The sequence below is a fragment of the Mauremys mutica genome, chromosome 12 (genome assembly GCF_020497125.1).
Source record: "Mauremys mutica isolate MM-2020 ecotype Southern chromosome 12, ASM2049712v1, whole genome shotgun sequence".
Classification (NCBI taxonomy): Eukaryota; Metazoa; Chordata; order Testudines; family Geoemydidae; genus Mauremys; species Mauremys mutica.
Window position 1 is genome coordinate 29,607,530 of NC_059083.1, and position 72,089 is coordinate 29,679,618.

The 72,089-nt window shown below is 48.0% G+C and overlaps 1 protein-coding gene across 1 annotated transcript; it reads right to left on the bottom strand.

The window, feature by feature from the left end:
- Positions 1-26,695: 26,695 nt before the first annotated feature.
- Positions 26,696-51,521, bottom strand: LOC123346101 (butyrophilin subfamily 1 member A1-like). Its single transcript, XM_044983321.1, has 8 exons — positions 51,417-51,521; positions 50,253-50,369; positions 38,913-39,260; positions 37,434-37,715; positions 36,071-36,175; positions 34,624-34,644; positions 32,033-32,059; positions 26,696-27,328 (listed from the first exon to the last, which is right to left on the bottom strand). Exons 1-8 carry the CDS (start codon positions 51,487-51,489, stop codon positions 26,814-26,816), a joined length of 1,488 nt encoding a protein of 495 aa, XP_044839256.1. The 5' UTR covers positions 51,490-51,521; the 3' UTR covers positions 26,696-26,813.
- Positions 51,522-72,089: the final 20,568 nt, after the last annotated feature.

Here is a 72,089-nt window from a genome sequence, read left to right on the forward strand (position 1 = left end):
CCCCACCCCACTCCCAGCCCTCTCAGGAACACGCCTTGTGCCTGCAGCTGCTGGGGAGGAGGCACAAGAGGCCCCTGTGCTGGAGGGATCCCTCACCGTGGGGGAGGGGCTTTCTCCTTCCCTGCAGCCCATGTGCCCAGACGAGCTGCATACAGGACCAGAGCCCAGTGGTGGACTGAATCCAGCTTTAACAAATGCCCTTTAATTTAGGGTCTAGATTTTGGGTGCCAACCTTTAGGCACCTGGGGCCTGGTTGTCAGAGGGTTTGGGCACCTGCAGCTCCATTGACTCCACCTGCAGCTGTGGAGGCTACATGGCTCTGGTGCATGTGCCCTGCAGTTCTCTAGCTGGGAGATTTCAAAGGCTGCCTGGTGGGACTAACGGAACCGCTCTGGCTGGTCCTTGCCTACGTACACAACAGAACAGGTCAGACTGGCACCGGTCAGCTCCAGCCTGGGGTTAGTTTGGCTACAATCCAGTCTTGGCATGGACCTGAGCTGCCTAGAGCCCTGTTGTGTGTGGACTCAAGGTGCTCGGGGTCCCACATAGCGTTTAGCCCTGTGATCTCCTCTAGTGCAGGGTGGCGGCAGCTGAGTTTAACCCTTCATGGAGCAGAACAGGAGTTCAGAATCCCAGTGAGAAACCTCCTCTCCCTGCTGGGCCTTGGACCTTTACCAAGGCGTCTCTCCCTCCTAACGGACACACTTCTTCAGGGAAGCTGATGTTGAGGTGGCACCATGGCGTAATGCTTGGCACAGTGGAGTGGGTCTGGGGAGTTTGGGGTTCAAGTCACATCTGTCCTGGGCAAGTAACTGTGCCTCTCTGTGCCTCAGTTTCCCGCCCCCTCCCCAGTTAGACTGTAACCTGCTCAGGGCAGGGATTGCCCCGGCTGGGTTTTGTGCAGTGCTCAGATCTTATGTGTGGTCTGTAAAGGGTGTTGTGAGGCAAATAGAAGTGAGGTTTCTCTGTTGCACAGTTTCTCTGCACTGAGGGCAGGAGGCGGCTGTATCGGATCCCTCCCAGCACTGGCTGATGCAGGCTCGGCAGAAATTGTGCCCACACTCCAGACTGACAGGTTCTGTGAAATACTCCAGACAGACGGGACATGTCGCTTCCTCCTGGAGACTTTCCACGGGGCTCTCTGCAGCCATGACTCCCTCTGGGCAGGAATATGCCCCACCACCTGCAGCAGCAGTTGGGGGTTTCCCTCCCTGGAAGTGACTCAGGCTGTTTGCAGAGCAGGAACCAGCCCCCTGGTGACATTACAGGCCTGGAGCTTTGGTGAAGAATGGCTCTGCTCCGGCAACCAGCCCCCTGTGCTGGTGTGAGGGGTCAGTGGGGCTTCACTTGGGCACCACTCACATTGGGCATCCCCTGGCATGATGAGTTTGCAGGGTGAGGGTCTGTGTGATTAAGGAGTGACATTCAGACTTGGCAGAATTCTTCTTTTATATCAGTTTTGTTGGAAAAAGTTGATGTTCCTTTTTAAGCACTTTTTCCATATGTCTTGAGATAAAGTTTCAGTTGCACAACATTCTGGGTTTCAGCATTTCTTTCCAATTTTTATCAACTTAAATGTTTACAGTTGTGGGAAATTATGGGGGGATACGACAATAGTGGGTCAGACCACAGTTATTTAATGACAGTACACACTGAGATTCAAAATGTTAAAGCTTTATAACCATTAGAACACAGGTGGCTAAGATCACCTCTCAAAATAGACAAAGTCTCTCTCCTTAAATCAAACTTGAGTAAGTTGTAAAGCAGCCTTGTTCTTACTTTGCAGATCTGTAATTTTCACGTACCCGTTGAAATATTTTTTCATTGGTTCGTGTGTTCGCAGCAAAATCAACGTTTGCCAACATTTATGAATAAAAGTGAATCCTTTCAAGCCTCGTGATGATAAACTCACAGGCTAAAATGTGGTTAAGCTGGAATCAATGTTTTCAAGACCTGATTCTCGTTTACACTAAGGCTGCTCTGACTCAGTGTAAAGGGGCTGCAGCCTCACCAACTTTCATGATTTTATCACGATTCTTGCAATATTTGTTGTGTCTGTTGAAACCCCAGCTCCTGGAATCATGTGATGAGGCTCTCAGCTTCCGTTTTCTAAAGAAAGGATGTTTCTAGCGCTCTTCATTGCAGAGAAAAACTTTAAAATGTTACCCCAGTGCAGCCTAAAGCTCTGAGAAACCAAAAGGGAAATAAAAAAAACCCTTAACATTGACAATTTATTATTAAGTCTCATGATTTCGAGGAGCCTGACTTGTGATTTTTAAATGCCTGGGGTTGGCAGTGCTGCGCCTGTGAGAATTCAGGCCTTAGCTCTCTCTCTGTTACCCAGGGCAAGTCCCCTAAAAGAACGTCAGTATTGATCTAACACAGCACCGGCCATACAAAGGGGAACAGATGGCGAGGGCAAGCAATGGGACTGTACATGGAGCCGGGACATGGGCCCCAAGCAGGACATGAGTACAGCTCCCCCAACAGGGGATGAACTAAAAAGATAAAGGAGAATGTTAATTTTTATATTTAGATCTTTAGGACCAGATCCTCCAAGGTTTGTAGGCTCCTAACTCTCATTGACAGCAGTCTACATCCTTTGAGGATCTGAGGCTTAGAGTCTTACCTAAAGATACCAGGCCTGGAAACATAAACTGATCAATGGCCATGCAGTACTGACAGCACCAAGTATTCAGCATTCCTGAGACTGGCAGAAGGAATCATGAGATCTTTTCTAAAACTTTTTTGTTTCTGAGGCCTGGTCTACACTAGGACTTTAAGTCGAATTTAGCAGCGTTATTTCGAACTAACCGCTCAACCGTCCACACCAGGAAGCCATTTAATTCGAACTAGAGGGCTCTTTAGTTCGAATTTGGTACTCCACCCCGACAGGTGGAGTAGCGCTAAATTCGACATGGCTAGCTCGAATTAGGCTTGGTGTGGATGCAAATCGAACTTAATAGCTCCGGGAGCTATCCCACAGTGCACCACTCTGTTGACGCTCTGGACAGCAGTCCGAGCTTGGATTCTCTGGCCAGCCACACAGGAAATGACCCGGGAAAATTTGAATTCATTTTCCTGTCTGGGCACTTTGAATCTGACGTCCTGGTTGGACATCGGGCGAGCTCCGCAGCACCTGCAACGATGCAGAGCTCTCCAGCAGAGGAGTCCGGGCAATCCCAGAATAGAAAGAGGTCCCCAGCATGGACTGACCGGGAAGTCATGGATCTGATTGCTGTGTGGGGCGAGGAGTCTGTGCTCTTGGAGCTGCGCTCCAACAAGCGGAATGCAAAGACCTTCAAGAAGGTCTCCAAAGCCATGATAGACAAAGGATACAGCCGGGATGTGATGCAGTGCCGCGTGAAAGTCAAGGACCTGAGGCAAGGTGTGACGGGGCAGGACAGCCCCGCACTGGTACAGCAGGGGTTAACCCTTCTTTGCTAGCAGAGGAAGCCACGCCCAGGAAGCTCTGCTGGGCATGCTCCAACTGGCAGACCGGTATAAAAGCCTGCAGGTCTGCTCAGTCTGGGCTGACCACCGGGGGAGAAGGACACAGACCGTCAGCTCCTGCAGGAGGAGAGCCAGTGAGCCTGGACCGGGACGTCAGCCGAGCAGTGGCCGTACCGGAGACCCCGGGGAGGGACGCCTGCCGGAGGGGACCTACGGGGGAACCGCTCCCACAATGCAAACGTCCGGCTAGACAGGGTAGGAAGTGACCCAGGGGATTGTAGAGACTGACAGCCTTAAAGCTGCAGTACCGCTCGGCGTGTTGCGGGCGGATCCCCGCCGAGCGGGTGGCAAGGAGAGCTTGCCATAAACAGGGCCCTGGGTCGGGGCTCGGTGGAGAGGGCGGGCCCGAGTCCCCCTACCCCCACCCCTTATACCCCGCTCCGAAGGGGGTGTTGTAGGACTCCGGCCGCTAGGCCGTGCTAAACCGCCCCGAAGGGAGTTGTTGGACTCAGGCCGCTAGGCCGTGCTACCCCACTCCGAGGAGGGGGTTGTTGGACTCTGGCCGCTAGGCCGTGCTACCCCACCCCAAAGGGGGTGTTTATGGACTCCGGCCGCTAGGCCGTGCTACCCCGCCCCGAAGGGGGTGTTTATGGACTCCGGCCGCTAGGCCGTGCTACCCCACCCCGAAGGGGGTGTTTATGGACTCCGGCCGCTAGGCCGTGCTACCCTGCCCTGAAGGGGGTGTTTATGGACTCTGGCCGCTAGGCCGTGCTACGCCACTCCGAGGAGGAGGTTGTTGGACTCCGGCCGCTAGGCCGTGCTACCCCGCCCCGAAGGGGATGGTTATGGACACCGGCCGCTAGGCCGTGCTACCCCGCCCCGAAGGGGGTGTTTATGGACTCCGGCCGCTAGGCCGTGCTACCCCGCCCCGAAGGGGGGTGTTTATGGACTCTGGCCGGTAGGCCGTAATACGCCGGCTACCAGGGGCAGACCGAAGGACAAGTGAGTGGCACGGCGCTAGGCCCCCAGCCCGCCCCTGCCACAAGGGGGTGCTGGGGTGTCAGACCCGTCACACAAGGGTATCAAAAAGTCAGAGTGGCAAACGGACGCTCCGGAGCCAAGCCCCAGACATGCCGCTTCTACGAGGCACTGCATGCCATTCTCGGTGGGTCTGCCACCACTGCCCCACCAGTGACCGTGGACTCCGAGGATGGCATAGTGTACCGGGACAGTTCTTCGTCGATGTTCACCGATGGGGAAGATGAGGAAGGGTCTTTGGAGGACGGCGCAGGCGACAGCGAACACACTCCCACTTTCCCTGACAGCCAGGATCTCTTCATCACCCTCACAGAGATCCCCTACCAACCCTCCCCTGCCGTTAACCTGGACTCAGAATCAGGGGAAGGATCAGGCGGTAAGTGCTATACACATGTAAACATTTATTTTTTATAAAATATGTATTGAAAAAATGGAAACACTATATAAAAAATTTTCAATGTAAAACTATATGAAAAGTAGGTCCACACAAATAGGGATTGAACTATAATCCTCTACGGACAATTCAACAAAGCTGTCATAGAGTTCCTCGAAAAGCCTCCGCAGGAGGTTCCTGGGGAGAGGTGCCTTATTGGGTGCTCCGTGGAAGCACACTCTTCCGCGCCAGGACATCCGCGCCAGGACATGGAGGTTTTTCGCCTTCCTCCGAAGCATGGGGCAGGGGTCGCTAGCTAAAGGAGTGGGTGGATCGGCTTATGTGGCCTGCATCTTGCAGGAGGTCAGACTAGATGATCATAATGGTCCCTTCTGATCTTGAATTCTATGATTCTATGATCCTAATGTAGAGAGGAATCATCGCCTCCACCAGCATTGCTGCATATGGTCCTGGTCTGTGCAGGGCTTCCCTTAGCATCCGCTCTTTCTGAGTACGAGTGACCCGCCTCAGGGTGATCTCATTCTGGAAAGGCTGCATCTAAGTAGGGCAATTAGTGTATTGTTACTATTGTTAATGGTTTAAAATTAGGTTGCATAACAATGACCCTCGCTTAACAGCCACGTGCTGGAGGCCACAGAGAACAAGCATACATTGATCTTTCCCGTGCACTGGCGGGAGGGGCTGGAAAAGGCTCAGCCTTTCTGCTTTCCAGATTGCCTTTAGCAGGAGAGCACAGCTATCCACTAACTGATAAGCATTATCTAGTTTAAGGCTTACCAGGACTGTCTGCAAGACAGATTCAGCTGTCTCTCCCCGCTTGTCCGCTCTCCTGTGCAATGGCGCCGCCAATGAGAGCGTATTCCGAAATCTCGAACTTGTCCTGAGATCTCGTGGGACTTGGTGCCCTGTATGGTCTTGTTCAGAGAAACTGACTAGACTGTGTTCACTGTTCGCAAACATGTATCTGTTCAAGGAAATCACTTACTGTTTCCCATCACACAGCTTCTGCTCTTTCCCGGACTGCCCCGTCATCCACCTCGCAGAGGCAGGCTCAGATTAGGCGGCGAAAGAGAATTACTAGGGACGAGATGTTCGCGGAACTGATGGCCTGCTCCAGAGCAGAGGCGGCAGAGCAGAGACAGTGGAGGGAGACCCTATGTCAACAGCATCGCACACGGATCGAACGGGAGGATAGGTGGCGGCAGGAAGACCAGCAGGCGACTCAAACGCTGCTTGAGCTAATGAGGGAGCAAACGGACATGCTCCGGCGCCTTGTTGATGTTCTGCAGGACCGCAGGCAGGAGGAGAGAGCCCCCCTGCACTGTATCTGCAACCACCCTCCAACGCCAAGAAGTCCTGTCCCCCCATCACCGAAAATTACAAGACGGAGGGGCGGTAGGGGCCGTGAGAACTGTCACTGCACCACAGCTGAGCGCTAATGTACCACACACCTCTCACGCTCTAACTGTGTAGAAGTGCTTCCCTTACAGGATCACCCAGTCCCAAATCCAAGTTTCATCACCCCACTATGTAGTAGATTAATAAAAGCTGTTTGCTGTTGTTCACTCTTTCCGTCACGTCTTTCGTGTCAGAAGACTGTGTATGTGGGGGTGGGGGGCAGGGGATTTATAATTGCACAGGATAGCCTACATTACCAGGGTACAGACTATCGGGGGCAGGATCAACTGCAGGGCACACACAGACTGCAGTCAGTAATCACCAGGGTCACTCTGTGTGGTGTATGCTGCCCCGGGTCATTCTGTGATGTGTATGCTTGTCCAGGGTCCTAGCGCCTGCCACCCCCTAATGTTAAGGCATGCTGCCCTTACCATGCACTTCCACCGTAGGCACAATCCTCTCCGCTGCCCTGAGCCCCAACAAGAGCCCTCATCCACGGACAGATACTCACCCTTCCTCCACACCCCTCACCCCTTCCTACGCCCAAACCCACAGCCCACAGACGTCATCCAAATCCGTATCCAAAGACGGCACCACTCGCCCCTTCCTGCAAAACACACCCCTTCCTGCAAACCCACCCCTACATGCACAACCACTTTAAACCGTCCCCCACCCCAGAGACCTATGTAGGAGCAGGAGGCTGTCCGTCCTGTATTGTACAAGCGGTCTGTACATCAGTGCACACCGTACCCAGCACAGTATGCGTCCATGTTTCAACCCCTGAACAGAAATGCAAAGTAAACGAAAGATTTATTATTAATTAGTGTTACATTTAATTTGTTTTAAAACGTGCTTTGGAAGTGGGGGAAACTTGGAGAACGGGGTATGTAACCTCAGATCTAACTCGACACATACAGACACAGGCCCATGATCAGGCTCTCTTAAAATCAAGTGGACAGTCATAGGTTACCCTGCTCTCCGAGGAACCTAGCTTTCAAAGCCTCCCGGATGCACAGCGCTTCCCGCTGGGATATTCTCTCGGAACGGGTGTCTGGCTGAGCGTAAACAGCAGCCAGGCGATTTGCCTCAACCTCCCACCCTGCCAAAAAGGTCTCGCCCTTGCTCTCACAGAGATTGTGGAGCACACAGCAAGCAGCAATAACTACGGGGATATTCTTTTCGCTGATGTCTGAGCGAGTCAGTAAGCTCCGCCATCTCCCCTTGAGACGTCCGAAAGCACACTCCACCACCATTCTGCACTTGCTCAGCCGGTAGTTGAAGAGTTCCTTCTCTCTGTCCAAGGCGCCTGTATAGGGCTTCCTGAGCCAGGGCATTAGCGGGTAGGCTGGGTCCCCGAGGATCACTGTAGGCATCTGCACATCCCCAACCGTTATTTTGTGGTCCGGGAAGAAAGTACCTGCCTGGAGGAGTTTAAAGAGACCAGAGCTCCTGAACACACGCGCGTCATGAACCTTGCCCGCCCACCCGACGTTGATGTTGGTAAAATGTCCCCTATGGTCCACCAGTCCTTGCAGCACCATGGAAAAGTAGCCCTTTCGGTTAATGTACTCGCTGGCCTGGTGGGCTGGTGCCAGGATAGGGATGTGAGTCCCATCTATAGCCCCCCCGCAGTTTGGGAATCCCATCGCTGCGAAGCCATCTATGACTACCTGGACGTTTCCGAGAGTCACTACCTTTGAGATCAGTTGCTCAACGATTGCGTGGGCTACTTGCATCACAGCAACCCCAACGGTAGATTTGCCCACGCCAAAGTGGTTTGCTACTGACCGGTAGCTGTCTGGCGTTGCAAGTTTCCAGAGGGCTATGGCCACTCGCTTCTGCACAGTCAGTGCTGCTCGCATCCGTGTGTCCTGGCGCTTCAGGGCAGGGGACAGCAAGTCACACAGTTCAAGGAAAGTGCCCTTACGCATCCTGAAGTTTCTCAGCCACTCTGTTTCATCCCAGACCTGCAGCACTATGCGGTCCCACCAGTCCGTGCTTGTTTCCCGGGCCCAGAATCGCTGTTCCACACCATGAACTTGACCCATTGCCACCATGATCTCCACGGCGCGGCGTACCCTAATTTGTGAGAGGTCTGCGCCACTCTCCTCACCGCGCTGCCGGAGCCTCCTCGCCCGGTTTCTCAGCAGCTGACTGTGGAATAGGTGGACGATAAGGTGCGAGGAGTTGACAACGTCCATAAGTGCTGAGATGATCGCAGCGGGCTCCATGCTCGCAGTGCTGTGGCGTACGCGCTGTAACTGACAAGAGAAGGGCGCGAACAGATTTCCCGCCGGCGCTTTCAGGGAGGGAGGGCGTGATTGACGGTTCAATGATGACAGTTACCCAAAACCACCCTCAACACATTTTTTCCCCCAGCAGGCATTGGGGGCTCTACCCAGCATTCCAATGGGCAGCGGGGACTGCGGGAACTGTGGGATAGCTTCCCACAGTGCACCGCTTCCAAAGTCGACGCCAGCCCCATTACTGTGGACTCAGAAATTCGAATTACTGTATTTACTGTGGATACACAAATTCGACTTCATAAGGTCGAATCCACAAATTCGACTTAAGTGGATTCGAAATAGTCTTGTAGTGTAGACAAGGCCTGAGTGACGAGGTTTCACTCTCATCATATTCTCAAGTTTTTCTACTCAACCAAGAGAAAGTAACTCTTCAAAGTGTCAAGCTTTTCTGGCAAGAAACTTATTTTTAAATGAGATTCTCATGTATTCATATGATTTCAAGAGCTGGGGCCAGGGGCGCCATTTCAGATTTGGCGGGTGGGGGGAGTGGAAGGGGCAGGTTTAACTATGATTCCCAGGGCTATTTTTTACTGCATCAATATCCACAGTCACTTCAAACATAGTGCAAAAGTAGCCCAATCTATTTATTTAAATTTTGTTTTTATTAACACTACAGTCTATATCTGTAAAAGGAATCATTATCTATCTAGAGTATAAATGATGGATGGTAGCGAAAACAAATTTTGGCAGCCAAATCATACAAATTGTTCAGATTGGCTTAGGGTTATGTTCCCTGAAGGGTTTATACAAATAGTTCTAATGAATACAAAGGATTAAGTTAGAAGGAGGTTTCTGGTGTGTTGCTGTAAGGATTTGAGACAGTAAACATCACCTCCATTAAATTCACTGATTGCACTCAACTTTATGAGCCTCTGCCACCCTCACAACTGTTAGACAGTGAGTACAACAGGAAGAGAAGATACAGCAGAAAGCTGCAAAATGGCTACGTGGGGGCAGCTCCCCAAAAGGTATCTGGGGAAAAAGTCCTAGAATAGAAAAGTGCAGCCCCACTGTGGGGAGATTTGGTAACATACAGACATTCCCAGGGGAATTGGTGTTTCTGTGTCACAGCCGATGGACCAGACCCAAAGCCCATTGTTGGCAAAGGAAAGGCTCCCACAGACAAGGGGGACTAAATGGCAGAATAATGGCAGTGCCCAGTGTGGCCATTTCACTACAGAATTAGAGAGTTGGAAAAAATTGGAAAGTTTTAGTGTAATTGAAGCAATATCTGTAGCGGTGGCAGATATTCCAGGTTTTCTGTTCTGCAGCACGGCTCTTGCAGGCTGGCTGTGCTTTACTTTCTCCATTTACTTAAGTGTAGACACTGAAAAAAAAATCAGTTCTACAGTTTTAATTCATTTCACTTTCAATATCCTGATGCTCCAATATTTGGGTTTCAAACACTGCCCAGGGCTCTTGGTCTAAGAACTATTTTCAGTCAGACACAGAGCCTATAAAAATAAGTTTTAAGTGCTGGAACTAGGGGTACTGGGGATGCAGCACCCCCTGGCTTGAAGTGGTTTCGTGGCTGCATGATCGCTAGATTATTCTTGGACATGATATTTTTGGAGATCTTTCTACTTCATCATGAAATGTATTTTCATATTATGTGTTGTAGCTTGATCTTTCACCCTTAACATAAATGAGCTGCTGCTGAGCTCCAGGGGTTAAGCCATTTCCCGAAATGAAATATTCTGTAATGTTTCCCTGCAGAAATGTAGAAACAGAAAAAGTGGACGGACATTTTAGATTGAAATTTAAATGATTCAGCCGTTTGCAATTACACGTTGATTCTTCTGATCAGAATCTAGCATACTGTCGTAGAAAGCAACATTTCTAGGGAAACCCTGATTTTGCTGAAGCCACACTTTCAGGTGAGAGACATTTCTGTGTGAAAAATGTCAACACGCGGTTGTGTATTTGGTTGTCATGGTTTTTGTTCCTATGGCAACTGAGTTAGATTATTAGGGGATAGCCCAGCCAGTTTCGGCTGGTTGGGTGAGCTCTGTGTCTGTAAATAAAATGGTAGTTTTGTTAGCTGTCTGCTGTCTGGCCTCAAGTGATTTCTTCCTAAACCGGCTGCCCCCAAGGATATAACAAGTGGCGACGATGGATGGGATTCCGGTGCTGCTCCAGTAACAGAAGGAGGGAGAAGTCAAGGTAAAGAACAAACAAACAAAAAACCTGCTTGTTTGCACTGACTGTGAAAGGGAAACTAAAAATCATGGCTACTCTGACCAGGTCACTGGAACCTTTTGATGAGAATATAGAGCAGTGGCATGTGTATACTGAGCATTTTGAGCTTTTTGTTATTGCAAATGACATTACAGAAGCGAAGAAGGTGCCAATATTCTTAAGTGTTGTAGGGGCTAAAACCTACTCCCTGCTACCGGATTACTAAAGAAGAAACCAGTCTAACCCCTATACTAAGGAAACATGCTGCTGTTTTTGGAGATGATTTGGGAAGTATGAAGGGAATCACTGTGACATTAAACATTAAACCTGACAGTCCACCAAAATATCTGAAAGCCCGAACTGTGCCATATGCCATCAGGCCAAAAGTTAAAGCAGACCTGGAGCGCCTGGTCACCAATGGAGTCGTAATACCAGTTACCCATAGCTCATGGGCCACTCCAATCATTCCAACAGTGAAGAAAGATGTCTCTCTCCGGATTTGCGGTGATTTTAAAGTCACTGTCAACCCAGTGTTGTGTGCAGAGCAATACCAGCTTCCCCGCATCGATGACCTCTTCGCAGGCCTGGCTGGGGGACAAAAGTTCAGTAAGATTGATCTGAGTCAAGCATATTTACAGATGGACGTCGATGAAAAGTCCCAAGAGCTGTTGACTATTGTGACTCATAAGGGGCTTTATCGATACTGTCACCTACCCTTCGGAATAACGTCTGCTCCCGCCCTGTTCCAGAGGGCTATGGACCAGATCTTGTGTGGCTTGTCAGGAGTTCAGTGCTATCTGGATGATATCCTGGTCACTGGAAGAAATGAAGAGGATCACTTAAAGAATTTAGAGGCTACCCTACAAAGACTGGAAGAGTATGGCCTACGAGTTCGCAAAGACAAGTGTGAATTCTTCAAGCCCTCTGCTGAATATTTGGGACACATCATTGATTCTGCAGGTCTTCATAAGGCCCCTGCAAAAGTTAAAGCTATTGTGGAGGCTCCCCCACCTCGAAATGTAAGCCAGCTGCGCTCGTTTCTAGGACTCCTGAACTATTATGGAAAGTTCATCTCACAGTTAGCCACACTGCTAAAACCAGAGTCTTGACTACTCTTGGGATCCTAGGGCTCAGATACCTGGATTCCCCTGACAACAGTCCGATGGTACCTAACCAGATCTGGGATACACACACACACTAGTAAACAGAAACCTTCTCATGGCCCAGTATTGAACCACCCTTAACTCTGACCATGTGGGTTCTGGTGAATATTTCTACTGGTCTGAAATATTAAATTCGGAGACATGAATGGAGAGATCTCCCCCTCAGGGCTGTCACATCCCTTTGCCTTAGACTGAGGAGGGCTCTTTCCTAAATGCTTCTCCTTGTTTCTGTATTTAGGAGAGGCTCTCCCTACAGGGCTGCCCTTTGCCTTGGGGTGGGAAGGTTTCTATTAATGGTTCTTCCTTGGCTGGGGAGAGACTGCCTGCTGTTCCACGAAGTGGGTATTCACCAATGAAAGCTCATGCTCCAACCAGCCATAATTACAGCGTGTTGACATTTTTCACACAGAAATGTCTCTCACCTGAAAGTGTGGCTTCAGCAAAATAAGAGTTTTTCTAGAAATGTTGTTTTTTACGACAGCATGCTAGATTCTGATCAAGAGAATCAACATGTAATTGCAAACAGCTGAATCATTTCAATTTCCGCCTAAAATGTCCGTCCACATCTGTTAGTCTATAAGGTGCCACAGGATTCTTTGCTGCTTTTACAGATCCAGGCTAACACAGCTACCCCTCTGATGTTGTTCCACTGCTTCCATCATTCTCTGTGGTCAGGATAGGGCAGCTGGTGGCTTTAACCAGATTCCAGCCTGTGCAGCTCCTGGCCACAGGTAAGTGACACATCCCAGTAAACACCAAACTCTTCTCCTACAGGCACAATACTCTCTATGGGTGTGTGGGTGGACAGTTTTCCTGATTCCATATTTATAATGCATCCCCACTCTGAACTGACCTAACACACACACAGCCATTACACAACTGGACCAGACCCCCAGTAGACCCCATCCCCAGCTGGTGCACCCCAGTGCCCAAAGACTGACCAATAATTAGCACCGGACAGTAGGTGCCAGTCCCCTCCCCCCATCAGCCCAGTGGAGCCACCCCCGGCTGTCCCAAGACCAACTGTGCCAACCCATCCAACTCCCCCCAACCCTGCTGTAGCCTCCACCTGCCCCTCCCCCCACAGCGTGTGTGTCACACACCCCCCACAGGGAATGCAACTGCCCGGCGAGCCGGGTCGGGGCAGGTAAATCGATGCTGCCCCGCTGCAGCTACAGCCCCCGCCAACTGCAAGCCCCCCGCAGTGACCCAGGCGCAGCCACGTAGGGGTGTTGGGTGCAGTAGAGGGACGGGCGGGGCAGTTGGTAGTTCCCCCCCTCCCCAGCAAGTCAAGGCCCCCGCACCCGAGCCAGGCGCCCGCAGCAGCCAGGAGAAACTGGGCCAGCAGCTGCCGGAGGACGGTGAAAGCAAAACTGAAACCGAAACCAAAAATTGCGCAGGCGCAGTAACTAGCTGTTGTGTATTTGGTTGTCATGGTTTTGTTGCTATGGCAACTGAGTTAGATTATTATGGGTTAGCTCAACCGGTTCCAACCGGTTGAGGAGCTCTCTGTATATATGTAAATAAAATGGAGGTTTTGGTTAGCTGCCTGCTCTCTGGCCTCAAGTGATTGCTTCCTACACCGGCTGCCCCAAGGATATAACACTGGCGACGAGGATGGGATTCCGGTGCTGCTCCAGTAACAGAAGGAAGTAGAAGTCAAGGTAAAGACCAAACAAAGGAAAAAAGCTGCTTCTTTGCACTGACTGTGAAAGTGAAACTAAAAATCATGGCTACTCTGACCAGGCCCCTGGAGCCTTTTGATGAGAATACAGAGCAGTGGCATGTGTATACTGAGCGTTTTGAGCTTTTTGGTATTGCAAATGACATTACAGAAGCGAAGAAGGTGCCAATATTCTTAACTGTTGTAGGGGCTAAAACCTACTCTCTGCTACGCAGCTTACTACACCCTGTTAAGCCTGAGACTAAATCTTACAGTGACATTGTGGAAATCCTGGGGTCTCATTTCTCCCCAAAACCACTGGTAATTGCTGAAAGATATAGGTTCCACAAAAGAGACCAAAAGGAAGATGAAACAGTTGTACAATTTGTAGCCATTTTAAAAAAGCTAGCAGAACACTGTGAATTTAAAGAAATGTTACATGATGCCCTGCGTGACAGGTTAGTGTGTGGCCTGTACAGTGAAGCTATACGGAAGCGCCTACTGACAGAGGCTCAGCTTACCTTACAGAAGGCTGTTGATATTGCTGTCTCCATGGAACTGGCTACAAGGGAGGCACAATACATCGGTGCATCCCCTAGGGTGCAAAAAGTGTCACAAGAACCGACCCACAAAACTGTGCAGAGTCAAGAATGTTACCGGTGTGGTAAGCTGGGTCACCAGGCATCAGAATGCTGGTGTAAGGACCTGGTGTGTCGACACTGTGGCAAAAAGGGACACATTGAGTGTGCCTGTAAACAAAAGAAAAAGAGGCCTGTGGTCTGGCCGACAAAAAGAGGAACCCTGCATACCCTAGAGCAGACCCAGGATGATCAAGGTGACACCTCATCGCAAGAGGAAGTGCCACTGCATGTTTTGTCTTTGGCAATGGGCTCACATGAATACTGGGTAACCCCGTTATTGGATGGCAAACGTATACGCATGGAACTGGACACCGGTGCAGCCGTCTCACTGATCTCCGAGACTGTGTATAAAGAAAAGCTACAGCATCTTCCGCTTAAGACAACAAAAACTGTTCTGAAGACGTATACGGGAGAAGCTGTGCCTATGCTGGGCACTATTGATGTTAAGGTGGAGCTCAATGGACAGGTGGCTAAATTGCCACTGTTTGTGGTGAGAGGTAACTACCCAGCCTTAATGGGTAGGTCTTGGCTTGGGAAGATTCAACTGAACTGGGCAGAAGTGCACCGGATGACTAAAGAAGAAACCAGTCTAACCCCTATACTAAGGAAACATGCTGCTGTTTTTGGAGATGATTTGGGAAGTATGAAGGGAATCACTGTGACATTGAACATTAAACCTGGCAGTCCACCAAAATATCTGAAAGCCCGAACTGTGCCATATGCCATCAGGCCAAAAGTTGAAGCAGACCTGGAGCGCCTGGTCACCAATGGAGTCCTAATACCAGTTACCCATAGCTCATGGGCCACTCCTATCGTTCCAATCGTGAAGAAAGATGGCTCTCTCCGGATTTGCGGTGATTTTAAAGTCACTGTCAACCCAGTGTTGTGTGCAGAGCAATACCCACTTCCCCGCATCGATGACCTCTTCGCAGGCCTGGCTGGGGGACAAAAGTTCAGTAAGATTGATCTGAGTCAAGCATATTTACAGATGCACGTCGATGAAAAGTCCCAAGAGCTGTTGACTATTGTGACTCATAAGGGGCTTTATCGATACTGTCGTCTACCCTTCGGAATAACATCTGCTCCCGCCCTGTTCCAGAGGGCTATGGACCAGATCTTGTGTGGCTTGTCAGGAGTTCAGTGCTATCTGGATGATATCCTGGTCACTGGAAGAAATGAAGAGGATCACTTAAAGAATTTAGAGGCTACCCTACAAAGACTGGAAGAGTATGGCCTACGAGTTCGCAAAGACAAGTGTGAATTCTTCAAGCCCTCTGTTGAATATTTGGGACACATCATTGATTCTGCAGGTCTTCATAAGGCCCCTGCAAAAGTTAAAGCTATTGTGGAGGCTCCCCCACCTCGAAATGTAAGCCAGCTGCGCTCGTTTCTAGGACTCCTGAACTATTATGGAAAGTTCATCTCACAGTTAGCCACACTGCTAAAACCACTTCATGAGCTCCTTGGGCAGAACAAGGCCTGGAAGTGGACTGAAGCCTGTGATGTTGCGTTTAACAAAGCTAAGGATGCATTGCTAAATTCTGAAGTTCTAACGCACTTTGATCCATCCTTACCACTGCAATTGGCCTGCGATGCCTCCCCTTATGGAGTGGGAGCAGTCGTGTCACATATTATGCCTTCAGGAGAAGAGAGACCTATTGCTTTTGCTTCACGCACTCTAAGCAAAGCAGAAACTAACTACGCCCAAATCGAACGTGAGGCATTAGGAATTGTTTTTGGAATTCGGAAGTTTCATCAGTACCTGTTTGGGCGAAAATTTACTCTTCTCACAGACCATCGACCTCTGACATCAATTTTTGGACCTTACACAGGCATTCCCCCATTAGCTGCTAGTCGTATGCAACGTTGGGCATTGTTACTTTCAGCACACACATATGAAATCAAATATCGGAAATCCACTCTACACGGCAATGCAGATGGCCTCTCAAGGTTGCCTTTGCCGGTCAAACACCACGATAGTGCCCACAAGGAAATCTTCTACTTTGAACAGGTAGAGAATACACCCATCACTGCTACTCAGATAAAGAAGGCAACTCGCGTTGACCCAGTATTGTCCCACGTTATGGACCTGGTGATGCATGGAACATCTCGACAAACCTCTCCGGTCTCATCCGACCTTGTTCCCTACATGTCCAAGCGGACGGAGTTATCGGTCCAATCTGGTTGTTTGTTGTGGGGGAGACGTGTCATTATTCCACCACCACTGAGATCACAGATGTTAGAACAGCTACATTCCGGTCACTGTGGAATAGTGCGCATGAAGGAAATTGCACGAAGCTATTTTTGGTGGCCTGGACTGGACAGCGCTATTGAAGAGAAGGCAAAAGCTTGTATGTCATGTCAGGGTGTGAGGAATGCACCCCAGTGGGCACCCCTACACCCATGGGACTGGCCTGAAAACCCGTGGCAACGTATTCACGTTGACTTTGCTGGCCCCCTTGAAGGAAGCATGTTCTTGGTGGCAATAGATGCCCATTCTAAATGGCCAGAAGTCTCTATAATGCAGTCCACTTCTGCAGAGAGTACTATCCAAAAACTACGAGGACTCTTTAGTCGTTTTGGTCTGCCAGAACAACTTGTGAGCGACAACGGACCGCAGTTCGTTTCTCAGGAGTTTCAAAATTTTATGAAAGCAAATGGGATACACCACATCACGTCAGCACCATATCATCCGTCCACCAACGGATTAGCTGAAAGATTTGTGCAGACAATGAAAAACGCTTTGAAATCAGCAAGGGGACATCACTCCATTCAAAAGCGTCTGGATACCTTTTTACTTTCCTACAGAAACACACCTCATGCTACGACCCACGCATCTCCGGCCTTTCTAATGATGGGACGACAGCTGCGCACTTGCTTTGATCTGCTGAAACCTTCTGAACCCCGACAAATTGTGCAACATCAGCAGCAATATCAAATCATCAGACGGGCACCCAGAGCAAAAGACCGAACCTTTAGCCCGGGACAGCCAGTTTTGGCTCGGAATTATACTTCCAGAGCTAAATGGGTTCCGGCCACAGTCATCACTCAAACAGGACCTGTTTCCTACACAGTCCGGACTGCAGAGAATCTTACCTGGCGGCGACATGTAGATCAGCTGTTGCCAGGTCATGCCAGTCCTCAGGACCCATCTGCAGTTGAGGGGTCTGACTTCACCTCTTCTGGTGAGGGATCGAATCACGAGTCACCTGTTTCTGACTGTTCTCCTCCATTACTGCCGGTGGCTGAGATACCCCTTTGCCCAGCACGAGCTGATACCCCCTCCTCACCTGTTCGTGCTGCGGACCCTGAGCCCCTAGTCCTTTCGGGTGCAACAACACCAGTAGTTCGCCGTAATCCACCTAGAGACAGAAGACCTCCTCATCGGCTGGATCTTTAGCTAGGGCGAACCCATGGTTATGGGGCAAAATAATCCCCAGGGTTTAGCCGGGAATGGAGGCAGTCTACCCTCCTTCTCTAGTCTAGTGTGTGTTTTATTTAGGGGATGTTCTTATTAGGGGGGGAGGAATATGTTCATAGAATCATAGAATCATAGAATTCAAGATCAGAAGGGACCATTATGATCATCTAGTCTGACCTCCTGCAAGATGCAGGCCACATTAGCCGATCTACCCACTCTTTTAGCAAGCGACCCCTGCCCCATGCTTCGGAGGAAGGCGAAAAACCTCCAGGGACACTGCCAATCTGCCCTGGAGGAAAATTCCTTCCCGACCCCAAATATGGCGGTCAGCTGAACCCCGAGCATGCGGGCAAGACTCTCCAGCCATACCCTCTGAAAGAGGTTAAGAATATCATATCATTGACCCAATTTGACCCAATTAAGTACCAGTTTGGCACTTAATTGACCTATTGACTAAGCCCGTTATCCTATTATACCATCTCCTCCATAAACTTATCTAGCTTAATCTTAAAGTCATGGAGGTCCTTCGCCCCTACTGTTTCCCTCGGTAGGCTGTTCCAGTATTGCACTCCCCTGATGGTTAGAAACCTTCGTCTAATTTCAAGCCTAAATTTCCTGACTGACAATTTATATCCGTTTGTCCTCGTGTCTACATTAGCACTGAGCTGAAATAATTCCTCTCCTTCCCTGGTATTTATCCCTCTGATATATTTAAAGAGTGCAATCATATCTCCCCTTATCCTTCTTTTGGTTAAGGAAAACAAACCGAGCTCCTCAAGTCTCCTGTCATACGACAGGCCTTCCATTCCTCGGATCATTCTAGTGGCCCTTCTTTGTACCCGTTCCAGTTTTAACTCATCCTTCTTAAACATGGGAGACCAAAACTGCACACAATACTCCAAATGAGGTCTCACCAACGCCTTATATAACGGGACTAGCACTTCCTTATCCCTACTAGAAATACCCCGCCTAATGCAACCCAAGACCGCATTAGCTTTTTTAACGGCCACATCACATTGCCTACTCATAGTCATCCTACGATCAACCAGGACTCCCAGGTCCTTCTCCTCCTCCGTTACTTCCAACTGGTGCGTCCCTAGCTTATAACTAAAATTCTTGTTAGTCATCCCTAAATGCATAACCTTACACTTCTCACTATTGAATTTCATCCTATTACTAATACTCCAGTTTACAAGGTCATCCAAATCTCCCTGGAGGATATCCTGATCCTTCTCCGAATTGGCAATACCTCCCAACTTGGTGTCGTCCGCAAACTTTATCAGCCCACTCCTACTCTTGGTTCCCAGGTCAGCAATAAATAGATTGAATAAAATAGGACCCAAAACCGAACCTTGAGGAACTCCACTGGTAACCCCCCTCCAACCCGACAGTTCCCCTTTCAGTACTACCCTCTGCAGTCTCCCCTTTAACCAACTTCTTATCCACCTCTGGATTTTCATTTCGATCCCCATCTTTTCCAATTTAACCAATAATTCCTCATGCGGTACCGTATCAAACGCCTTACTGAAATCCAGATATATTAGATCCACCACATTTCCCTTGTCTAAAAAATCTGTTACTTTCTCAAAGAAGGAGATCAGATTGGTTTGGCACGATCTACCTTTCGTAAATCCATGCTGTAATCTATCCCAGTTGTCATCGGCCTCCTGCTCCTTAACCACTCTCTCTTTCAAAATTTTTTCCATTACTTTGCATACTACAGATGTTAAACTAACAGGCCTGTAGTTACCCGGGTCACTTTTTTTCCCCTTCTTGAATATAGGAACTACATTAGCTAATCTCCAGTCCAACGGTACAATCCCCGAATTTAGAGATTTATTAAAAATCATCGCTAACGGGCTAGCAATATCACTCGCCAATTCCCTTAATATTCTAGGATGAAGATTATCCGGGCCCCCCGATTTACTTCCGTTAAGCTGTTCAAGTTTGGCCTCCACCTCAGATACCGTAATGTCTACCCCCATATCTTCATTCCCATCGGTCCCTCTATCACTATTCCTTAGCCCTTCATTAACCTCATTAAAGACCGTGGCAAAATATTCATTCAGATATTGTGCCATTCCAAGATTATCCCTAATCTCCACTCCGTTTAAAGTTTTAAGCGGTCCCACTTCTTCCTTCTTGGTTTTCTTCCTATTTATATGGCTAAAAAACCTTTTGCTATTGGTTTTAATCCCCTTCGCTAGGTCCATCTCCACCCGTCGCTTTGCCTTTCTCACTGCATCCCTACACCCTCTGACCTCAATAAGGTAGGTTTCTTTGCTGATCCCTCCCATTTTCCACTCCCGGTACGCTTTCTGTTTTTTCTTTATGACCCCTCTAAGACGCTTGGTCATCCAGCTCGGTCTAAAACTGCTACCTACGAGCCGTTTTCCCTTTCTCGGGATACATGCCTCTGACAACTCCTGCAATTTCAACCTGAAGTAACCCCAGGCGTCATCTACCTTTAGATTCCTAAATATGTTGGTCCAGTCCACTTCCCTAACTAGTCGTCTTAATTTAGTAAAGTTAGCCCTTTTGAAATCGTAAACCCTAGTCTCAGATGCAATATTGATTATCCTCTCATTAATTTTGAAATGAATTAGCTCGTGATCACTCGAGCCAAGGTTGTCCCCTACAACTATTTCCTCAACAAGGTCCTCATTACTCACCAAAATCAGATCTAAAATGGCATCCCCCCTCGTCGGTTCAGCAACCACTTGATGGAGGAATTCATCAGCTATCACGTCTAGGAAAAGCTGAGCCTTATTGTTATTACTAGCATTTGTTTCCCAATCTATATCTGGGAAGTTAAAGTCTCCCATGATCAAGCAGTTCCTATTAGTGTTTACCTCCTTAAAAACATTAAAGAGCTCTCTATCCGTCTCCAAGCTAGATCCTGGCGGTCTATAGCACACCCCAATCACTATCCCGGGTGAGGCTCTGGTAGTTTTCTTCCCTAATGTGACCATTGCCCACACAGACTCCGTATTAACCATTGCATTGCTAGTTATTTCATTACATTTCACCTCATTATTGATATACAATGCTACTCCCCCACCTTTACCTTTGCATCGGTCTTTTCTAAACAGCACATACCCTTCCATACCTGTACTCCAGTCATGGCTATCGTTCCACCATGTTTCGGTTATTCCTACGATATCCGGTTTCAATTCTCGGACCAGGAGCTCCAGTTCCTCCATTTTATTACCTAAGCTTCTCGCATTGGTGAACAAACATCCTACCTTTTGCTGTTGGGCTCCTCTCACTCTTCTCACCCCGCTCGGTAGGGACACAGTACTACCAGTATGACCTGTCGATCTAGTATCTGTCCCCCCCCTCTTCCTTACACCTAACCGTCCCCCTCTGGCTATATCTGTTGTTATCTTCTTGTTCTCACTCCCAATGTATAAATTTGGCGTGGAGTGCACCAGGGCCTCTCCCAACCGTCTCCCCCGAGTGTCTAGTTTAAAGCTCTTTTAATCAGATGAGCCAGCCTCCCTCCTAGAAGTCTACTTCCTTCCCTACTTAGGTGGAGCCCATCCCGTGAGAACAGTTGTCTGTCCCCAAAAGCCTCCCAGTGCCCATACATCCCAAAGCCCTCCTTGTAACACCACTCTCTCAGCCAACTATTAATCGTCAGGATTCTCTCACCCCTTTGGCGCCCTTCCCTAGGGACAGGTAGGATCCCACTGAAGATCACCTGAGCCTCAATTTCCTTAAGCGTCTTACCCAACCTGGCATAGTCTCCCTTGATCCTGTCTAGCGAGAATCTAGCAGTATCATTCGTTCCCACATGAAGGATGACCAAAGGGTTCTTACCTGCTCCTCTTAGGATCCTTTTCAACCTCAGGTCCACATCCCGTATTTTAGCGCCCGGTAGACAGCACACCCTTCTGTTCTCTGGATCGGCCCTGGTCACAGGCCTGTCCAACCTTCTCAGTATGGAGTCCCCAATCACGTAGACCTGCCTTTGCCTGGGGACAGTGCGGTCCTCTAACCTATCCCCCGTTCCCCCTGGTTGCAAGCTCCTTCCATTCCTATCTTCCCTTGTGGTTCCCCTTAAGCCATCCTGTAATCTCCCCTGACCCAAACTTGGTGTTGCCTCCATAGACTCCTCCCCTCTATCTATGGGACTGGCCGCTCGTCTCTTTTTCCTTGGCCCCCCACCATCAGCTACCATAATCTTTACCCCTTCCTCATTCTCCAAACCTTCAAATGTTGTGTATTTGGTTGTCATGGTTTTGTTGCTATGGCAACTGAGTTAGAATATTATGGGTTAGCTCAACCGGTTCCAACCGGTTGAGGAGCTCTCTGTATATATGTAAATAAAATGGAGGTTTTGGTTAGCTGCCTGCTCTCTGGCCTCAAGTGATTGCTTCCTACACCGGCTGCCCCAAGGATCTAACACGAGCCTTTAGAGCTTTTTTAAGGCCGATTTGGTAACCGGGAGCCAATCATGCTCTCAGGGGGGAAATTAAAAACCAACCAACAAAAGAGGCAGAAGCTCCGCCCCCAGGGGCCGCCCCAGAACAGGCAACATTCGCTGCAGGAGAGAAGCCGCGTGAGGCCGGCCGGGCTCTGCCTTGGCAGCTCCTGCAGCAGCCGCCGGGTGTTTCCCTTCCTGGGACTGACTCGGCTGCTGCTGAGTGGGGAGGAGCCCCCGGGAACATTGCAGCCCGCAGGCGTTTGTATGACATGTGGGCCAGGGCCGGCTCTAACATTTTTGCCGCCCAAGCAAAAATAAAAAGAGCGCCGCCCCGCCCCCGCGAGCGCTGCCTGCCCCCTCCCAGAGCGTCACATCGCACTGCCCAAGTCCCCGTTCCCCCAGCGCTGCGTTGCGTCCCCCAAATCCCCGCCCACCCGAGTGTTGTTTGGGGCCGCCCAAGTCCCCGCCTGCCCCAGCGCCGCATCGTTCCACCCAGGTTCCCACCCCCCCAGCGCCCTCTCGAGCCGCCCAAGTCCCCGCCCCCCAGCGCCGCGTCACACCGCCCAAGTCTCGCCCCCACCCCCAGCACCGCCTGGCCAAACCAAAAACAAAAAAACAAACCCCGATCGCCACCCCCTCCCAAGGTGCCGCCCCAACCACGTGCTTGGTAGGCTGGTGCCTGGAGCCGGCCCTGCCCAGGACCTGTGGCTGGTGGGCATCAGCCTATGGTGGTGCCCCTGAAGGAGCAGAGTGTGTGTGTCTAAGGAAAAATAGTCAGGCTTGGCAGAATTCATTATATATATATATATACATGCCGCTAGTTCTGCAGCTAGTTTTAAGCATTTTTTCAATATTCAATGAGTTAAATTTTCACACTTGCACAAAACTCTGGGTTTAGCATTTCCTTCCAATTGTTCTCAATTTCAGTTTTCACAGTTGTGGGAAATTAGGGGGGGATACGTCAATAGCAAGTCAGACCCCAATGATTTAATGGCAGCAGACACTGAGATTCAAAAAGTTGAAGCTTTATAACCATGAAAACACAGATGGTCACGTCACCTGTCAAGAGATGCAGAGTCACTGTCCTTCAGTCAAACTCGAATAAGTTCTCAAGCAGCCTTGCTCTTACTTTGCGTATCTGTAATTTTCATTGATTATCAATTGAAATATTTGCCATTGGTCTTTGTGTAGACAGCAAAAGCAACGTTTGCCAACATTTATGAATAAAAGCTCATTCTTCCAAGCCTGGTGATGATAAACTCTCAGGCTAAAAACTTGGTTAAGCTGGAATCAGTATTTTCAAGACCTGATTCTCGTTTACACTAACGCTGCTTGTTCCAGTGGAAAGGGGCTGCAGCATCACCAACTTTCATGATTTTATCATGAGTCTTGTGATATTTGGTGTGTTTGATGAAGCCCCGGCTCCTGGAAGCATGTGAGGAGGTGAGACTCTCAGCTTTTGCTTTCTAAACAAAGAAAGTATCTAGTTCTCTTTGTTGTAGAGAAACACTTAAAAATTTCACCGCAGTGCAGTCTAAAGATCTGAGACACCAAAAGGCAAATAAAATAATACGAATACTTACTATATTGTTCTTATTAAACCTCATGATTGTGGGGGGCAGGCCTGCTTAAGATTTTTAAAGCACCGTGCCAGTGAGAATTCAGAGCATAAATCTCTCTGTTACCCAAGGGAAGGCCCCTAAATGAGTGTCATCGTTGATCTAAACCTGCACAGTGAACAGAAAGGGGAACGGACACAGAGGACAAGCTATGGGAACGCACAGAGCTGGGCTGTGGGCCCCAAGCAGGACATGAGCACAGTCCCCCCAGGCCCAACAACAGCAATTCCAGGCCCCAGAGCAGAACAGTCAATGGGCCCCCGCTGGTGCCCGCATGCACAAACCACGCTCACGTGGACCCCTCCACCTGACATTTGAGCAGAGCCTGTGCTGGCTGGTGCCCAGCGAGCTGCCGGCTGTGCTGCTGGGCGCACTCTTCCGGCATGGCCAGGCCTTCCATATGCCCCCCGGCTGCCCTCGCCGCCACCGCTGATATCGCCCCACACGCCATAGGTGCTGATTTTTGGTTTTGCCAGTGATTGCCCCTTCTCGACTCTGCCTCCTTCCCAAAGGCCGAGCCCCCACTTCGCCACACACCACCTCTTCCTCCCCCGCTCTGCCCCCTAGATTCCCTCCTCTGAGCACCTCCTGCCAACTCCTTTCTGCTTCCTCCTGCTTTAAGGGTGAGGTGTGTGTGTTTGGCTCAGTCTCCCCGTTCAAAATGGCAATTTCCAGCATATTTATACACACACTTCCTCCATATTCTAGTTATTGAATGTGTGTCCATCACTGGTATCACAGCAATGTCATTATTAAAATAGTAATGAACTACAGCATTACATTACCATGAATTACAGTCTGTTAAAATCATTACACTCAGCTACAAGCTGCCTTCACTGACACCCCTGTGTAAAGACACTGTGTTCACTCTGTGCCTCACCCCGGCTTAGCACCTGCTTGGGTGCTGAGGGCCACTGTTGGCTGTGGGAAGAAGGTGGATGGGACTCACAAGCAGTGGGGAGTCTTTCCTCGCTCCCCTTCCTCTTTTCTCTGCTCCCTGCCCCTTTCCCTCCCTCTTGTTTCTTCTCTAAGTCCTTGCTCCCCATCTTCCTGATGTTTCCCCTTCTTGCTTCCCACCCATGTCCTTTTTCTCATTTCTCTCTGCTCCCCACCTCCTGGGGACTCTGTCTAGTGCCCACAGAGGAGGTTCGCCCTCCTCAGGTAGGAAGGGTGACCTAGTGGTTCAAGCACAGGCCTAGGGCTCAGGTGTCCTGAGTTTGGTTCTCTGCTCTGCCACTGACTCCCTGCTTAGCCTTGGGAAAGTCACTTCACCTCCGTGTACCCTAGATCCCACCTGCCAAATGGGGCTAATGCTGACCCTGCCTCCTAGGCTGAATCCCTTCATGGCTGTGTGGTGATGGGGGAAATGGAGATACCAAGGTGAGTAGTTTGGGCTCCATGCAGGGGGCACAGTAGGTGGAGGGGCTCAGGCCAGCTCCGTGGGGGTGGGGCGTCAGTCCATCCTCCGTCGGGGTCATGGGCTTCTTTTTCTCCCCCTCCACCCAGTGTGGCTCCTGCTGGGGTACAGGGCTTCTCCCACCCACCCTGCATGGCTTTTGTCGCAGTCCGGGACTTCCACTGCCCCCACCCAGCAGCAAGTGTCCAGGGCTGCTTCTCCCCACCCCTGCTCAGTGCGGCTCCTGCCGGGGTCTAGGACTTTTCCTTCCCCTAATGTGCCACTGCACCCATCCAGCGCATGCGCCTAGGAGCCCTGCAGCCTGCTGGGGCGATTTCAAAGGGCCTGGGGCTCCCAGCCACCACCATCACTACCAGGCAATGGCAGCTGCCATGACTGGAGGCCCCGGACATCAGGTGGTGGGTTCCTGTTTGTGGGTTGCTAAGCAGAGACACACACCCCTCTGCAGCCCAGATTGAGGCACCTATCCATGAGAGGGGTGTGACCTAGGACACGCCTTCCCCCCTTGTCGGCATCTCCCATTGGCTAGTTTACATGGCTCCCCGCCTACTGAGGTGCCTGTGTTACTGATAGATTGGCATTGTCTAGGGAGTTTAGACCCCTGACTCACCTCCGAGGGTCACAGTGCTGCTGTTACTGTGATTTTCTTGCTGCCTAAAAGTTACTCACTGTGACACTCAGCATTGCAACACCCGAGTCCTTGCATGGATCACCCCCTGTGCAACCAGTCACCTCTCCTCAGAGCACAGCTGAGCAATTCCTGATTGACATGGGTGTGCACAGGACAGACGCAAAGCACAGGCTGGTTAGTGACACATCACAGAGTAAAACCCAAACTCTCTTCCTAGAGGTGCTTTCTTGTCGCCCCAAGTTGGGAAGCAAATCCCATGATGCTGCCCCCAGCACCTGCAGCTGGGACAGTAAAGTGGAACAAACAAGAAGAATTGTTTGTAATGTTTTATTTACATAAGTAGCCGGAAAGTAGCAAAGTAAAAGGAGCTGAGAAGGAGCTTTAATAACTGCAGCAGGGCAAGGAGATCCCCAGCTACTGAGAACAGTTTTCTTTATGGCACTAAAATTGCACTAATGGCCAGGGATTAATATAGGGAATTAATGAGTTACAGTCTCACTTTCAGTAACATGTAATAAATCTCCCCGTCCCGCTCACGTTCCCTTTCCTTTCGTACTGTCCTTTTCTAGTCATCATTGTTCTAGCCTCACTTTCCATCCCTCTTTATTTCCCTGTGTCTCTCCTCCCTGTCACAGATCATCCCCCTCGGCGGCTCTCTTCCTTCCCTGATCTTATCCCTTCCCCTCGTGCTGATCCCCGGCTGGGAGCCCCCAGTGAGATCTAAGGACACAGATCTGTACAAAATGCTCCTGGCTGCTGCTGCTTCTCCCCAAGCCCCCAAATCCTGATTGATTCATTCTGTGTCCCTGCCACCCCCAACTACGCCTGTCCCCTGCCCAGCCCCCACCTCTGCCCCTCAGGGCCCCTCTTGTAGCCCCAGGGGTCTTCCCCCTCCTCCCCCCCCCCATCCCTTGGGCTGCAGAGAGGGCGGGGGAGGAGCTTCCAGCGGCCATAGAGATGAGGAGCCAGAGGCTGGGTAGATGGGAGTCCTGCAGGGTCATAGAGACTGGGGTGTGCGCGGTAAGAGAGGTTGAGTTCTGGTTCCCCCCTCAACTGTGTGTCTCAGGGACACAGTCTGAGCCGGGATCCCCGCCCCACCCGGAGCCAGGGTCGGATTCTCTCCCCAGGGACGGAGCCCGGCGGGAAAGTGAAGATCGGGGCCTGGTCACCAGCATCGATAAATGTCACCTGCCCCCGGTCACAGTCCAGACAAACCCAGATCCTGCTGGGGGCCCGACTCAGGGGCAGGCGGGTGCGAGGGGAGGTGAGAGCCTGGAACTCACCCCACAACCGCTCCACAGCCCAGATCCCCCCCTTAGGGCTAGGGCTGATCCCTCCCTTCCTCCTCACAGACTCTCTGGCCACCCCCACAGCCCAGAATCGCCCAGCCCCCACCTCCACCTCCCAGCAATGTCTCCCCGAGGTGAATCCCTCACAGCCCAGCACACAGGGCTCAGTGTCAAATCTCTCAGGGTCGTTGGGCAGATCCTGCCATGTGTCTCCCCGTCTCACACTTTTCTGATCCTCTGACAGGATGAGTTCGGGATGGGCCGTGTCTGGATCCAGAGTCACATTCACTGGGGAGAGAGAATCAGAGCATTAGGGGCAGAGCTCAGCCCTGGGGGAGGGTTTGATGGTGTCAGTGACAGAATCTGCCCCAGCTGGGGAGTGACTCTGAACCTCCTTCCTTCAGGATTTACCTGTCAGCTCTGAATGGGGAGCAGCTCTGAGATGACAGCATAGTGCAGGGGAGAGTCACGCCCCTGGCAGAGATGGGCCCTGCAGCAAAAGGGTCACTTGAGCCAGGTCTGGGACTCAGGCTCTGTCCTGTCCTGCTCCACATCTCTCCAGGGAGGGGACTAGAGCCCCACATGTTGGGGGGATGGGGGGCAACATAGTGGTGAGAAACTGAGCTCCCTCTGCTCAGTGCTCACTGACCCGCCTCACCTCTCCCTGCTGTTTCCCATCTTAAACCCCATATTCCAGATGTGAAAGAGCATCGCTGGGAGAGGAGAACAGATGCTTCCCATCCCTGCACCCTCAGCCTACGTGAGAGCAAAGGGAGTGTTGGGGGAGAAGGAGTGGGAGAGGAAGGACGGAGAGCAAGCAGAGAGGTGAATGGAGATATGAAGGAAGGGATCCCAGAGGGGAGAGAAAACCATATTGGATGAGGAGGAGATGGGGCAGGGGAGGCCCAGGGCAGCAGGACGTGAAAGGTTATAGAGAGATTGCTGTGAGGGTGAAAACAGCAACTCACCTGCCTGTTCTCTCCAAGCAACCACCATTACCAAACCTCCAGGCCCTTCCACCTGCCCCCACTCCTACTGCCTCCGCACCAGCCCCATTCAGCTGACGGCCTGCGGCTCTCCCCACCCTCCTGTTCCTGCCAGGCACTGCCGGCCCTCCAGCCCCTTCCAAACGCTGCCCCATCCCTCAGTCTTCTGGGCCCTTCCAAATCCTGAGGTATCCCCCTCTTTGCGCTCTCATGACTTCCCCCCTGGGCTCTCCCTGGGCTCTAGCACCAGGGTTCTCGTCACCGGGCATATTTTATTTCCTCACCTCCCTGTTTTGTCACTTGAAATATCTTTGTTTCTCTCTCTCTAATCTCTGAATTTTAGCATTTACACGTCATTTCCTCAGTTTCCAAACTCTGAATTGTTAATCCTCAGTTACTGGGCATTTGACAAACCCAGAATTCAGTTTGCTCCTGTTCCACAGCCTGTGGCTCAGGCCCCCAGGGCCTCAGGCAGGGAGGGGCTGTGAGCAGGAACAGCCCTGGGGATCCCCACACAATCCTCAAATACACGTGTGAGCATTTCTCTGTCAGCGGCTACAATTTTAACAGACCTTTTTTTCCCTTAGCAGAATTTCTGTCACTTTTATAATTATTAATAAGAAGTTAGACTTTCCCTTCTGACACTCTGAAGTGACATTGCCAGCCTGTTACCAAAGACCTGGTCCGGCTGCCATTCATGTCACTGGCCAATCTCCCCTGGAATTCAATGGGAGGCCTGAGGCATGGAGAGGAATTTTGAAAGAGATGGGAGCAGGACTGAACTGAGAATAATTCAGAAAAACAGAATTGAGGGATAGTTTCCCTCACCCAACCCTGCAGCGCTGACCGGCCCTCCGCCCAGGGCTCTGGCGGTGATTTAAAGGGCCTGGGACTCTGGCCACAGCCATGGTGGCCAGGGGCCCTGGGAACTTAATAATCTCCAGGCCCCAGGGCAGTTGCCCTTTTGCCTCTCCTCTCCCTGAGTATTAGCTGAGTGTGAAGGCTCCAGCTGGTACCTAATGCAGCTGCCGGCCTTCTCCAGGGCTTAGGCCACTTATTTTCAAAGCCTGTCACCTGAATGAGATGTTCAATATTTTCCCTCCACGGAGCATTAATTTATCACCAATGGACTTCATTTCCCATGTTTCCCTTTCACACAGCTTGAGTGGGTAGGTCCCTCTGAACCTCCTCACAGACTTCACTGGACTTGATGAGCCTGAGTAACTTTTGCTACCTTTGTGCTACCTCACTTCCCGTCACATCCTCCTTGTGCACAGTAGGTTGCCAAGTTACTACTAGCAGATGAGGGTTCTGTATCAGATATGGACAGGCCACAGCTCCCATCCTGGAGAGAGGTACAAGAGATGTCTTCTCATAAGGGCTAGTCTACACAGGCATTGGTGCAGCTGCAGCTTCAGTGCAGACACTCACTACAGCAACGGGAGGGATTCTTCCATCACTCTAGTTAACCCACCTCCCCAAGCAGTGGTAGCTGTCTACACCGAGGGTTAGATTAGCTCATCGACATTGCTTGGGGTGTGCCTGTTTCACACAGCTAAGCAATGTTGCTGAGTCAACTTAATTAAATCTACACTACAAACTTACACCAGTATAACTACATCGCTCAAGGATGTGAAAAATCCACACCTCTGCAGGATGTAATAAAACTGACAACTCTCGATGTAAGTAGGCCTATGTTGGTGGGAGTGCATCTCCTGCTGACACAGCTACCATCTCTTGGGGAGGTGGATTAACTACGCTGATCAGGGCTGGCTTAAGCAAGTGCGGGGCCTGATTCGTGGGGCTTGTACTCACTGGGTGGCACTCCTAGTCTTCGGTGGCACTTTGGCGGCGGGTCCTTCACTCGCTCCGAGTCTTCAGCGGCACTGAAGGACTCACCGCCGAAGACTTGAAGCGAGTGAAGGACCCACCGCTGAAGACCCAGAGCAAGTGAAGGACCCGCCGCCGAAGATCAGTTGCGCCGCCAGGTGAGTAAAAATTAAAAAGGCCACTGGGCGCGGGGCCCTCTTAGGCGCTGGGCCTGATTTGGGCCTAAAGCCAGCCCTGATGCTGATAGAAGCTCTCCCATTGGCATGGATAGTGTCTTCACTAGGTGCTACAGCGGTGCAGGCCTACCCTGCAACAATTCTGTAATGCACGGCTAGCTTGGTTGGTACCAGCTCAGGTAAGTTATGTTACAGATGGTGCCACAGCTCAACATTTCAATTGGTTTAGCTTTCAATTACATTGCTCGTGCCCCTGGGTTTCAAGATTATTAATAAATAAACAGAACCTACTCCCTATAAAGTTGAGGAACCCTTGCAGTTAAACTTTGGTATGATAACAGATAAATTATTTCTATTATTTGATTTCTGTCCCCTAGTAACTTTTTTTATCCTTGACAAAGCAATAATTTGTCTTACTCCATTACCACTTAAAAAGAACAGGAGTACTTGTGGCACCTTAGAGACTAACAAATTTATACCAGCATTACCACTTAGTTTCTTAAATAGATTCTTAAATAGATTCTTGTGAGGGACTTAATCAAAGGCCTTTTCAAGATCTAAATATATATCACCTTATTCTTTACATGCTACTTTACTGACATGATCAAAAAGAATCTTAACAGATGAAAATTGAGTCACAATTTTAATTTGCAGAAATGTTGCTGGCCTGACAATTTTACCATGATATTTCAGGTGTTTTGTGAGTCCCTTTTGAATGATCATTTATGGCAATTTACCAGGTAAGCTGTAAAACTTCCCAATGTGTCATTCCCTGGCACACCCCTAGGTGCCTTTTAACATTACGAGGGAGGGATAGCTCAGTGGTTTGACCATTAGCCTGCTAAACCCAGAGTTGTGAGGGGGCCACTTAGGAATCTGGGGCAAAATCAGTACTTGGTCCTGCTAGGGAAGGCAGGGGGCTGGACTCAATGACCTTTCACAGTCCCTTCCAGCTCTATGAGATCGGTATATCTCCATATATTATATAGATACCATGTTTGCTACCCTACAATTCTCCAGTCTAGCTCCTCCAACAGCTAAGCTCCTTCAGAACTCTTGGATGTGCCAGCTGTAGCTGGTGAGTTTTTACTTCATATTATCATTTCCTTCCACTGACACCTCACTCTCCGGTAGTACCTGATATAAAAAAATACTTTAGCTTCTGAGCAATATTCTCAGCTCTCCTCCCTTCCCTCTCCACCTCCCCCACTGGTCTCTGTCACACTTCCCCACTGAATATCAGTGGAATGATCAATGGGTGTATTGTTGGTTGCCAGCCTCAGCCACAGCCCCCTTGAAGAGGTATCAATCCCCACAGGCCCCACTCCCCAGATCCCCTGTGCATCCCTCCATTCCTCTCCCACTCCATAGCCCTAAGCTTACCCCTCCCCATAACACTCCTCTCTTGCCCAAGGAATTCCAGTGCACACTGGCTCTCTCTGGGCCCTTATGGCTCCTGGGCTCCTCATGCAGCTTGAATCCTGCTGTGTGTTTGGGGGGCTGCAGTCAGGGTGCGATGGGGTCTCTGTATCTCTGTGCCTGCTGCATCCACCTGAGCCAATGGGGTGTCTGTGTGCAGTGAATGTGCCAAATTACCCCTGCTGGCTGCCATGTGCCGGTGCCACGGCTAGAGCAGCAGCAGCAGCTGTCTGGGCACATGCAGCCCTGTCAGGGCTTCTGAAAACTGAAATACGCAGCCTAGACATTAACCTGGCCCTGGCCCAGCCCTTTATCCACCTGCCCTCCCAGAGCCTCCAGCCCCATCAGGGCCACTAACAGCATCTCGCTGAGAATCTTCTGAGCTCCCAGCATGCACAAAGGAACCTTTTAGGCACCCAGACCAGCAGTTATGACCACACAAACCTGAGTTTTTTCACCTTAGTACAGAGCCGTCCCTGCCCCAAAGAGCTAGTGTAAAATGTTAACTGTATGAGCAAAAGGGATGGGAAATCTCACGGTGGGGGAGCTTTGGATATTGATGCAATAGGAGCTGTAGTTACCTGGATAGAGGATGTTTCTTCTCCAGTCTGAAAGCAAACACAGAGAGAGGGATGAGGACTCAGCTGAGCAAATGCAGCAACACCAGGGCTCTGGGATGAAGAGCAGCTGGCTTAAGCTGAACCCAGGCAAGAGCAAAGTGATTCAGAAGCAGGGACACATTTTGAAGAACTAGATGAGACTCCTCCCTTCATTCCATTGAATTTGTACGGACCCATTCACCAAAGTTGAGGTGAAAATACTCAGGTCCTACGTGACCCGTCACTAGGCTCAGGGGACCATGTAGCATCAGTGTCTAAACATCCCAGCTCACTAGGAAACTCTGCATCTTCCTGTGGGCAAGGGTCTGGCCACAGTGATCCTGCCTCTGCTGCCGCCAGGCTGGGTTACTGCAGATCACTGAATCCACAGCTGAGTGTGAAGGCTCCAGCTGGTACCTAATGCAGCTGCCGGCCTTCTCCAGGGCTTAGGCCACAGTGACACATCAGGCCCATGTTCCAGTCCCTCCACTGGCTCCCAGTCCCCTTCTGATGCCAGTTTAAGGCTTTGGTTTTAATCTGCAAATCAATTAAAGAATCCAGCCCCAGTGGAGGCTGTTTGTGAGCCGTCCAGGTAGGAGGTACAGAGGCAGAGCATTGTCTGGGGCACCCAGGTTGCAGCTGACAGAGCCACCCTTAGTCTGGATTGTACCCTGGGTATGTCACAGTGACACCCTAAAGTAAAGCTCCCTGGCTAAGCAGGGGATAGAGACACCAAAACCCAGTGAAAATCAGAGCGGGAGGGGACAGGTGTTCCTGCCTGATGCTATGAATTCCCCTTCGAGAGCCCTAGGTACGATTTGACCCTCTCCTCCCCTCTCCCATGTTTAAAGCCAGAGCTGATTAGACCCCAAGGAGAGCCCTTGTTTCAGTTCAGTGATGGCAAGAGCTTAAACCACTGATGAGCAGGCCTAGGAGGCAGGTCGTAGACCTAGTGTGGGGACAGGGCTGCAGTGAACAACATGGAGATGGAGGAGCAGCCACGGCCTGCTGGAATCCCTGGGTAGGTCATGGAACCTCAGAACACACCATTGCAGAAGTGGCAGTGAGGGGCCAGCAGCAGCCGTGAGAACAGCAGTGGAGCTGAGCGGTGGCAGAGGTAACAGCCCCAGAAAAGCCAGCAGAACCAGCGGCAGAGGCATCAGCCAGTGGTGGCAGAGACAGCAGCCGCAGTGAGCCAGTTCCAGAGGAAGCAGAGGTATCGGTTGATGTCCCTCACCCTTTTTCAGGGATGGGAGGCAGTAAGCAGCCAGTGGCAGAGGTGCCAACTTCCCCTCTGACTGGTGGGTGCTCGACCCCCTGCTCCACCCTGGGCCCCGCCCCCACTCCACCCCTTCCCCAAGTCCCTGCCCCACCTCATTCCATCCGCTTCCCGAAGTCCCTGCCCCCCCACCACTTCCCTGCCTCCTCCCCCCAGCGTGCCGCATCCCTGCTCCTCCCCTCCTTCCCAGAGCACCCTGAGTGCCGTGAAACACTGTTTTGCAGCAGGCAGGAGGCACTGGGAGGGAGGGGGAAGAGTTGGTCAGCGAGGCTGCCAGTGAGCGAGATTCGCTGGAGGGACGGGGGAGCTTGGCTGTGGGTGGGTGCCGAGCACCCACTAATTTTTTCCCCGTGGGTGCTCCGGGGCTGTCAGCACCTAGGACCAGTGGTGACAGTGATAGCAGCACCAGCAGCAGGCCAGTTGCAGATGTGGAGGCAGCAGCAGACGACTTGCTCAATGTCCCCCCACCCCAGGCCTCTCAGGGGTGGAGGGTGAAGCCATGTGAGGGCACCTCTGAACTCTGGGTCTTGGCTGATTAAGAACAACCAACTGTGAGTGGGCTGCAGTGGCGGGAGAGGGGAGTGGTGTGTTACAGGTCATTCACTCATCGGATTATCACATGGCAAGGTGGGAAACTGAGGCAAAGGACATTGCCCAATGTACTGTGGGGGGATGGGGGGTTGCTTAGGGTTACATGCTTTCAAATCATGGCCGTGGTGTTTTCCCAAAACAATGCTGGGGTCCTTTGCCTTGTAATACAAGTTTTCTTTTGTTACACCCGGACTCAGGGCAGGTGAGTGGGAAGTTTTGTCTCTTATCCTGTGTCTACACCAGCACTTTTGTCAGTGAAACTTATGTCGGTCAGGGTGTGAAAAAAGCACGTCCCTGACTGACGTAAGTTTCACTGACAAAAGCACCAGTGTGGACAGTGCTGTGTCGGCAGGAGACACTCTACTGCCGCTCATTGGGGGTGGTTGAATTATGCCAGTGGGAGGTCGACACAAATCAGCTATATGGGAGACCTGATTGCAGGGCAGCTGCAGTGGTACAGCTGTGCCACTATAAGCCTTGAAGGGGCCACTATAGAGCCTTAAAAAGGCCCAGGAGTTAAATTTCCCCAGATTATTGAGCGGGGTCAATGTTTTCAGATTTGTGTTGCTAAGAGGAACCCTTGACATTGAACCCAGCCCATCTTGCTGCCAACTCCACCTGGCAGAAGGGTGAGAGATCGATAGATCCAGAGATAGTTTCAACACCACGGAAAAGACTGCATTCGAGAAATAGAAACACTTACCAAGTTCTCGTTGAAGATCATCTAGGTAACAGAGAACCAGAAACAAACACACACTAATTAAGTGCTGATCTTCTAGGATGGAATCAACCCCAGCCTCCCACCATGCAGCCTGTCCCTCACAACCCCACTGATCCAGGCTATGGGCAGGGAAACCACTGAGGTCTGGGGAGAAAAGTCTCTTTCCAACCCACAGGCAGGGCACGGAGCACCTGCGAAGTCCCATAGGATGTGGCTACACAGCAACTGAATACCTCCAGTTGACCCATGTCAGCTAAGCAGGCTCACAAGACATGGGCTGGGGGCCTGTAAAATTGGGGTGTAGACATTTGGGCTCATTTTGTGTCTACGCTAGAGTAAAGTATCAAAAAATAACTAATTATCTGCATGGACTTAGTTCTAAAAGTTTTGAATTCCCTAGAGGATTAGGGCCAGCTTTTTAAAGGTATTTAGGTTGCTAACTCCCATTCATTTCAATTGGCATTCGGTGTCCAAATACCTTTAAAAAGCTGCCCTTAGAACCCATTCTCACTTCCTTGCATATTACATGTTCCCATTCACTTTGCTGGGAGCGTTAGGTGTGCACGGAATGTAATATTGGGCCCTAAAATTATCAACATTATTCTGTTAGGGATGTGACTTATGCATTTAGTGTTGGATCCTACACATGTTGAAATCAAAGGCACAGCTCTAATCAATGGTAGTGGTGCAGCATCATGGCATCTGCATTTCGTGACAGTTGTACAGTGATTATACAATTCATGAGCCTTTGATGGTTTCATGTTCTCAGCACCAGGAGAAAAAGTTTTCCCTTCTCCGTCTCTGACTTCCTATTCCTCACCATTTTCAGAACTCAGGTTCAAGCTCAGAGCTCATGTCTATTTAGACCCCTCTTTTCTACTGTGTATATTTTTTTAATATTACCTATTCAGGTGAAATTTGTCAGGCTTTGTCTCATTCCAATTTCTTTTTAACATTAAATGAAATCACAGACGACTGCTCCCAAAATAAAATTATGGGGACCCAACTCTGTACAAAATATTTACTTATCAGAGGAGGGAAAGAGACATTAACTAATTCCCAAAGTCCATGGGGTCTGAGGACGGAATAACTGCACAGCTGGGTGGGAAGTGGTCAGAAAAGAGTGACGTGTGGAGAAGGTCTTGGATCAATCTTCCCTCCACGCCTTCCCCAAATGCTCCATTCAGCTTAACTGAGGCAGCTCTGGGGGAGAAATATTCTATGTCTGTAAAGGGCTGGTGCAGATCACTCCCTGCTGGAGCAAATGGAAACCTTAGTAACGTTTCCTTCCCTGTGCTGCTGAGGGGAGCGCAGTGCAGGTTGGTGCTTCCCCTGCTTGGCCTAGTGTAAAATTTCATTCTTTCCTTTTTTCATTTATGAGAAGAAAATTTCTTGTTAATTTCACTAAATTTTCCCCTGTGACGTTTACCTTTTATTTTAAATAGATACATAGTGAGGCCAATGAAACCAAACAAAACTGGGAGAATCACACTCAGAGCCACCATCCACGGATTCACTCTTGGGAAAAAGAAATCTGAAAAATAAACCCCACAGGATTTGCATTAGTTGGGAAGCAGGAATACAAATTTTTTCTCTGTTGCATGTAACTTCATAATTAGTCCTCAGCAGGACGTATGTGAGATAAGAGTGAAAACATGACCCCTCTATGCTACACAAAAGACCAAAACCTGATTGTAAAAATTACTCCAACCAACACAGCTTTAGCTCTGATTAACCTTTGAATAAACAGGCCTGGTTTGATTCATGGTATTCAGAGTTTTACTGAGTTCAGGGGCAAATTCTCTGCTCACAAAACCGCACTGACTTCAGTAGAGTTATGGCAGCAAACAATTTGGTCCTCACTGTTCAGCAACATTCAGAAATTGCAGGAGTAATTAGAATATTTTGGTGAGTCACTAAAATTTCCCCAATTATTTTGATGAATCGTAATTGCAATTACTCCAAACATTAAGTGCTGAAAATTGATTCATCATCTTTTTCCGTTCTTGTGTTTACAGCATTAAAATCATCTAGCCAGGGTGGGCATTTCAGACATACCTAAGGCCTTCTCCACACAGGTTTTGTGCACTAGTTTAGTGAAACTGGTGTAACACTCATGCAGTCATTGTTACACTGATTCCACAGCTGACCACGTAACAGGACTGCCCCAATTTAACTATACTGGTTGACAAAACTTTAAATTGTAAATCAGCTGAATAGTGTCCTTTATCCATTTAGTATAAATCATTAAGGAACTGACTTAAGCTAAATACATAGGACACTCTGAAACTGAAATAAGAGCATTCAAACAAGGGGTTTCATCAATAACTCAGTAGATAATCAGTGCAGCTTGTGTGTGTAAATAAAGGCAAAGTGAGCTATGAGCACAACTCCTACTGAATGTCAACAGAAACAAGCCCACATAATTTTGGTGACATTTCACTTATTGAAAAGGTAGCAAACAAACCATAGGGTAAAAATTCACAAATCACTGTGATGAACTTAAGTTTCTATTTCTTCTCAAAATCACACTCTTTTTTTTTTTAAGTAAGAGTTTCAGGAGTATCGGAGTTAAGATTAAATTTACATTAAACCCAAAATTTCTGACAACTCTGAATCTTCAAAATTAAGGCAAATTGCCTGAGTTGTGACCTGTTAAGATGCCAGTTTCTGAACTTCTTTGTGTTTATGTACATTGTAAAATATGCACAACAGATGCTTCAGTTCTTTGTTTCCTATGTTTTGTTTCTGCTTAAGGTGATTTAAGCGTGTGGGTTTAGCTGGTAACTGACCTGCTATATAAACTGTTGATTCCTTTTCTTGATTGAGAACGGTGTTCCTGATCCAACAGGACAGGTTCTGGTTTGAATGTTCTTTTATAATAATAGAATTTTCTGTTTCAAACAGGCCACTATCCCCTAGCGATTTTGCTTCAGAGAGAGATGGTAATTCTTGCCCACTGTGATCTCTCCATAGCACCTTGGGCTCTGGGTACCACCCAGCTGATTGACAAACCACCCGGATCCCTCCATCCTGGTGACTCTCCACAGAGATGACAGGATTGGAGCCCAAAGCTAGAAGAAAATTACATAGATGTGTGATAAATCAATGGGGTAACTTAACAGCTAAAAGGATGAGTGACAGATTGTCGATCCCTTACTCCCACAAGAGATCACTTGATCACATAGAAGGGATAAATGAACACTGGAATTTCTGAATTCCCAATACGCATAGACACAGGAAAATATGTGAACAAATATTTAAAATAATTTCACTGAATAAGTGAGAGATATTGTCCTCTCCACCCAAGAGCAATGGAGCACTGAACACATTTGGAAATCTGGCCACTTCATTTAAATACCTAGTGAGATATGATTTTTTCAGAAAGCCAGTTTTTAGTATATTGTATAAACATTTTGTTTGTTTTCTTTTTAAACAAACAAACAAATAAATCTAACTGGCTCCATGGTTCCTCTGTCAGAGCAGCAGGGGACAAACGCTTGGCCTCATCCACTAGCAGTAAATACATAATGTCTCTCCCCCTCACCACCATCTTTATGTGGCCTCAGGCAGTCGGAAAGCTACAACTGATTTTGACTGTACCCCAACTAACTACCTGTAGTGAGCACGTCAGAAGGCCTATAAACCTGGCAGTCCCACCTTAGCCATGCCTCAGAATGACTGCAGAGAAATTGGAAGACCACAGGCTGTCCACACTTGAAAGGCTGCAGCAGCACAGCTTCACCGCTGTGGTGCTTCAGTGGAGACACTGCTTACACCAACGGCATGACTTCTCCTGGGGTCATAGGTAATACCCCTCTCTGAGAGGCAGTAGCTAGGTTGACAGAAAAATTGTTCTGTTGACCCAGCGCTACCTGCATGGGGACTTAGGTCAGCTTAGTTTTGTCACTCATGTGGAGTGTATTTTTCACACCCCTGAGTGACATAGTTAAGCTGACCTACTTTTCTAGTATAAACCAGGCCCATATTTGTCTAGATGTCTTTTCCCTCCTTTCTCTCCCTCCTTTTGAAGTCAGCCAAAAACATCTTTTGGGCAAGAAAATCTCTTGACCATTCTGAAAATGTCTTTAATAAAACATTGGGAAAGTTTTCAGCATATTTTCCAAAGTGTATGAACGTGGTCATGTGCTGAAATCTAGTCACGCTGCGTTAGTCTAAAATAATTCACAAGTTGCTAGTCACAGTTGTTGCAGTAGAAAAGAACAAAAACTGCAGCCCAGACTAAGAAAATACAGACAAGAGCAGCTGACCTGCTATCTTCAGTTCCAATGGGGCTTCTTCATAAAAAGAACCATCTTGAACAAAACAGTTGTATTGTCCTTCATCTGAGCGTCTGATATTAAGAATCCGCAAGGAAACATTCCCATCTGTGATGGCAGCTTTCAAAAGCTCTGTTCTTCCATGATAGTCTGACATCTGGTTCCCGTATTGATCCTTCCCATGCTGATATAGGTGCACAAATGAAAGGAACTCAGATCGGAACCATCTCACCTCCATGTTCTCAGCGCTCATCCTGGGAGACAGGTGACAGGGTAACACAATGGCCTCACCCACAATTGCAGTGACAGGGTGACCAGGACCAGTCACACTGAACTGGGCTGTGAAATACACCAAAGCAAAAAGAGAACAAGATTAAAGATTAAAAAAATATATTCATGACTGATTCAATAGGTTCAAACTTTCCAAAATTCAGCGTGAGGCAGACACCTGGCATGCAAATTTTCAACCTGAATATTTGAAATTTGGAAAAGTTACAAGCAACTGAAAAGGGCATTTATAGTAGAAAGTGACAGGCCAGCTCAGATAGAGGTGTCACTGAGAACTACCCTTATATTACGTTGACATGCCACAGAGCCATTTCAGTGCCCCATGAACGGGCAGGGTGATCTGAGTATATACACTGTATACCTGAGCTCTGTGGTCTGTTCCAGCCTTCACTATATTTCTGATGTGATTCTCATTGTTGGTTTTAATATGAGAAGGATGAAAAGATGAAATCCTGACTCCACTGAAGTCAATAGAGATCTCTTTGGATTTCACCCTAGCGTTTTGGGATCCAGCCTCTTTGGACACCACTTCTCACCTCATATAACACAATTTTCCTCCTCTGCTCCCCCTCCTTCAGTTTTTAGTGGGCCTGGGTCATGGCGAAGGACATTTTCAGTAAAGAGTCTTCAACTTGGGTCACAGAGGAGGCAGGCACGTGAAGTAGGATGCTCAGCGTGACCCGAGGTGCCTAGGGCAGCCCATACTGGAAATGCCAAGGGCAGGGCAGGCTGCAAAAAGGAGAGCAGATTCTCCCAAAACCAGTGGTTTACATTATAATTAGATTCACCAGCCAGTCCCTAAACCCTGTTCCTGATCCCCCACACTGGTTATCAAGAAGCTATAAAAAATAAATCACACAGTGCCCTTTACTGCATTCCAGTCTCTGGCTCCCGATCAGTGAACAGGTTCAGTACAATAAGAAGTTACTTAAAACTCTGTTTACTTTACAAAATGTTCTTCTGATTCCCCCAAAAGACCAGCCACATTACCAGATCAATACTAGTTTGAATCTTTCCCGAAATACCATGCTGCCAGACAATCCTTTAGTATCTAAAACTAAAGGTTTTATTGTAAAAGAAAAGGAAAGAAAGAAGAGAGTTGTTAAATGGTCAAAGCAATCAGATACATACATACATACTTCAGAGTCCACATATAAGGTTCTTAGCAGCACTGGTGAGTTTCCTAACTTGTAAAGTCCCTCTGGAACACATCCACAGCTTGGATGGGTCTGCCAGCCATTTGTCCAAAGCATCAGTTTGTATAGAAGTTACTCCAGAGGTGAGAAGCAGGATTGAAGACAAAATGGAGAAGATGTAGCTGCCTTTTTATATCCCTTTCCATGTGGCTTGTACATTTGTTGTCCCAAACACAGGCTCCCAGCACAAGGGTATGGAAAGGTATTTGGAGTCCCCTGGCCATAGTCATGTCCCTACATGTCGTGCTGACTCATAGGCAGAGCCCCTGGTTCATTGTGCCCCTGATTGCCCTTGATGGGCCATCAAGCAGGCTGGATAGTGATGATGCCGGGTCTGCTTGGGTGTGTCACCCAGATGCACAGCACAATTTCGAGACACAAATATACCACACATATCTATAAATTATGATCCAAAGATGATTCATACCTGTAAACATGATCATATTTAGCAAATCATAACATTTCCACTAATGCCTTACATGGCATATCTTGTATATGATTTATTGTGATTTTGTAATATTGTTATCAATGATATTATAAATGGTCACCCATATTCCATACCACATCACACTCAGATACTGTTGGAACCCAACTAAAGGACTTCTTTGAGTGAAAACAGGGGCCTGGTGAAATTGTCTGGGCATATGCTTATGATCTCCAGGAGAGAATGAGCAAAGTGGAGCAGCGAGACCCTCGACGAGTTCCAGACCCAGATATGGTTCTGAAAGAGCAGTTGGTGCTGGGGCTCTGGGATGATTCCCGCTGCCATGAAATGAAAAGGAGGTTTAAGGAAGAGCCTGGTAAGAAGTTCTATGAACTCATGCCAAACCCCAATACAAGAAGTGGGGGCCTAGTGAATGCAACTACTGGGGAAAAGGTCCTGCCCCAAAACACAGTTAACATTGGAAAGTTTAAGTGAAGGGGTCCAAAAACTGGCAGTCCAACAGGAGGAGATGCTGCAAGTGATGACTGAGTTGATGAAAGAAAAAAAATCCCATTAGTATGTCAAAATATCCAAAGGCACCGGGATCACCGAAGATCCCCACTGAAGAATGAGCTGGGAAGGCATATTTGTTACACTTGTGAAAGGCCAGGGCATGCTAGCTGAGAATGTCCACTGAGAAGGAGAGCAGAGTCCCAGGCACTCAAAACCAGTGTGGCACCAGGAATGAGTGGTCCATCTACAGTAGAAGGCCAAGCAGTGGCAGAAGGATTCCTAGGCATGTCCACGGTGGAAAATCACTCTATACACAGTGTTGAAAGGAATGTGGGCAGTGCCAGCATATCTAGTGACTTCTGTAAGCGAGCATTTGGAGACTGTCTAACAGCTGAAATATGTATAGCAGGGGTGAAGACCAGATGTTTGTTAGATACTGGCTCAGAAGTCACCACCATTACTGAGTCACGTTTTCAAAAATATTTGAAGGACAAGGAGCTGACCATGCACAGCACACAGTTTGTACATCTAACAGTAGTTAATAGACTGGCAATCCCAGTGGTGAGATGCCTTGAAGCAGACAGAGTACATGAGCCAGACACTGCCAGGAAAATGCATCTTCATCCTGAAACACAAAGCCTCTGAAGGGAGCCATATGGAAGGATGAGTCCCAGGGATTCTAGGAATGAACAACGTTAGTGAGCTGAAGGAGCTACTCTTGCTAGGATAAGGAACCAGGAGGATGAACCGTCATGAACACTCTATGAAGAATGCTGTTCTGAGTAGAGTACTGGCTCGAGTGGAGAGGCAGAGTCATTCCCTGATCCCCACAAGGTGGACTAGAAATGTTAAAGTGGGCAGAAAATGGGAGACCATTATTCCTCCTTGGAGATGGAAGATCCTTGATGAACGCTGCAGGGTACCAGGAAATACCAATGAATATTGAGTGCTGGTACTAGAGACTACATCTGGGCCATGCCTACCCAATGGACTCCAGTCAGTTAATGTACTGACTAGTACCATGAAAGGAAGAGTACCAGTGAGTCCTCTAAACTCAAGTGTGAAGGCTGTGGAGTTGCATCCTCAGAACAGAATGGCAGAGGTACACCAGCCTGATGAGGTGATCCCTCAGGTGAAGGTAACATTTGAGGAGAATGGAAATGAGCTGCAGGTGACAAGGAGGGAGAAGGGAGAACAAGTTACCTTTCCTCAGGAAAGATGTGGTGGGAGACTGACAGTTCCAGTTCAAGCAGAGCTCTAGGGGCTGGTTCCTGAACAAGTGGCTAACTTAAGGGCTTTGCCAGAGAAGCACCAAGAACTCTTTTCTATGGCTGAGGTGACCAAATTCGATGACCGAGTCAAAAGGTGTCCATGGCAGCCCAAAGACAGCCAGCGAAGCTGCTCTCAGTACAACTAAAGACACAGCCTAAAGTAGGAAAAGGACTTATGATCACGAGTACAATGGGGTTCTGATCAGACCTGGTGACTGTGCACCAGTTCGTACCCATAGATGCCGAGGGCTTAATAAATACAGAAGTGGGAGTTGAATCCCCACATTGTAGTTGCCCAGAACAATCCTGAGCTGCCAGTTGACACCAGGGGCGGCTCTACTGTTTTGGCCGCCCCAAGCAGTCATGCGCGGGAGGCGCCCCGGAGCCGCGGGAGCAGCGGACCTCCCGCGGACATGACTGCAGAGGGACCGCTGGTCCCGCGTGGCTCGGCTGGACCCCCGCGGCTGCGGACGGTTCGCGGGTCCGGCGGCTCCGCTTGAGCTGCCGCAGCCATGCCTGCGGGAGGTCCAGCCGAGCCGCGGGACGAGCGCCCTCTCCGCAGTCATGCCTGCGGCAGGTCCGGTCGTCCCGGGGCTCCGGTGGACCTCTCGCAGGCATGACTGCGGCAGGTCCGCCGGCCGAGCCTGCCGCCCCCCCCCCCCCCGCGGCTGGGGACCGGCCGGCAGCGGCAGGATGGGCTGGGGCCCCAGCCTTTTGCCGCCCCCTAGATTTGGCCGCCCTAGGCACCAGCTTGTTTTGCTGGTGCCTAGAGCCGCCCCTGGTTGACACTATCCAGCCTGAATGACGAGGTCCTGAAAGAGTAGTGTATAGGGACCAGCTAAAACATTGCCTCCTTAGTCCAGTCAGGGACTATAGGAGGCATAGATCAGTGTGCCCTGAGGAGACTGAAACCAGTTAGGGGATGGTTCTAGTCCCACAAACCAAATACTGAAGGGAACAGAGTGGGGCAAACCCAAACCCTAATGAGAATGGCCAGATCCCTCAACTTGACCTGGTGTTACCAGGGGACAGAGAAATAGAAATTGTGGGTCATGAACCATCAGTCTGAAGACAGTCCCAGGCCTGGTCTACACTAGGCGTTTAAACCGGTTTTAGGAGCGTAAAACCGATTTAACGCCACACCCGTCCACACTGAGAGGCCCTTTATATCGGTATAAAGGGCTCTTTAAACCGGTTTCTGTACTCCTTCCTAACGAGAGGAGTAGCGCTAGTATCGGAATTACCATATCGGATTAGGGTTAGTGTGGCCGCAGATCGACGATATTGGCCTCCGAGCGGTATCCCACAGTGCACCACTGACCGCTCTGGACAGCAATCTGAACTCGGATGCAGTGGCCAGGTAGACAGGAAAAGCCCCGCGAACTTTTGAATATTTCCTGTTTGCCTAGCGTGGAGCTCAGATCAGCACATCTGGCGATGCAGTTAAAAATCAAAATAAAGAAAGAGCTCCCGCATGGACCATGCGGATGTGATCGCTGTAAGGGCAGGCAAATCTGTTCTATCAGCGCTCCGTTACAGAAGACGAAATTCAAAATCATTTTTAAAAAATCTCCAGACAGACGCCATAGCAGGGGCTCAGCGCACTGCTGCGTGACAAACGTAACGGAAAGCCAAAGAATCAAATGGACGCTCATGGACTGGAGGACTCAAGCTATCCCACAGTTCCTGCAGTCTCCGAAAAATATTAGCATTCTTGGCTGAGCTCCAAATGCTTCTAGGGTCAAACACAGTGTCCGCGGTGGGTCAGGGCATAGCTCGGCAATTTACACACACCCCCACCCACCCCCAGAAGTGAAAAGGGAAAACAATCCTCTCTTGACTCTTTAACATGTCACCCTATCTTTACTGAATGCTGCAGATAGACCCGATGCTGCAGCACTCAACACCAACATCCTTGCTCCCCCCCCGCCATGGGTGGTTGATGGTGCAATATGACTGGTATCTGTCCTCGTCATCAGCCTATTGGCACATGGGGCAGTGCAAAAGGACTGGTAACCATGCAGACTAGTATCGGTGAGGTCTATCAAGGGTGCCTGGCCCTAATTTTTCCTGGTAGATGGTACAGTATGGCTGATAACCATTGTCGTCATAGCAACAGGGGGCTGAGCTCTGTCAGCCCCCACCCTTCATGTGTAAAAAAAATATTCAATTGCCCCTGGACTAGCAGAGGGATGCTGGGCTCCTCTCCTCCACACTCCTTACTGTCCTGTCTGGACTATCATAGCAGCTGGAGGCTGCCTTCCACTCATTTCTCACTAACAAGTCAGTGTGTCTTATTCCTGCATTCTTTATTACTTCATCACACAAGTGGGGGGACAATGCTACAGTAGCCCAGGAAGGCTGGGGGAAGAACGGAATCAACAGATGGGGTTGTTGCAGGAGCACCCCCTGTGAATAGCATACAGCTCATAATTTCTGCAGGATCTGACACAGAGCAGCTGTGCTCTCTGATACAGTGGTTCTCTAGTACACTTGCCCATATTCTAGGCAGGACTGATTCTATTTTTAGATACCAAAAAGGAGGGATTGACTCTGGGAGTCATTCCCAATTTTGGCTTTTGCGCCCCTGGCTAAGAGCAGCCAGGGGCACTTATGACAGCAGCAAATGGTGCAAAACGACTGGTAGCCATGATCATCTGTTTACTAATTTATGGATTGGTAGATGGTGCAGTATGGCTGGTAACCATCTCTGCTGTCATGCAAAAGCAAAAGCATGCTGCTGTGTAGCGCTGCTGAATCGCCTCTGTCAGCGGCATCTAGTACACATATGGTGACAGTCACAAAAGGCAAAACAGGCTCCATGATTGCCATGCTATGGCATCTGCCAGGGCAATCCAGGGAAAAAAGGCGCGAAATGCTTGTCTGCCATTGCTTTTCCAGAGGAAGGAGTGACTGACGACATTTACCCAGAACCACCCGCAACAATGATTTTTGCCCCATCAGGCACTGGGATCTCAACCCGGAAATTCCAAGGGGCGGGGGAGGCTATGGGAACTATGGGATAGCTACGGAATAGCTACCCACAGTGCAACGCTCCAGAAGTCGATGCTAGCCTCGGACCGTGGACGCACACCACCGATTTAATGTGTTTAGTGTGGCCGCGCGCACTCGATTTGATACAATCTGTTTTACAAAACCGGTTTATGCAAATTCGGAATAGTCCCGTAGTGTAGACATACCCCCAGAGAACTACTAAGGCTGTACTGCCTGTTAAATTTAGAGATGAGTATGTTATTGATTCTATGTAGTGTTTTAATGAATATTTTCCTGTATAGTAGGAAGGAGTAGACCTAGAATGTTAAATATGTTGAATTTCTCCACTTACACTGATCTTGCTATGTATTTAAATTCACAAACTGGGAGTAGTTCCGCTGACTTTGAGTGAAGCATGTTGTTAAGACACTTCAGGAGCTTAAATAAATCCTCTAAGGGTACGTCTACACTACAGGATTATTCCAATTTTACAGAAACCGGTTTTGTAAAACAGACTGTATAAAAACGATTGCGCGCGGCCACACTAAGCACATTAATTCGGTGGTGTGCGTCCACGGTCCGAGGCTAGCGTCGATTTCTGGAGCGTTGCACTGTGGGTAGCTATTCCGTAGCTATCCCATAGTTCCCGCAGCCTCCCCCGCCCCTTGGAATTCTGGGGAAAAAATCATTGCCGTGGGTGGTTCTGGGTACAGCCTCACCCCTCCCTCCCTGAAAGCAGCAGACAACCATTTCGCGCCTTTTTTCCTGGGTGAACTGTGCAGACGCCATAGCACAGCAAGCATGGACCCTGTTCAGCTCAATACTGCAATCATGAATGTTTTAAACACCTTGCGCACTCTCGTGCAGTATATGGTGAACCAGGACCTTCAAACCGAGGCGAGGAGGGGGCGGTTACGGCAGCGCGGCGATAACAGTGATGAGGACGTGGGCACAGAATTCTCTCAAACCGCGGGCCCCCGCGCTTTGGAGATCCTGATGGTAATGGGGCAGATTCTATCCATTGAACACCGATTTTGGGCCCGGGAAACAAGCACTGACTGGTGGGACCGCATTGTGTTGAAGGTGTGGGACGATTCGCAGTGGCTGCGAAACTTTCGCATGCGTAAGGGCACTTTCATGGAACTTTGTGACTTGCTTGCCCCTGCCCTGAAACGCCATAATACCAAGATGAGAGCAGCCCTCACAGTAGAGAAGCGAGTGGCGATAGCCCTGTGGAAGCTTGCAACGCCAGACAGCTACCGGTCAGACGGGAATCAATTTGGAGTTGGAAAATCTACTGTGGGGGCTGCTGTGATGCAAGTAGCCAAAGCAATCACTAAGCTGCTGCTACAAAAGGTTGTGACTCTGGGAAACGTGCAGGCCATAGTGGATGGCTTTGCTGCACTGGGATTCCCTAACTGTGGGGGGGCGATAGATGGAACCCATATCCCTATCTTGGCACCGGAGCGCCAGGGCACCCAGTATGTAAACCGGAAGGGGTACTTTTCAATGGTGCTGCAAGCACTGGTGGATCACAAGGGATGTTTCACCAACATCCACGTGGGATGGCCAGGGAGGGTTCATGACGCTCGCGTTTTCAGAAGCACTACTCTGTTTAAACGGCTGCAGCAAGGGAATTACTTCCCAGACCAGAAAATAACAGTTGGGGATGTTGAAATGCCTGTCGTTATCCTGGGGGACCCAGCCTACCCCTTGATGCCATGGCTCATGAAGCCATACACAGGCAGCCTGGACAGTGGTCAGGATCTGTTCAATTACAGGCTGAGCAAGTGCAGAATGGTGGTGGAATGTGCATTTGGCCGTTTAAAGGCGCGCTGGCGCACATTACTGACTCGCTCAGACCTCAGCCAAACCAATGTCCCCTATGTTATTGCTGCTTGCTGTATTCTCCACAATCTCTGTGAGAGTAAGGGGGAGACCTTTATGGCGGGGTGGGAGGCTGAGGCAAATCACCTGGCCGCTGATTACGCGCAGCCAGACACCAGGGAGATTAGAAGAGCACACCAGGAAGCGGTGCGCATCAGAGAAGCTTGGAAAATGAGCTTCATCAATGGCCAGGGTACAGTGTGACTGCTGTGTTTGTTGATGAACACCCACCCCCCTTGATTGACTTGATTGACTCATTCCCTGTAAGCAACTCCCCCTCCCCCTTCGAGTACAGCTTATGTATGCAAATACAGTCACTCTCGTTTAAAAACCATGATTTCTTTATTAATTCATTATAAAAAGAGGGAGAGAAGTAAGGGTGTGGTTTGGGAGGAGGATAGGAGGGAAGGAGAAAGCCATTAAAAAAAAATTCACATTAATGACAGCCTTCTGGTTGGGCTGTCCACGGGGGTGGAGTGGGCGGGTGCACGGAGCCTCCCCCCACGCGTTCTTACACGTCTGGGTGAGGAGGATGTGGAACAAGGTGAGGGTTGAGGGTGGTTATACAGGGGCTTCAGCGGCACTCTGTGATCCTGCTGCCGTTCCTGAAGCTCCACCAGACGCCGGAGCATGTCAGTTTGATCACGCAGCAGCCCCAGAGTTGCATCCCGCCACCGCTGATCTTCCTGCCGCCACCGCTGATTTTCCTGCCGGTCTTCCTGCCGCCACCTCTCATCTCGGGTGTCCCTCCTGTCCTCACGTTCACTGGCATCTTTCCTGTAATTTAATACCACGTCCTTCCACTCATTCAGATGAGCTCTTTCACTGCGTGTAACTTCCATAATATCCGAGAACATTTCATCTCGCGTCTTCTTTTTCCTCCGCCTTATCTGTGCTAGCCTTTGGGATGGAGGAGTGATGCTTGAAAAATTTCCAGCTGCATGAGGGAGAGAAATATTTTAAAAGATACATTTAACAGAACAATGGTTATACTCTTTCACAGTGAACAGCACTATTCACCTTACATAGCACATGTGATTTCCCTACAAGGTCGCATTTTTCATCTTAATATTGAGTGCCTGCAGCTCTGGGGTTACAGATCTCACAGACACAGGTCTGGGCATCAGAATTCAGCTTGCATGCGGCCATGGTAAGCCACTGTCTTTCGGCTTCTGTAGTGATTTACCCCTCCCCCCAATGCATGGCTAATACCACGCTAGCTCCCTGCTAATCAACACCCTTCCCACCTCCCCACCCACTGCGTGGATCATTGGCATTTCACTCCTCCCCTCCCCCCGCTTGGGTACGTGCAGGAAAGGATTTTTATTAAGCTGCTGCAGACCACGATCCCAGTAGGAAAATGGCCATCCCCCTAACTTAAATTCCTGATTTTTAACCAGGTTACCCTGAACGATATCACTTTGCTGAGGATAACACAGCGAGATAAAGAACGGATGCTTCTTGAATGCCAGCAATCACCGGGACCATACGCAGCTATGCTTTGCCATGCAATGATACCTGATTACTTGCTACATGCATGGCGTGGTAAAGTGTCCTACCATGGTGGGCGGAACAAGGCTGCCTTGCCCAGAAACCTTCTGCAAAGGCTTCTGGAGTACCTCCAGGAGCGCTTCATCGAGATGTCCCTGGAGGATTTCCTCTCAATCCCCGGACATGTTAACAACCTTTTCTAAGTAACTATACTGTCTGCGAATGCATCCCAAGTCCTCAGGGCAAATCAATCATTAAAAAACGCTTGCTTAAAAACAATGTTTGCTATTTGCAAAGGTACACTCACCAGAGGTCCCTTCCATGGCGTCATTGTCTGGGATAGTTTCTTGGGAGGGCTGGGAGGAGGGTAATTCCGTCAGGGTGAGAAAAAGCTCCTGGCTGTTGGGGCTCACGGAGTTCTGTGTGCTATCTGCTAGCTCGTCCTCCTCTTCTTCATTGTCATCTTCTCCATCCACATAATCCTCACCCATGGCAGAGATTACAACCCCCACCTCGGAATCCACGGTACTTGTGGCGCAGCCCCCTAAAATTGCATGCAGCTCAGCATAGAAGCGGCATGTTTTTCGACCTGCCCCGGACCTTCCGTTTGCTTCTTTGGTTTTCTGGTAGGCTTGCCTGAGCTCCTTAACTTTCACTCTGCACTGCACTGAGTCCCTGCTGTGGCCTTTATCCGTCATAGCCTTAGAAATTCTTTCAAATACTTTTTCATTTCGTCTTTTGGAACGCAGTTCTGTTAGCACTGAATCCTCTCCCCATATAGCGATCAGATCCAGTACCTCCCGTGCAGTCCATGCTGGGGCTCTGTTTCGATTCTCAGGAGACTGCATTGTTACCTGTGTAGATGAGCTGTGCGTGGTCACCTGTGCTGATGAGCTCTCCACGCTGGGCAAGCAGGAAATGAATTTCAAAAGTTTGCGGGGCTTTTCCTGTCTACCTGGCCAGTGCATCAGAGTTCAGAATGCTGTCCAGAGCGGTCAGTGGTGCATTGTGGGATAGCTCCCGGAGGCCAATACCGTCGATTTGCGGCCACACTAACCCTAATCCGATATGTTAATCCCGATATTAGTGCTACTCCTCTCGCTGGGGAGGAGTACAGAAACCGATTTAAAGAGCCATTAAAATCGATATAAGGTGCCTCCTAGTGTGGACGGGTGTGGCGTTAAATCGGTTTTTCGCTCCTAAAACCGGTTTAAACGCCTAGTGTAGACCAGGCTTTAGAAACAACAGACACAGGACAGATTCCTACCTGATTCCATCTTGTGAACATAACAAGTAAGGAAGAAAACAATAAACCCAGGGAGAGGGGAGCTGGCTCTGGAGCTGTGGCAGAATGAGAGAATCTCCATCTTCACTGTGACTTGATCTAGACAGGAAGAAGGAGAAAAAAAATGTACCATAGTGAGCATAACACCAATTAACATTAAATCATTACAGTCAAGCATTAAAGAGGGCACCATAAATAAAAAAGGAATAAATACATTATTAAGTGAACTCTTTCATATTACAGAGTTAGAACAGCCATTGCATTAAAATTGAAAATGTTTCCTTTAAGATTCTGATTTTGTCCTATCCCTACAAAATCCCTTTTAAAAAAAGGCAGATCAGTGTAAAAGTTGGTAGTTATTCCATCAATGGAGAAAAAATTTTCAGTGAATGAGAAACAGTGTGTGTGCCGGGCCGTCCAGATGATTCAGGGGGCCTGGGGCAAAGCAATTTTGGGGGCCCCTTCCATTAAAAAGAAAGTTGCAAAACTATAGAACACTATATTCTTGTGGGGGCCCCTGCAGGGCCCGGGGCAAATTGTGCCCCACTTGCCCACCCCCGAGTAGTCCTGTGTGTGTGTGTGTGTGAGTGTGTGTGAGTGTGTGTGAGTGTGTGTGTGTGCGCGAGAGAGAGAGAGAGACAGAGAAATATTCCTGGGTTTTTTTTACCCATTTATTTTCTTTCAGCATATCAGAGGCAAAATTATTCAGTTCCATAAACAGACTTATTCAGTAACAGGAAGGACAGAGAAAGAGGCTGCCCATACAGCTGGATCTGCAAAAGTTTGTAACTTACTTTACAAAACAGAAATATACGCTTAGTAAATTCCTAGCAAATCTCCCTTTGAACGCATTGAGAGCAGGATCAGGTCCAGTTTTACTGAATAAAATATAGAAGCAAAGAAATAGATTCTTAACTCAAATAACCAGAATAGTCTGGAGTTACATTACAATGAAAGGAGAGGGGAAAATAGCTCGTATATCATTTTGAATATATAGTTCAAAAGCAAAGTTTATATTCAGAGTAAAACATTTATCCTGAGATTATTGGATCATTTTGCAGTTAATAATTCACTCAAGGAATAAATGTCTACTAGGAGCTATCAAAGAACAAGGGAGATGGTATTCAAGTGACAGAACTCACCTACCTGATGAATCCTGGAAATCAGCTTTGGAACAGTTTTGAGCTCTCCCTGGTGTTCCGTGGTTTTCTAAAATCATCACCCGTTCTCCTCCAGTTAGTTTGCATTGCCAGTGACTATTTAGGTTGCAAAATGAATTCTTAATAAAAAATTACAGAAACAAAAAACTGAATCCTGGTCTTTCCTTTCATATTTCTGCTGATATGGTGTTCATTCTTTGTTGGACACTGAAGTGAAATGTGTCTCTCTCGATGCCTTCACTAAGATGGAAGGCGAAAGTAGAAAAATAACTGGAATGCTGTGGTGATTTCAATCCCTCCCTATTACATCCTCATCCCAGTTTGGAAAGCAAGCAAGCAAGAAAGAAGCGCAGCTAGGGAGCCAGTGTTGGTGGCAGCAGACTCAGATTTTGAAGGGCCCCAATCTGGCTGAAGGCAATGAGAATTTCCAAGAGGCTCAGCTTCTTGCTCCTTGAGAATTGCTCAGTATTATCACCATAATCATTATAGTTTCCATCTCATGCTCCAAATGGAAACAGCCCCTTTAATTACTTCAGAATTAAACACCCTTCGTCCTGCTACACTGGAGTTTCTGGTGAAGCCAGTGTCTTTATTACTGTAAGGTCCGAAGGTTAAAGCCCAACCCAGCTCTGTTCTCAGATAAGAGTCTAACCAGGATCAAAGAGCTTTAACTGATTCTAAGTTCTGATTGGCCAACAGACATAGTGCTTTCCTGGCAAGGGTGAAAGTAACTTAAAGGACTTACCCTACGCGGAGTCCTGAGTAGGGGGCATGGCCTCAGCCAGAAGAGGCGGGGCCTTTAAATACCTGGGCAATTTAAATCAAGATTTAAAGGCTCCAGGGCTCCAGCTGTGATCGTGGCGGCTGGGAGCCCTGGGCCCTTTAAATCACCCCCCAGAGTGACCAGCTGAAGAGATGTCTGGGAACCCCAGAGCTCAGGGGCAATTTAAAGGGCCCGGGGCTCTGGCTACCACTACCACAGCAGAGCCACGAGCTCTTTAAATCGGGGACGGAACCCCAGGGGGTCCCAGCTGCTGCTGCTACCCCAGGGCTTGGGCGGAGATTTAAAGGGCCTGGGACTCCGCTGCGGTAGCAGTGGCCAGAGCCCCAAGCCCTTTCAATTACCAGCCTAGGGAAGCCAGTCTAGTCTGGCACAACGTACAGGCTCTTGCTGGTATGCCGTACCAGTCCGTACCGGCTTACTTTCACCTCTGTCTCCCGATCTAAGTCATCACCACAGGTTACTGAACTCCTGTCTCACAACGTTCCATGTGCTTGTTCCTTTACAAGTGGTCAGTGCACTAATGGGGTCAGACTGAGACTATCACAGGGCAATATTTTTAGAGGGACATGTAAGAGTTTGCCATCATGTGAACAAGGCTTGGCTGTATTTTGAAAAAGCCTTATTGAGGGTGCAGGAACAAACTATCCCGATGTGCAGAAAGAACAGCAAATATGGCAGATGACCAGCTTGACTTAACAGTGAAATCTTAGGTGAGCTTAAACTCAGAAAGGAAGCTCACAAGAAGTGGAAACTTGGACAGATGACTAGGGAGGAGTATAAAAATATTGCTAGAACATGCAGGGGTGTAATCAGGAAGACCAAGGCACAATTGGAGTTGCAGCTAGCAAGGGATGTGAAGGGTAACAAGAAGGGTTTCTACAGGTATGTTAGCAACAAGAAGGTGGTCAGGGAAATTGTGGGACCCTTACTGAATGGGAGAGGCAACATAATGACAGATGATGTTGAAAAAGCTGAAGTACTCGATTCTATTTTTGCCTCGGTCTTCACAGACAAGGTCAGCTCCCAGGCTGCTGCACCAGGCAACACAGTATGGGGAGGAGGTGTGATGTTATTGACACAAACTGGGACCATATAGATCATTGTTGCAAATAAGGTCCTGTAGTGGCACCAAATCTTGTATAAAGGGGGCCAAATAAGGTGTCTAAGACAAGATTATGGTTTGCTGATTATGATTATGCTATCTTGAATTTAAAGTTATAAGTAGTGGCTCTATACTGTCTGTATTTCAAACTTGTGTGATGCTTCTGGGTGACACCCCAGACAGTTTGGCATCAGCACTGCCTGTCCTGCTTGCTGGCCCATTAAGGACCATCAGCTATACAACTGACCCATTGAAAGAAGGCAGATACACTTGTGACTCAGCAAGGTATGCAGGGACATGCCTATGGACGGAACGCTAAGGTTTTTTCTTACCATGTGCTGGAATGATTGTCTTTGGAACAAAGAAAGCAAGGCCACATGACAAGAGACTATAAAAAACTGCTGCAACTCCTCCATCTTGTCTTCAATCCCGCTTCTGACCTCTGGAGGGACTTTGCTACAAACTGAAGCTCTGAACAAAGGACTGAATGATCCATCCCAGCTGTGGATGTACTCCAGAGTCTTGATTTGAACCTGCAGTTTATTCTATCACTGCTACAAGCCTGAACCAAGAACTTTGCCATTACTGTATGTAATTGATTCCATTTAAACAATTCTAGCTCTCACCTAGATCTTTTTCCTTTTATGAATAAACCTTTAGATTTTAGATTCTAAAGAATTGGCAACAGCGTGATTTGTGGGTAAGATCTGATTTGTATATTGATCTGGGTCTGTGGCTTGGTCCTTTGTGACCGGGAGAACCTCTTTCCTTTTACTGGGGTATTGGTTTTCATAACCATTCATCCCCAGGACGAGTGGCACTGGTAGTGATACTGGGAAACTGGAGTGTCTAAGGGAATTGCTTGTGTGACTTGTGGTTAGTCAGCTAGATAAAACCAAAATCTTCTCTGTTTGGCTGGTTTGGTTTGCCATGGTGTGCAAAGGAACCCCACCTTGGGCTGTAACTGCCCTGTTTTAAGCAATTTGTCCTGAATTGGCTCTCAGTTGGGTCCCACCAAAGCCAGCATCATTACAGGAGGTGAGCAGCCCTCAGTGGTGAAAGAACAGGTTAAGGACTATTTAGAAAAGCTGGACATGCACAAGTCCAGGGGTCCAGATCTAATGCATCCAAGAGTGCTAAGGGAGTTGGCTGATGCGATTGCAGAGCCATTGGCATTATCTTTGAAAATGTGTGGCAATCAGGGGAGGTCCCAGACAATTGGAAAAAGGTAAATATAGTGCCCATATTTAAAAAAGAGAAGAAAGAGAACCTGGAGAACTCAGCTCCTGGAAAAATCATGGAGCAGGTCCTTAAGGAATCCATTTTGAAGCACTTGGAGGAGAGGAAGGTGATCAGGAACAGTCAACATGGATTCACCAAGGCGAGTCATGCCTGAGCAACCTGATTGTCTTCTATGATGAGGTAACCGGTTCTGTGGATATGGGGAAAGCAGTGGATGTGATATATCTTGACTTTAGAAAAGCTTTTGATACGGTCTCCTGCAGTATTCTTGCCACCAAGTTAAAGAAGTATGGATTGGATGAATGGACCATAAGGTGGATAGAAAGCTGCCTAGATTGTTGGGCTCAACGGGTAGTGATCAATGGCTCAATGTCTAGTTGGCAGCCTGGTATCAAGTGGAGTGCCTCAGGGGTCAGTCCGGGGGCTGGTTTTGTTCAACATCTTTATTAATGATCTGGATGACAGGATGAATTGCACTCTCAGCAAGTTTCCAGATGACACTAAGCTTTGGGGAGAGGTAGATATGCTGGAGGGTAGGGACAGGGTCCAGAGGGACCTAGATAAATTGGAGGATTGGGCCAAAAGAAAGCTGATGAGGTTCAACAAGGACAAGTGCAGAGTCCTGCATTTAGGACAGAAGAATTCCATGCACCGCTACAGGCTGGGGTCCGACTGGCTAAATGGCAGTTCTGCAGAAAAGGACCTGGGGATTACAGTGGATAAGAAGATGGATATGAGTCAGCAGTGTGCCCTCATTGCCAAGAGGGCCAAAAGCATATTGGGCTGTATTAGTAGAAGCATTGCCAGCAGATTGAGGAAAGTGATTATTCCCCTCTATTGAGCATTGGTGAGGCCACACCTGGAGTATTGCATCAAGTTTTGGTCCCTCCACTACAGAAAGGATGTGGATAAATTGGAGAGAGTCCATCAGAAGGCAACAAAAATTATTAGGGGGCTGGGGCACATGACGTATGAAGAGAGGCTGAGGGAACTCACCCCATCAACCTCAAATAGTACAGAAGCTAAAACATCACATTTTACAATCCCCACTCCAACTTTTTTTGACTTTATTTAATTCTGGTCTGTACAAACACTCAATGCTCTCAGCATTATGTGGAGCAATGTAAGAATATCTGGGAAGGAGACAATCAATGCTCAAAGGGAGAACTTGTGACTCTAACAATCACTCTGCCCATGGGGAGATCAGAAGAAATAAGATGCTCAGGCTTAGTCTAGACAAGGATAAGTGGTGGAGGGTCCCAGAGGAGACATCCTAACTAATCCCAACCACTTTTCCTACCACAGACAGAACTTTGATTCAGCAGAGTAGGTGAGTGATTCAGCAGAGGCAGGGTGGGATCTCCAAGCTTCCCACAAAAGGCCCTGTAGAAATCAGGGAGAAGGGGCAGAGGGGCCGAGTGAGGAGATGCAGCACCTCTCTACCCCTGTGCTCTCCCTCGCCTCTTATCCCATGAGCCCCAAACACTTGATAGCCCTGGCACTCAGCTCCCCTGCTTCCCAGTTCCCCCAGTTCCAACCAAGCTGCCCCCCTAATTTTATCAACCCCCCTCCACTGATTTGTTGTATAACAATAATATTTATGACCAAATATGAAATTCCACATCACACACTAGATTATATAACATGTTTATCTGCTTACCAAGAGCAGCAAAGCTATTGATCTTATTATTTGACAGGGACTTTCCTTGTTTACCCTGAGCATGTCTGGCAGGTCCCAGTGACCTTTGCTTTGCCCTGTACCCAAATCAGGACCATTCGGGGCCGTTCCAAACACTGAATAGCAAGGATATTGAGTAAGTCAAGAGGGCTTCGTTTGCACTCCTTCCCAAAAGGGCTAATCAAAGGTTTTCTTGACCCCACTAAATCAGGCCTACATTGCTTATATAATGCTTATTCATTGGCTTGTATATTACTAGTCAGTATATGATCCATTATACACGCTAAATGAAACATAATCATTATCCCTGCAGTCAAAAGTGCTGAAACCTTTCAAAAAGTGTAAAGCTGAGTTGGAGCCTCTCCACCCGGGGTCGACAACCTGACCCCTGCCACCTGGAGCTGACAGCCTGAGCCCCACCATGTGGGGCTGACAGCACAAGCCCTGATGCCTGGAGCTGAACACAAAGTCTTGCTGTACGGGGCTGAAATCACAGACGTCATGTAAAATCACAGAATCCATGACCTGCAGGATCCACTTGTAGCCTTGGTTACTGCAATATTTATTGTAATCTCTCAAACCCACCCACTTTCCTAGCCTTTGGCCCCCCATTTGAAAAACACTGGCCTAGTGGTTAGCACACTCTCCTGAGAAGTGAGGGACTCTTGTTCAAATACTTTCTCCTGTGTAGGTGTGACACCGGCAAACCCAGCACCAGTTTACGCCAAGACCCCTAGGCCTCAATGAAAAATGCCTGGCTGGAATCCAGTCTGGCTCACCTGTGTGTTAGTTTTGTTAAAATAGGGATTTGATTTATGAAAACGTGTTTAAATTTTACGAAATGCTTGTGAGTAGCTGCCTGTATTAACTTCATTTATATCTGTATCCCTCGTTATATGGTAATCGTTAAGTGTTTTCTCAGTAACTATAAAAGTATTTGCTGTAAAACTGTAAATCCAGTGAGGAGGGAAGCATCACCAATGGTGAAATACTAGATTACCATAAGATGAATGGACTCTCCAACGAAAGAAGGTCCATAGACACCAGACAAACCATAATGGAACATCAGTGGAAAAAGGACTTTGTTGATTGCTCCCCACACACCCGTGAAGAGGAGATGTGCACAAATCCTCACCCCATCAGCTTGACCTCTGGGGGGAAAGGAATAAAATCCTTGTCAAAAAGAAATTGTTTTCTCTAGGATGCTTGAACTCTGAGGGGTGAAGATTTCTAAGCATAAGCAAGAACTCCCCAGGGCTTGGCCTGGGTTAGCCCTAAAGTACATATGGCGCTTGCATATTACAGCAGCTTCTGTTAGACACATTTGTGTGCGCATGTTTACCTGCTTTAACCTTGTAAAAAATGCTCACATTTCTTTTCTTAGGGCATGGCTACACTTGCAAGTTAGAGCGCATTAAAGCAGCCCCGGGAGCCCTAACTCATGACATGTCACACTGGCAAGGCACGTAGAGCACCCGGATTACACGGCTGGAGTGCTTCTGGTAATCCATCTTGACAAGAAGCATAATGCTTGCTGCGCCCCGGCTGGAGTGACATGGCGCCACTGTGGACACCCTGGTCTGTTAATATGCTCTAATCGGCCTCCAAAAGTGTCCCACAATGCCTCTTCTAGCCACTCTAGTCATCACTTTTAACTCTATTGCCCTGCCCTCAGATGACCAACCATCAGACCCGCCCTTTAAATTCTCTGAGAATTTTGAAAATCCCCTTCCTGTTTGCTCAGCCAGGCGTGGAGTGCTCTCAGCGCATCTTTCCAGCTGACCATGCCTCCATGTGCCAGATGATCCCCAGTATGGAGCAATGGCGAGGTGCTGGACTCATCAGTCTTTTGGGGGAGGAAGCTGTCCAGTCCCAGCTGCGCTCCAGCCATAGGAATTATGATAATGATGGAAAGGGGCCATGACCGGGACGCACTGCAGTGCAGGGTTAAAGTGAAGTAACTGCGGAGTGCCTACTGCAAAGCCCTTGAGGCAAACAACTGCACTGGTGCTGCTCCCGCGACCTGCCGTTTCTACAAAGAGCTGGATGCAGTACTGGGGGGCAACCTCACCTCCATTACGAGGACCACCATGGACACTTCAGAGCCCAGTTAAACAAGGCAGGAGGAGGAGGAGGAAAGCAGGAGCAAGGATGTTGGGGAGGAGGGAGACAACCCGGCATCCCTAGATGGAGCCAGGAGCTGTTCTCAAGCCAGGAGAAAGGTAGGCAATCGCAGCGTCTGGTGCTTGGGGAAGGACAAACACCAGAGGAGGTGCCCGGTAAGTGGCTTTCATTTTAGAACATATATAAGAACATAAGAATGGCCATACCGGGTCAGACCGAAGGTCCATCCAGCCCAGTATCCTGTCTACTGACAGTGGCCAATGCCAGGTGCCCCAGAAGGAGTGAATATAACAGGTGATGATCAGTGATCTCTCTCCTGCCATCCATCTCCACACTCTGACAAACAGAGGCTAGGGACACCATTCTTTACCCATCCTGGCTAATAGCCATTAATGGACTTAGCCTCCATGAATTTATCCAGTTCTCTTTTAAACCCTGATATAATCCTAACCTTTACAACCTCCTCAGGCAAGGAGTTCCACAGGTTAACTGTGCGCTGTGTGAAGAACTTCCTTTTATTTCTTTTAAACCTGCTGCCCATTAATTTCATTTAGTGGCCCCTAGTTCTTATATTATGGTGGTAGGTAAATAACTTTTCCTTATTCACTTTCTCCACACCACTCATGATTTTATATACCTCTATCATATCCCCCCTTAGTCTCCTCTATTCTAAGCTGAAAAGTCCTAGCCTCTTTAACCTCTCCTCATATGGGACCCTTTCCAACCCCCTAATCATTTTAGTTGCCCTTCTCTGAACCTTTTCTAGTGCCAGTATATCTTTTTTGAGATGAGGAGACCACACTTGTACACAGTATTCAAGATGTGGGCATACCATGGATTTATATAAGGGCAATAAGATTTTCTCCATCTTATTCTCTGTCTCTCTTTTAATGATTCCTAACATCCTGTTTGCTTTTTTGACTGCCGCTGCACACTGCATAAATATCTTCAGAGAACTATCCACGATGACTCCAAGATCTTTCTCCTGATTTGTTGTAGCTAAATGAGCCCCATCATATTGTATGTATAGTTGGGGTTATTTTTTCCAATGTGTTACTTTACATTTATCGACATTAAATTTCATTTGCCATTTCGTTGCCCGGTCGCTTAGTTTTATGAGATCTTTTTGAAGTTCTTCACAGTCTGCTTTGGTCTTAACTATCTTGAGCTGTTTATGACCCTTACCTGCTGCACTCAACTCCCATCACCATGCATTTTAGCCAGCCTGAAGTGCAGCACTCATTGCACAGCACTGCAGACAGGAAGGCAGAGTATGAGAACAGGACATATGCAAATCTGTGATTGTAACATTCCCCACCCCACCCCCTTCCCTTTTCTGTGTTTATTTTCAATAAATGAGTTTTCTTTTCAATAAATGGAGTTTTTGGCTTTGAAAACATTCTTTATTATTGCATTAAGTAAAAGATACCTTAGCCCAGGAAAGCAACAGGCACTGCAAGTCAGTGTAGCAAATCTAGATTCCTACTAACATTGGAACCACTGCATTTCACCCCCGTGCAGGGGCACCAAACATTACTGGTGGCTTTCAGCCTCAAATTGTTCCCTCAAGGCATCCCTAATCCTTGCAGACCCACACTGGGCCCCTCTAACAGCCCTGCTCTCTGGCTGTTCAAATTCAGCCTCCAGATGTTGAACCTCTAAGTTCCATGCCTGAGTGAATCGTTCACCCTTCCCTTCACAAATGTTATGGAGGGTACAGCACGCGAATATAACTGCAGGGATGTTGTCATTGGCCAGGTCCCGCTTCCCATACAGAGATCACCAGCGGCCCTTTAAATGGCCAAAAGCACACTCCACAGTCATTCTGCAGCGACTCAGCCTGTAGTTGAACTGTTTCTTGCTGCTGTCAAGGTTCCCTGTGTAGGGTTTCATGAACCACGGCATTAAAGGGTAAGCTGGGTCTCCAAGGATCACAATGGGCATTTCAACTTCCCCCACAGTGATCTTATGGTCTGGGAAAAAAGTTCTGGCTTGTAGCTTCCTGAACAGGCTAATGTTCCGAAAGATGCGTGCATCATGCACCTTTCTGGGCCAGCTTGCGTTAATGTCAATGAAACGCCCACGATGATCCATAAGCACCTGGAGAACCATAGAGCAATACCCCTTCCGATTAATGTACTCGGATGCTAGGTGGGCTGGTGCAAGAATTGGAAAATGCATCCCATCTATTGCCCCTCCGCAGTTAGGGAAACCCATTTGTGCAAAGCCAGCCACAATGTCATGCACATTATCCAGAGTCATGGTTCTTCTGAGCAGGATGCGATTAATGGTCCTGCAAACTTGCATCAACACTATTCCAACAGTCAACCTTCCCACTCCAAACTGGTTAGTGACTGATCAGTAGCTGTCTGGAGTTGCCAACTTCCAGATTGCAATATTCTTCATCGGCAGGGCAGCTCTCAGTCTCATGTCCTTGCATCACAGGGTGGGGGCGAGCTCATCACACAGTCCCATGAAAGTTCTGCAGCCACTGCTCGTCATCCCAGACTTGCATGACGATGTGATCCCACCACTCAGTGTTTGTTTCCCGAGCCCAAAAGAGGCATTCCATGATGGTGAGCATGTCCGTGAATGCCACGAGCAATCTTGTGTCATATGTGTTATGCGAGTCAACATCATCATTGGACTCTACACTGTCAGTTTGTAGCTTAAGGAGTAACTCTACTGCCAAATGTGACACGCTGGCGAGACCCATCAGCATATTACTCAGCACTTTGGGCTCCATTCCCGCAGACTGAAAGGGAAGACAGAGAGCACAGTACAAAAAACATTGAAAGATGATGCCAAATGTGGATGGAAGCACAGGGATTGCTGGTAAGCAAAGCGATGCATCACGGGGTGTTGAGACAGGACCCAGAATGCTCCACACCCAGGAGCAGCTCCAGGCACCAGCACACCAAGTGCATACCTGGGGCAGCAAGCCGCAGGGTGGGGCCTGCTGGTCGCCATGAGGGCGGCAGTCAGGCTGCCTTCGGCGGCATGCCTGCAGGAGGTCCACCAGTCCCACGGCTTCGGTGGCAATTCGGCGGCGGGTACACCGAAGGCATGGGACCGGCAGACCTCCCGCAGGTGCACCGCCAAATCCACATTACCAGCGGACCTCCCTCATGTGTGCCACCGAAAGCCGCCTGCCTGCCATGCTTGGGGCAGCAAAATACATAGAGCCGCCCTGTCCGCACCTCCCACCCTCTTCTCACAAGCCACAGCACCACGATGGTCACATAAATACCACCCTATACCGGAAACCCACTGACCGCTATACTTACTTACATGCCTCCAGCTTCCATCCCGGACACACCACACGATCCATTGTCTACAGCCAAGCTCTAAGATACAACCGTATTTGCTCCAATCCCTCAGACAGAGATAAACACCTACAAGATCTCTATCAAGCATTCTTAAACCTACAATACCCACCTGCTGAAGTAAAAAAAACAGATTGACAGAGCCAGAAGAGTACCCAGAAGCCACCTACTACAGGACAGGCCTAAAAAAGAAAATAACAGAACACCACTAGCCATCACCTACAGCCCCCAACTAAAACCTCTCCAGCGCATCATCAAAGATTTACAACCTATCCTTAGAGATGATCCCTCACTCTCACAGATCTTGGGAGACAAGCCAGTCCTCGCTTATAGACAGCCTCCCAACCTGAAGCAAATACTCACCAGCAACCGCACACCATACAACATAAACACTAACCCAGGAACCTATCCTTGCAACAAAGCCCGATGCCAGCTCTGTCCACATATCCATTCAAGTGACACCATCATAGGACCTAATCACATCAGACACGCCATCAGGGGCTCAGACACGCCATCAGGGGCTCATACACCTGCACATCTACCAACATGATATATGCCATCATGTGCCAGCAATGCCCCTCTGCCATGTACATTGGCCAAACCGGACAGTCTCTACGCAAAAGAATAAATGGACACAAATCTGACATCAGGAATCATAACATTCAAAAACCAGTGGGAGAACACTTCAACCTCTCTAACCACTCAGTGACAGACTTGAAGGTGGCAATTTTGCAACAAAAAAACTTCAAAAACAGACTCCAAAGAGAAACTGCTGAACTTGAATTAATATGCAAACTAGATACTATTAACTGTGGGTTAAACAAAGACTGGGAATGGTTGGGTCATTACACCAATTTAATCTATTTCCCTATGTTAAGTTCTCCTCACACCTTCTATGGGCCATCTTAATTATCACTTCAAAAAGTTTTTTTCCTCCTGCTAACGATAGCTCATCTCAATTGATTAGACTCTGCCTGTTGGTATGCATACTTCCACCTTTTCATGTTCTCTGTATGTATAAATATCCCCTGTCTGTGTGTTCCATTCTATGCATCCAAAGAAGTGAGCTGTAGCTCACGAAAGCTCATGCTTAAATAAATTTGTTAGTCTTTAAGGTGCCACAAGTACTCCTGTTTTTTTTTAGAATGGGAAGAGGTGCTCTGTGGGATAGCTGCCCATAATGCACCACTCCCAATGCCTCCTCAAGTGCCGCAAATGTGGCCACACCACTGCACTTACAGCTGACAGTGTGAACTGCTGCGGCTCCGAGGGCTGGTTTAACTCACAGCGCTCTACATCTCAAATGTAGCCACACCCTAACTTTCAATAACCTTCTGAGTGCTGCATCTGATCAAATCCAACATTTCATGGAACACTCCCAGCATCAATCAAAAGCTGTCTCCTGATCAAGGGAAACCAACCAATGTACAAATCAAATATTTTTTAGCCAAAACTACATCCCACAACAGGCAAAGGTTGTTAAAAGTGGACCTATTGAAGATAAAGTGGGTCTGGTAATGGCGTACAACCAACCTAATCACAGTTTTCAGTCTGTTTGCCAAGGCCTTTGAGAAAAGTTTATAGTTGGATCAATGCAGGGACACAGACCTCCAATCCTTTGCCTTCCCAAGGTGCCCCTTCTTAAGCAAAAGGGTGAGAATTGCTCAACAACAACTAAGTGGTAATATCTTCTCCTTGATGCCCCCTGAAAAATCTGGATCAAGTCAGTCCCCAAAAGGGTCCAAAAGGCTTTGCAAAACTCAACAGGCAAACCATCATTACCAGGTGTCTTCCCTGGAGCATTTAGGGCATGTGACACTGTATGGATTCTGGGGGACATGTGAGCATATTATGAATATTAATATTGTACAATTGCAATGAGTTGTGCCAGATATGCCATGTAAGATATCTACAAAAATGTTATAATCTGCCAAATATGATAATCTCATTTATATGTCTGTATCATCTTTGTATTCTGGGTTATGTATATGTATCTATGCATGTCTGTATTAGAAAACTTGTGCTATGCTTCTGGGTGACACCCCGAGACAGTTTGACATCAGCACTGCGTAGCCTGCTTGATGGCCCATTGAGGACCATCAGCTATACAATTGACCCTTATAAAGTACACATAAAGTTTGCAGGTGATACCCAACCTGGGAGGGGTTGCAAGTACTTTGGAAGGTAGTTTTATAATTCAAAACAATCTGCACAAATGGTCTGAGGTAAATAGGATCAAATTCAATGAGGGCAAATGCAAAGTGCTCCACTTAGGAAGGAACAATCAGTTGCACACATGCAAAATGGGAAATGACTGCTAAGGAAGGAGTACTGCAGAAAGGGATCTAGGGGTCAGAGTGGACCACAAGCTAACTATGAGTCAACAGTGTAACGCTGTTGCAAAAAAAGCAAACATCATTCTGGGATGTATTAGCAGGAGTGTTGAAAGCAAGACATGAGAAGTAATTCTTCTGCTCTACTCTGCGCTCAGTAGGCCTCAGCTAGAGTATTATGTCCAGTTTTGGGCACCACATTTCAGGAAAGAAGTGGACAAATTGGAGAAAGTCCAGAGATGAGAAACAAAAGTGATTAAAAGTCTAGAAAACATGACCTATGAGGGAAGATTAAAATAATTGAGTGTGTTTAGTCTGGAGAAGAGACTGAGAGGCGACATAACAGATTCATAGATTCATAGATTCTAGGACTGGAAGGGACCTCGAGAGGTCATCAAGTCCAGTCCCCTGCCCTCATGGCAGGACCAAATACTGTCTAGACCATCCCTGATAGACATTTATCTAACCTACTCTTAAATATCTCCAGAGATGGAGATTCCACAACCTATATTAGCCATTCCTTCAGACTTCTCGGTGAAGACCGAAACAAAGAAGTCATTGAGCATCTCTGTCATTTCCAAGTTTCCTGTCACTGTTTCTCTCACCTCACAGAGCAGTGGGCCTACCCTGTCCTTGGTCTTCCTCTTGCTTCTAATGTATTGATAAAAAGTCTTCGCGTTTCCCTTTATTCCTGTAGCTAGTTTGAGCTCATTTTGTGCCTTTGCCTTTCTAATCTTGCCCCTGCAGTCCTGTGTTGTTTGCCTATATTCATCCTTTGTAATCTGTCCTAGTTTCCATTTTTTATATGACTCCTTTTTATTTTTTAGATCATTCAAGATCTCGTGGTTAAACCAAGCTGGTCTTTTGCCACATTTTCTATCTTTCCTACCCAGCGGAATAGCTTGCTTTTGGGCCCTTAATAGTGTCCCTTTGAAAAACTGCCAACTCTCCTCAGTTGTTTTTCCCCTCAGTCTTGATTCCCATGGGACCTTACCTATCAGCTCTCTAATAATAGTTTTCAAGTATCTAAAAGGTTGTTACAAGGAGGAAACAGAAAAATTATTCACCTAACCTCTGAGGATAGGATAAGAAGCAATGGTCTTAAATTGCAACAAGGGAGGTTTAGGTTGGACATTAGGAAAAACTTCCTAACTGTCAGGGTGATTAGGCACTGGAATCAATTGCTTATGGAGGCTGTGGAATCTCCATCACTGGACATTTTTAAGGGCCGGTTAGACAAACACCTGTCAGGGATGGTCTAGATGGTGCTAGTCCTGCCATGAGTGCAGGGGGCTGGACTTGATGACCTCTTGAGGTCCCTTCTAGTTCTATGATTCTATGACCCATTGAGAGAAGGCAGATACACCTTAATGACTCAGCAAGGCATGTGGGGGCAGGCCTATGGACAGAACTCTAATGTCTCCAAGCAATGTGCTGGGCAGCTTGTGTTTGAAATAAAAGAAGCTCATGCTGCATGGCTAAAGGCAGCTGCATCTTCTCCATTTTGTCTGCTTCTTACCTCTGGAGGAACTTTGCTACAAACTGAAGCTCTGAACAAAGGACTGAATGACCCATCCTAGCCGTGCGTGTGTTCCAGAGGGACTTTCAAGCCAGCAAACTTACCAATACTGCTAGGAACTTAATATCTGGACTTTGAAGTCTTTGTATGTGTATGACTATTTTACCATTTAATATCTCTCTTCTTGTTCTTTCTTTTTTCTTTAGAATAAACCTTTAGTTTTAGATACTAAAGGATTGGCTGGCAGCATGGTATTTAGGGTAAGAACCAAACCTATTCTGACCTGGTGACGTGGCTGACCCTTTGGGATCAGAGAAACATTTTGTATATGTGAGCAGAGTTTAAAGTAACTTCTCACTTTTCTGGACCTAGGTGCTGATTGGGACCCCAGAGAACTGGAATGCAATAAAGGGGGCTGTGTGAGTTCTTTTTTTGCTTCTTGATAACCAGTGTGGGGGATCAGAAGCAGTTTGTGTCTGGTTGGGAGGTTTAACTGCAGTGTTACTCACCAGCCTTGGGAGTATTTGCTCTCCTTTTTGCAGCTTGCCCTGACCATGGCATTTCCAGTGAGGGCTGCCCCGGGCACCCCCGGTCACAGGGCAGAAGTCAATTCTGAGAGTGTCAGATCCTGTTCAAGTCTGTCTCCACTCAACACTGAGATCCTAGGAGCATCCTTAAGGAGCTGATGAGTCTCAGATGGACACACAAGCTGTGTGTGTCCCAGAGCAAATCACAGCAAAGTTCCTGATCCCCACAGGATATGAAAGCACTTGGCCCGAAAACATCTTGAAGCAGCCAATCATCTTCTGTTCTGCATGTTGCTTTTCCAGGCCAAAGAAAAACTCGGCAGGTGCATCCATTTGAGAAAAACCTTGAAATCGGGCCCTAACCAAGGCTAGGGTGACCTGATGTCCCAGTTTTATAGGGACAGTGCTGATATTTGGGGCTTTGTCTTGTATAGGCACCTATTATCCACCCACCCCATCTCAATTTTTCATCCTTGCTGTCTGGTCACCCTACCCAAGGCACCCTGAACTCTCCTATCTTACAGGTCCTGCAAGAGCTGTTTGTGTTTGTATGTGTTTGTGTTTTAATATTTCAAGCTTTTATAAAACCAGCATCCTTTCCACAGAGGAGACTCAAGGAGCTGGGTTTTTTTAGCCTAACCAAACAAAGGCTGAGGGGAGATAAGATTGCTCTCTATAACTTGTGATACAGCAGGGCCAGAGAGCAGCAGAAAAGTGATGGATGGGAGGTATATAAGATCCAGGATGATCAGAGCCTTATACCTTGTAGACTTAAGAAGAGGTTACTACAGGTTAATTAGAGCACCTGGAGCCAATTAAGGCCCCGCCTGAGACCTAATTAAAAAACCCTGCTTCGGTCAGCCAGGAGAAAGGAAGGGGAGTTGACTGTAGTTTGGAGGTGTACTGGTGTTGGCCAAACTATTAGAGGACCAGGGGAAACTCAGCCCAAGGGCAAATAGAGTAAGAAGCCTGTGAAGCTGAAGGGCCTGGGACTGGAGCAGGAGGCAAACCTGGGCCCATTCCCCATTCCCCTTCTCGCCTCTTCTAGGGCACTTGTGGAGCCCAAGAATAGGAGCAAGGGTGGCACCCTGACTCACCAGACCAAGGAAAAGCACGGGACCCACCACAATAGCATCTGCTATTGGCATCAATATACATCAGAGGGAGAAATAGCAAGGAGGGACAGGAGTTATTTAAGTTAAGCACTGAGGCTGACATAAGAACAATTGTATATAATCCATCCATCAACAGTTCAAGTTTGAAATTAGACAAAGGTTTCTAACCAGGAAAGGAGTAAAGTTCTGAAACAGCCTTCTAAAGGGAGCCCTGGGGACAAAAACCTAACTGGCTTAACAACTGAGGTTGAAAAGGTTAAACCTAATCACTTTCCCCACAGCTAGAATTACTTAAAGTGTTATAAAATTACAATATATACACAAAGAGACATGAATAAAACAAAATACATCCTAAGAAAATATTAAACCTGGATCACAAAATAATTATCATCACCATGTTCCAAACATCATTAACACACCAAGTCAACCAAAAAGTTTCCAGGTTACAAATCAATTGATAAAAAATGCAACCAGCAGCCAGGCCCCAGTCAGTGCTCAGAACAGCCCTCACATTACATGCTGTTCTACCCTGGCCATTCTGTTCTGCTGAAATTTCAGAAATATTAGTTTTGCCTGACCCAGCAAAAGTTAGCCAGGCAGGAAAATGGCCAAATGCAAGCACTGCATCTCACTCTCAGAACAAACAGAGACTTGGAGAAAGCCAGTCCCAAACCAGAGAAAAGCTGTTGCAAGAAACCAAAAAGAGGAATCAAACAGGGGCAACACAAGAGAAAATGAAACACTGTGTCTGACGCAGAACAGAAGGGCGACTGCACAGATACCTTGTGGATGAAATGGTGCACAGAAATACTGTTTGCTACAGTGCTGTGCAAGACCTTGCTCTGCAAGTCACTGGAGCCTAGAACGTGAAGAAGGTTTGTACATCGTCCCCTAACCCAGGGACAGAGAGAGGCATCCTCCAGACTGTACTAGGGAGATCAGCCCATGTATACACACACACCCCTTCCCCCCACGTGCAGCAAGTTTGAGTGCTGTAAAGTGGTAGTGTGGACAGGCTTTGAGTGCTGTCAATAACCTTCCCTACCCTTCCCAACACATCCGCCACAGTGCGGAGACAGCAGTCACACAGCAAACCTCGTGCTTCCGTGTCATACAGCTAAACTCATCTGAAGTGGACCCTACGGAGAAAAGATGGGGGGACCAACAACACCCCTAAATCAAAGAAACTATCTGTGTCAATACTTGCTATCACAAACTCTGCTAGAGCATGCAGGTCATAGCAAACACAGCCTCACTCTCGGAAGGAGAGGGCATGACAGACACTCTGTAGCTCAGTGGTTAGAGTATTCACATAGGCAACCCCAGATCCAGTTTCCTGGCTCCAATCACTCTGTTATTTATCTACACTGGAAGAGCTTCAACAGGAGAGACAAAGAGAGCCCCTCATCAGAATAGCTAACCACAGCTGAGTGGTTAGAGCACCCAACTGATAGGTGGAAGACCCCAGTTGAAACTCTCTCTTCCCTCTGCCAGACAGTGGAAGAATTGAACCTGAGACTCCCACATCATTGGCAAGTGCTCTATCCAACCAGCTAACAGATGGGCACCTGCTCCTTTGCCTGGACTTTAAATGGGATCTGAGCTGGTAGGCTGTCTCTGAGCATGACTATTGTTTGAGCCTCCACGCTCAAGCCAGGTATTCATCTGCCTGTCTTCTCTGGGTTTATGAATTGCTCTGGGAGGGAGGCAGCAGTGCACCTGCCCAGAAGCAGAAACATAGGTGCCAATGGACATTCTACACTGAAAAACTTGGCTGCCAAGGGTGTTTAGGCACCTACAGAGTTTGACAGGAGTTTCGTGAATCTGAGTGGAGCCAAATCTGAGATTTAGGTGCCTATGTCTGAGGTTTAGACAACTAAGTATTTTTGTGGTTCTGGGTCCATAGTGTCTGCAGGGTGGACTGATGTAAATCAAGGTGTATTCAATCACTAATTTTAATCATGATTTAAACCAGCAAGCAGGAAACCTTGATTCAAATAATCAGTTTTATATTTGTACTTTTTAGTTATTTTCCTAAAGAACTGATTCTCATTGGTTGATAACCATTAAAATATGTTGATTTGCAATTAAATATAGCTTTTACACTAAATTTGGTACTTCTTTCTAACAAGGAGGATACACTGTAGTTGTATACATTTATTCAGATTTTTAATTTTAACATTTTTATTATATTAAAAATGGTGAATGACATTTCTTCTTTACTGGAGGGTTTTTTTAATGTTATGTCAAGCTGTATTTGGACGGAAATTGGAATTCATTTTTTAAAAGATATTTTTTTATTAATTATTAATTATTATTATTATTATTTAAATAAAAACTACCTTCACTGTTCTGGATAATTAAGGAAAAGAGTAAGTTTATCAAAACTTGCTTTACATTTAAACTGATTTGTTTTTTATATGTAGTTCATGAGTTGTTTCTGGTCACCATATTGTTTCTGGTCACCATGTTCTTCAAGATTTTAGAGCTGGTAGATCTCAGCATTTTTTTCACAGATTGGAAGAGGAAAAAAAGCTTTACTGCTTTTTTAGTTTCCAATCAGTTTTCAACTTTCAATGAACTAGTTATTAAACTGAGCTAGCTGAATAAATTGAAATAAAAAAAAATCTCATGCACCTGCAAAAGAGGCTATGGCTGTCAAAAGCTAGTTTAGCACTTCAACAAATTGTGGTTCCAAGTGCTAAACCAGAGATTTCTATCACTTCAGTGGTTTGGTTTTTCTTTAAAGCTTCTGCATCAAACATTTACTGCTTGAATATTCTTTTTATGTGTATGTAATTTAAATGATTTTCATATATTATAGCAAGTTTAGGGCTTAACATAGGTTGTCAATTTTAAAGAGACTAAATTGTTTGGTTTTTTTTAAAAATCCATATTTAATTTAAAGTTAAATAAATAAATAGTAATAATAACTCTGATCTAAATTTAAAAATAAATTTTTTAAAAATTTAAAATGAAATAAATTGTAATCTACCCTGAATGTCTGACATTTCCTTCAGACCCTCATTGCCAAAGAAAAACAGCACTTTGAGGGGTGAAATTAATAGATGTGCTTCTTTGGTTTGTGTAAATTGGATGAACTATTGTATAAAGCTAAAATTTGTTTGTTAGTTTTGATAACAGAGCAACAGCGCTGCTAAACCCAATATTAAAAAAAATCAAAAGTCTGTGTACCACCCTCCCTAATATATTATGTCTGTGTATTATCAGGGCTGCCCGGGGGGGGCAAGTGGGGCAATTTTCCCGCAGGGGCCCCCATGAGAATTCTCCGGCCTCTTCCCTGTCCCTGCCTCTGCCTTTCCCCATCCCCCGGTGCCTCAGCGCACCACATCCAGGAGCAGCCCTGGACAGAGCTAAAGTGCCATGGTAAGGGGGTGGGGCTGCGAGCTCTGGGCCAACTGGCGGGAACTTAGGCTCCGCTGGAGCCAAGCTGCTGTAGTGCTGTTGAGGGCCACTCCTTCATGCAGCGCGCTGAAGTTCCGGGAGAAGGGGGGAGGTGGGAGTAAGCAGCATGGCAGAGGGCCAGGGATGGCAGGGGGTTGGATAAGGGGCAGGGAGTCCAGGGGATAGGGAGGGGGCACAGGTTCTGGGGGGTCAGTCAGGGGAAAGGGGGTTGGATTGTGGGCATTCCGGAGGTCTGTCAGGACTTGGCGGGGGGAGATGGATAGGGTTGGGGCAGTCAGAGGACAGGGAATGGGGGGAGGGTATGTAGGGGGTGGGGTCCCAGGGTGGTGGTTGGGGAGGGAGTCTTGGGGGGGGCACTGAGGGGACAAGGAGAAGGATGGGTCGGAGATTCTGAAGGGGTCAGTCAGGAGGCAGGAAGTGGAAGGGGGTTGGATGGGGTCAGGGCCAGGCTGTTTGGGAGGCACAGCCTTCCCTACCCTAAAGCTCATTCAGCAGTTTGAGGCTTGCAGACAGCTATTTAACACAAAGAGCCAAGCTGTTATCTTTTCCATGGGGGAGGGATCACATGAGAAGAGCAATATCCTATACCACCTACCTCCTTCCCAACCCTACCAAGGGAGACTCCCCCTCCCCTGCATTCCCCAAGATTCCAGAGGGGTTAATTCAGTGGTTCTCAAACTTTTGTACTGGTGACCCCTTTCACATAGCAAACCTGTGAGTGTGACCCCCCCTTATAAATTAAAAAACACTTTTAAAATATATTTGACACTATTATAAATGCTGGAGGCAAAGCGGGGTTTGAGGTAGAGGCTGACAGCTTGTGACCCCCCCAGTAATGACCTTGTGACCCCCCTGAGGGGTCCCAACCCCTAGTTTTAGAACCCCTGAGTTAATTTAATTTTAGCACCCTGTGTCCATTCACATGCATGTGCTATTTTGAGCATTTCAGTTTTCACAACATAGGCTCATCCCAGATTCTGGAACAAGCTCAAATGCTCAGTTCGTGGAGTATGTACATAAGCTATACTAAAGACAAACCCACAGTAACCATCTCCAGTTTGTGAGGGACCTCGTGGAGCCAGTCTCTAGGGAACAGATACATTCATGGAGGTTAAATCCTTTAATGGCTATTAGCCAGGATGGGTAAGGAATGGTGTCTATAGCCTCTGTTTGTCAGAGGTTGGAGATGGATGGCAAGAGAGAGATCACTTGATCATAACCTGTTAGGTTTACTCCCTCTGGGGGACTTGGCATTGGCCAGTGTCAGTAGACAGGATACTGGGCTGGATGGACCTTTGGTCTGACCCAGTATGGCTGCTCTTATGTTCTAAGCTAAATGAACCCAAAGTTATGGAGACAGATATGAGTCAAGGAAGCCAGCAGAGTATCAGAAACCTGGAAAAATCTCTGCCTGGATGGTCTCAGGAGTTTTGGTCACAAGCTGAGGAAGTTTAAAAGTTTTGGATTTTTTTTAAGCAGAATT

What these genes read in the sequence shown, in the direction of transcription:
- LOC123346101 (XM_044983321.1), bottom strand. Translation starts at nt 51,489, where the DNA reads ATGATTTTAGAAAACCACGGAACACCAGGGAGAGCTCAAAACTGTTCC. An exon ending in ATCAACAGTTTATATAGCAG is followed by an intron (nt 36,176 to 37,433) that starts GTCAGTTACCAG and finishes TTTATTTTTCAG; the next exon opens with ATTTCTTTTTCCCAAGAGTG. An exon ending in GTATCTATTTAAAATAAAAG is followed by an intron (nt 34,645 to 36,070) that starts GTAAACGTCACA and finishes TCTGTTACCTAG; the next exon opens with ATGATCTTCAACGAGAACTT.